This window comes from Bufo gargarizans, chromosome 10, assembly GCF_014858855.1.
Source record: "Bufo gargarizans isolate SCDJY-AF-19 chromosome 10, ASM1485885v1, whole genome shotgun sequence".
In the NCBI taxonomy this organism is placed as follows: Eukaryota; Metazoa; Chordata; class Amphibia; order Anura; family Bufonidae; genus Bufo; species Bufo gargarizans.
In genome coordinates, this window is record NC_058089.1 from 80,885,886 (window position 1) to 80,957,974 (window position 72,089).

Below are 72,089 nucleotides of genomic sequence, written 5' to 3' on the forward strand. Positions count from 1 at the left end.
CTGCTGTGGAACCATCTGGGTTTATTCTCAGTGATTTTTGTTCCGTGTGTCTAATTGATTTATTTTAAGGATATTCAATTAAAGCTTATTAATTTTAAGGGTTGCACTAATTGCTGGAGCAGGAGCTTTAACCCTGCAATTGTGCAGCTCCAGGCAGAAACACGATCAGCTGTGTTTCTGCCCAGCAGGATGGGGGCCGCAAACCATGGCTGTGCACCTCTGGTCTAGACAGTTAAATGATAAAACACAGCAGTCTTTTTCACGCCCGATCCGGGTTTCACCTGAAGCTTCGTCAGGAGCATAGATCTCAATCATCCACACTTGTGTTTAAGTATCCACCCCAAACTCCTCCTTAGTTACGCTCCGTCAGAATGCTGCTCAGATTCACATGAAAAACATACATTCTCTTTTAAAATTATTACAATAAAACAAGTCCAAAAAAGGATTAAGTTGTAATATTGCAAATTCTCACTAAATGTATTTCCATCCTTATCTACAACTAATATGGTTCCAGTCATAAAATCACTCCACCACGCAACATATCACATGACTATTTATCCAACAGTAGTGATTCAGATCGATATATCTTAAGCCCTTATTTTAATTACAAAAATTGGGGAATGCTCATACCTCAAAAATAGAATCACACATCCTTCTTCTAAGGCCTCATGCACACGGCTGTGTTCCGCGGCCGAGAGCGGACTGTGGAAACCCGGCCGGGATTCCTCCTGACAGCATGAGCGCACAGCGTCATTGGTTGCTATGACGCCGTGCGCTTCATGCAGCTGCTCCTGTACAGTAATACACTATACTAGTGTATTACTGTACAGGAGTGGCTGCATGAAGCGCACGGCGTCATAGCAACCAATGACGCCATGCACTCATACTGTCAGGAGGAATCCCGAACGGGTGTCCACGGTCCGCTCTCGGCCGCGGAACACGGCCGTGTGCATGAGGCCTAAAGCTAAAACATAATCAATTGCTCATGGCCACTGCTCATTACATTCTACTACCATAGACCCATTCATAAATACGTTCCACCATGTGATCCAACACGTAGTCGGTCACATGGTTTTGCACCAACCAATCACAGTTCTAATCCACCGATCAGGTACGCTAAGAGTAGTATATTCTATTTTCCAGTGTAGGGACACATTTTGGCTAGTAATGTACTTCCCATGTACCCTACCTTGTCTGACTACCGATTCTGCTCCTTGCCACGTGCCCCGACCTTTGGACTGCTACCTAGACTACACACATATTCAGCCTGCCCCAACCTTGGAACTGCTACCAGTACTATGCACATACTCTTGCTTGCCCCAACCTTGGAACTGCTTTCTGTATTACGCACATACTCTGCCTGCCCTGACCTTGGAACTGCTACCTGTACTACACATGTACTCAGCTTGTCCTGACCTTGGAATTGCTACCTGGAATACACACACACTCAGCCTGTCCTGACCTTGGACAGTGTTCAGACTCAGTCTTTTGCCTGAACCTTTGGTCCTTTGCTACTTCAGAAGGTAGCAGCCTGGTTGGTTCCTTGCTACAAAGTCCAGGTCCCTGTACAGGGGCTAATTGGTGAATACAGGACAATTCCATTAGCCCAAAGTCAAACTGGTCATTTGGCACAGTGGGTCAAGACCCATTGTCCATTACACTCTTCATGATCCAGTTTAAAATACCAATTGGGTTGAAAAAGTGGCATCTGGAATAGGAATTTTCAACTAAGCCACATGACTAGGTATAAAAAGACAAAAATGCAATCAGGGGGCACACCAAATGTATAGTAGTGTCAGAGTGCACACAGCGGTATTAGTATTTAAACCATGTGTAATGAGAAAAAGCAAGACCGCATACAAAGGCTGCACATCTAAATATTAAAATGTATAATTTATTTAGCAACACAAGACAAAAAGTTAAAACCATTGTATACAATTCAGACCATGTGTTAGGACAAAACAATGCGTCCAACACACATCCTTATGATCACCAAGTCCTAAATATGGACAAAATTGATAATATGCGATAAATAAGACATCAAATAATGCAAATACTTATCATATGTGGAAACAGGCCAGCATGGTGCATAGTTGCAACACCCCATGCGTATCGCTGGGTCAACCAGATTCCTCAGGGGTCTCTAAGTCAATGCTATTATGTTCATAATATATATGTGCTAGTAATCAAACAAAAATAGTAATCACCTGTTAGGAGGTACATTGAAGCAAACAAGGGAATGGAGAAATGATAGGTCGGCGACCCTGGTGCACAGTCCTGGATGATGTGCTATAAAATAAGATGGCGCTGCCCTAGATAAACCGGAGTACATAAAGCAGGACTGCGCATGCACAAGATGGCGCACCGTCGAGAATGCGTTCCACGGTGCTCCATATGCCGGAAATACACTCCGAGTTGCATTCCATACAAATATTGTAAGTGTCACGAACATGTTCATGGTCGTGACTCCTTGGGAGCCGCATGCAGTTGCCCGCGGTCTGGTGTTGTGTCAACCGCAGCTGGGGGCACTTAGTTGTTTGCCTCAAGTGCGGTTGCCGCGGACAACAGGTGCCTTTGGTTATGTGTATGTGTTCGTAGAGACTTTGAATGTCTGGTGTGCACTGTGTTTTATGTTATGTGTGCATTCTGACATTTTCCCTTCGCCTGTGGCTACCCGTGGCAACGTGTGGTGTTGTGTACATGTGGTGGCAGTGTCTCAGCCTTTTGGCCGGCTCCCAGGACACGTTTGCCACGCATGTCGTTGTCGACGGTAACAGCTGCAGTGAGAGTTGGTTTGTGTATTCCCCTTTATGTGGTTTCACTACACTCCCTGGTTAAGGAAGGGTTAACTCCCTCAGTGTGTGTGCACTGGGTGTGTCTGAGTGTGGGTGTGGCTACTTTGGGCTATAAAGCCTCTGCTGGTTTCAGTTAGCTGAGGCGTTCTTCAGCCATGGTTGCTGGAGACATCCTCCTGTTATTTACCATCTGCCAGTGGAGGCCACCCTTGTGGTCATAGATTTATGTCACATGATGTTATGAAGATGTTTGTTTGGTCTTTATTCTTTGCAGCTATGGATGTCCTGGTTCCTGTGTGTTTTTATGTGTGTGCTGTTTGTCTAATGTTTATGTGGACAGCGTTTTCTGAGCACGGGTTCCAGTCAGCAAGGCTGTGGCAGGTTAGTGTGGAAATGTTTGGTTCACCTGTCATATTCATAGATCTGTTCATGTTCCCCTTCTTTCATGCTGCTTGGCCAGTGAGACTCCTGTTCCTCCGTGCCTAGGAGGAGTAGGTTGTCTTACCCTGCTCCTTAGTTCAGGGCCATCCTGAGGGCTTGTAGGGACTATTAGGTTCCAGAGTATGAGCCCTCCTACAATCAGGGTCGGCTCATACGGACAGGAGACAGGGTCAGTGTTAGGGACGCAATAGGAGGTGACCTGCTCCCTAATTCTGTTGCCCTGACCGAGTAGCGGACATCTTTGAGCATCGCACGGCTGAGGGTTTCCCCCATCCTCAGCCGTGACAGTAAGAGAATATAAGGTAATCATCATATGAAGACAACTAGTCAAGTTCAGAAACAATTGGCGACAAGTATCTTAATACACAGGGAAAGAATATATTTATATATATATGTGCATATATACATATATGTATAATATCATGATAAGCAGCCCAGATTTAGTAATCCAATCATGATATAATATAAAATCATACTCCATAATTACTAACAATAAATGAAACAATTTAAGCAGTCTAAATATACCTGCACAAGAAAAAAATGAATAATTTACACGGCGTAGATCAAAATCAGAAAACCATTGATTAGAATAAAATAATATAAATAAATAGACTTGTCAATATACACCTAATTTTGCATCATGATTGTGAAATCAACAAAAATTTCATAATTGTAAATATATAATGATGCAAAATAACCTCCATCAAATGTGCCATACCTAATAATAAAATGCCCAATTTACATAAAAGAGAATTTTTAGTTTAAACCAGTGCTATAATTCATAAAAATAAAAAAATAAAGAATAAAGAAGCTCTTGCACACAAATGGACCTGCATCGGGAACGCCGACAGGGAGAGATGACAAATAAAAAGAGTAAGTATCAAATGTGAAACCACTAAAATTAAGGAATAATGTGGGATTGGTAATAAATACACTTAGTGGTAGGAGTTAAAATCAGCAACCAATAAGAAAAGAGATACATATGATAAGTAGAGATGTCCCGAACTATTCGCCGGCGAACAGTTCCCGGCGAATATCGCATGTTCGCGTTCGCCGCGGCGTGCGAACATATGCGATGTTCGGTCCGCCTCCTATACGTCATCATTGAGCAAACTTTGACCCTGTATCTCACAGTCAGCAGACACATTCCAGCCAATCAGCAGACCCTCCCTCCCAGACCCTCCCACCGCCTATCAAAAAGCAAGGACAGCATCCATCTTAGATTAATTCTGAAGCTGCAGTGTCACAAAGTTGTAATCGCAATGCGATTAATACAGGTTATATTAATCGCATTGCGATTACAACTTAGAGCTGGGTTCCTAATGGTTATATTGATAGAATATAACGAAGATTGAGAATATAGTGCTATATTCATTGTCAATTCTAGCAATACAACCATTAGGAACTCAGATCTAAGTTGTAATCGCAATGCGAATAATGCAGGTTATATTAATCGCATTGCGAATTCAAGCTAAGTTCCTAATGGTTGTATTGCTAGAATTGAGGAACATAACGAATATAGCACTATATTCTCAATCTTCGTTATATTCTAGCAATACAACCATTAGGAACCCATCAGCTCTAAGTTGAATTCGCAATGCGATTAATATAACCTGCATTAATCGCATTGCGATTACAACTTCGCAATGCGATTAATTCAAGTTCTATAAATCACATTGCGATTTCAACAGAACTTCTGCCGAGTTCCGTGTTCATGGAGCGTCCCCATCACCATGGGAACGACTCCATGCTAGAATGTACTGTCGGATTTGAGAAAGTTGAAATCGCAATGGGATTAATTCAAGTTCTATAAATCGCATTGCGATTTCAACTTACCACACTCTGCGTCAACTATGTAATTTTCCATGGGAGTTTTGCCATGGATCCCCCTCCGGCATGCCACAGTCCAGGTATTAGCCCCCTTGAAACAACTTTTCCATCACTATTGTGGCCACAAAGAGTCCCTGTGGGTTTTCAAATTCGCCTTCCTATTGAAGTCTATTGCGGTTCGCCCGGATCGCACGTTCGCGAACATTTGCGGAAATTCGCATTCGACGTTCGCGAACAGAAAATGTTATGTTCGCGACATCTCTAATGATAAGTAATAACCAAAAGAAATACATATAAAAATGTATATGCTAAAAAATAAATGAGAAATAAATAAAGATGATAGAGGTGAGATAAATAATATATCTGGAAAAATTCATACTATATTAGGACTGTCAGTCACATGCCACCCAATGTATTCTTAAATAGATTTTATAGGAACCCATGGATCCTCACAAACCGGCTTCTAAAGTGACTGTGCATATGACATCCTAAAATGTGCATCCAACGCTGAAGTCATAGTACAAAATTGAAAAACCTAAAAAACAAATGTAAAAAAACATACAAAGGTAGAACCCTACTAGAATAAACTAATATATCCGGTGAAAGTAAGCTCTTCATTTAGTCCATATGGTGTAAGAGAACCGAGGTTGAAAATCCACTTGGATTCAGATTTGAGAAGTTGTTGAACCGCAGGTGCTCCCCTAATGTTACCACGAATATAGTACAGGCCGGCAATCTTCAGACCACTACACCTACCTCCATGATGTTCCAAAAAGTGGGCAGCAACTGACAACAAAGGCTTCTCTTTCTTGAGCCTGTCACGAAACGCCAGGCCAATGTTGGAGAGATGTTGTTGTGCCCAAATCTTCTTGCAAGGGCAAATCAAGGGATACACCACGTTTCGCAATACGACAATTCACGTAGTTTCGGACAGTAACAGTATTCCGATCACCAAAGTTTATAAAGGTGTCCAATCCCAACATAAATTTACATGCATTGGTGGGTGCCTCTCAACTTAGCTCCTCCACCCGTTGTGTCAACTGAGCATTGGAAGTGGCTCCGTACCAACTTATCCCTCAGATTCGGTGCTCTGTGGGCAATTAGATGTGATTTGGTATCAATGTATTGAGTAAATTTGGTGTCCGAAGTTAGAAGATACCAATTTGTCCCCAGAATCCTGTATAAATCCATCCATTGGTTGTTATATCAAGTGATGGGACATACCTTGTTGTCATGGGGCCTAGGTTTCGGTTTCAACAAATCAGAGCGGTTCGACTCCTTAGCCAGACAGTAGGCCTGTGAAATGATCTTTTTGGGGTAACCCCTCATGTGAAAATGTAAATAAAAGTCCATGGAAGCATCTTTAAAATCAGCCATAGATGTACAGTTACGGAGAAATCTTAGGAACTGGCCCTTAGGTATTCTCTTCCTGAGATGGGCTGAATGAAAGGTCTTATAGTGGAGCAGGCTTTTGGTGGCAAAATATTTTCGAAATAAAGATGTCACAATACGTGCCCCATTAATCCGGATACTCAAATCCAAAAATTCAACCTCCAGGTCCGAGATCTTATGTGTGAGAAATATTGTACCGGTTTTGATTTAACAAACTTATGAATTGTTCGCATTGTTCTCTTGTTCCCTGCCAAATGAACAGGACATCGTCAATATAACGGTACCAGCCCACTATGTGTTCCCGGAACACAGCCAATGGGTGCACATTTGTCTCCTCCCACCAACCCAAAAATAGGTTGGCGTAGTAGGCCGTACAGCGGGCATTTGAAGAAGGTACAGTCAAACACAAAATAATTATGATTTAAAATAAATTCCAAAAGGCGCACCATAAAAGTATGGTGGGTTGGATCTCCTGTAGATGATTTAGCCAAGAAGTGTTTTGCGGCAAATAAACCATCCGTATGCGAGATTTTTTAATACAATGATTAAACGTCGCAGTGACCATCAAGGTATTTGGCGGTGGTATAAAATCTTGTAGACTCTCAATCAAATGCATAAAGTCACGGACATAAGATTTCAGACCTAGGACAAATGGTTGAAGAAAAAAATCCAAATAAATGCAAGCCTGCTCGCAGAAACCATCAATTCCAACCACAATTGGAGGGTTAGTAAGGCTCTTAGGCAACATATAAAAAATTGGAATAACAGGGTGTTGAACCTCCAAAAACTGCAGTTCCCTCTTTGTGATAATATTCATAGTGTAAGCTGTGACCAGCAACTTATCCAATTTATTCTTGAACACCACAGTAGAATCTGAGGGTAAAGGAGTATAAAGAGTTCTGTTGTTAAGTTGTCTTTTTGCCTCACATAAATAGAGATCCGTATCCCACAGAACTACATTTCCACCCTTGTCAGCTTACTCAATCACAAACAGAGTATTCTGTCGCAATTTCTGAATAGTGATAAGTTCTGACTTCCACAAATTCCTACCATAGATGGTGTTAGGTTTTAGTTTCTGGATTTCTTGTAAAATCACTTGAAAAAACAAGCTAATGCAATTGGCGCCTCCCCCTAGGGCCTTCTATATATAAAACGCGTCCCAGATGTAGAAATGCCGAGTGGTATAGAGCGGCCTAAATGTCTCTTTATGTGTGTCACGATGCTACCACCTGGATATGGCTGGACCCCAGGCTTTGGCTCCAAAGCAATAAATAAGGGGGATAATTGAGGGATTTGAAAGAACTACTTGTATGTAGGTGAACAGCAGCTTTACTTGAATAAACATTCTCCAAAACTGTTTACAGGCTTTATCTTGGTTCCAGCAGGCTTTAGCATTAAACTGGCAGGCTTCTTCAATAACTGCTTGCTTTCTCTCTCTCCTGTACTGATAAGCTGAATAGGTAACTTGGCTTCCTCTGTAAGCTGCACTTTCTCTCGGTAGTCTGACTCTAAGTTATGCCAGGGAACTTTCTTCCTGGCTCCTGAGGCTTCAAGCTTTGGCCTCCATGGCCAGCAGAGTTTAAGGTGCTCTGGCTGGCGTGGGCATGTCCAGCAGAGACATGCCCTTGCACACCTTCCCCAAGCAGGGGGTAAGCTAGACTAGACTAGAAACTAGTCCCCACCCTTCCTGCAGGAAGCGGGACTAGCCCACCTCTCCAGAAAAAGGGGGCAGAATAGAATGTTAAGTTCCATTCTATCTAAGTACAGCTCTGCTGTGTTTGCTGCCCCCTGCTGGTGAACCAGGCACACTACATGTTAACATAACAGTTGCAAACAGATTAGGAATGCACATTGTATAGGACCTGGAATAAATACACAAGATGACATGAGGTTAGACCAATAAGGACAGTAGCAAGGTGCAGAAGGGGTAACACCACTCTGGGGTGTTACACTAATATTGGGGGACAGGCCGAGGGTAGGTGTAGTGGTGGAGGGTCTTCGCAATGTAAAAGGCCTCCTACCTGTACTTGAGTCACTCTCCTGAAGTAAATCTATAAGATCCAGAAAGACTCCCCGTTCATACTCTGCAAGCTGTTGGATAATTTATGGTTGATAATACAAAAGTCTAAAGTATAGTTGTCTGCAAAAGAAATAAGTATCTTTAACAAACTCAAATTTAAAGACACACATGGGTGAAAATGATAGTCCTTTTTCTAATACTGACTTCTCATCTGATTAATAACTTGGAGGGAGTCAGTGCTCTCATGCTGGCAATCTATTGTTGTTGTAAGCATTTCTTGTGGAATAGCAGGTAACTGTTGCCCTTACGATGTTGAGGCCCTCTTTTTTGGGGGGTTTACGTATTTCGGATAAAAAATCCCCATCACTATTTTCAAGAGTATTGGCTAGAGCTTTTGATGTCATATTATCGCTTCCAACCCTCCTTTGGCCACGTGTCTTGCCCGTGTGTTTCCATTTAAAGGCCTGTTTCCTATCAAAATTCAATTTGTCTCGGTGGAATTTAAATTGCTTACCCACCATAATTTCCTAATCATAATTTTGGTGGTTATTTTGCATCATTATATTCACAATTATGATATTTTTGTTGATTTCACAATCATGATGCAATATTAGATGTAAATTGACAAGTCTATTTATTTATATTATTTTATTCTAATCAATGGTTTTCTGATTTTGATCTATGCTGTGTGAGATTTTTTTTTCTTGTGCAGGTATATTTAGACTGCTTATATTGTTTCATTTATTGTGTTTAGTAATTATGGAGTATTATTTTATATTATATCATGATTGGATTATTGAATCTGGGCTGCTTATCATGATATTATACATACAGCCAGGTCCATAAATATTGGGACATCGACACAATTCTAAAATTTTTGGCTCTATACACCACCACAATGGATTTGAAATGAAACAAACAAGATGTGCTTTAACTGCAGACTGTCAGCTTTAATATGAGGGTATTTACATCCAAATCAGGTGAACGGTGTAGGAATTACAACAGTTTGCATCTGTGCCTCCCACTTGTTAAGGGCACAAAAGTAATGGGACATAATAATAATCATAAATCAAACTTTCACTTTTTAATGCTTGGTTGCAAATCCTTTGCAGTCAATTGCAGCCTGAAGTCTGGAACACATAGACATCACCAGACGGTGGGTTTCATCCCTGGTGATGCTCTGCCAGGCCTCTACTGAAACTGTTTTCAGTTCCTGCTTGTTCGTGGGGCATTTTCCCTTCAGTTTTGTCTACAGCAAGTGAAATACATGCTCAATCAGATTCAGGTCAGGTGATTGACTTGGCCATTGCATAACATTCCACTTCTTTCCCTTAAAAAACTCTTTGGTTGCTTTTGCAGTATGATTTGGGCCATTGTCCATCTGCACTGTGAAGCGCCATCCAATCAGTTCTGAAGCATTTGGCTGAATATGAGCAAATAATATTGCCCGAAACACTTCCGAATTCATCCTGCTGCTTTTGTCAGCAGTCACATCATCAATAAATACAAGAGAACCAGTTCCATTGGCAGCCATACATGCCCACACCATGACACTACCACCACCATGCTTACTGATGAGGTGGTATGCTTAGGATCATGAGCAGTTCCTTTCCTTCTCCATACTCTTCTCTTCCCATCACTCTAGTACAAGTTGATCTTGGTCTCATCTGTCCATAGGATGTTCCAGAACGGTGAAGGCTTTTTTACATGTCGTTTGGCAAACTCTAATCTGGCCTTCCTGTTTTTGAGGCTCACCAATGGTTTACATCTTGTGGTGAACCCTCAGTATTCACTCTGGTGAAGTCTTCTCTTGATTGTTGACTTTGACACACATACACCTACCTCCTGGAGAGTGTTCTTGATCTGGCCAACTGTTGTGAAGGGTGCTTTCTTCAGCAGGGAAAGAATTCTTCGGTCATCCACCACAGTTGTTTTCCGTGGTCTTCCGGGTTTTTTGGTGTTGCTGAGCTCACCAATGCTTTCCTTCTTTTTAAGAATGTTCCAAACAGTTGTTTTGGCCACACCTAATGTTTTTGATATCTCTCTAATGGGTTTGTTTTGTTTTTTCAGCCTAATGATGGCTTGCTTCACTGATAGTGACCGCTCTTTGGATCTCATCTTGAGAGTTGACAGCAATAGATTCCAAATGAAAATAGCACACTTGAAATGAACTCTGGACCATTTATCTGCTCATTGTAATTGGGATAATGAGGGAATAACACACACCTGGCCATGGAACAGGTGAGAAGCCAATTGTCCCATTACTTTTGGTCCCTTAACAAGTGGGAGGCACATATGCAAACTGTTGTAATTCCTACAACTTTCACCTGATTTGGATGTAAATACCCTCAAATTAAAGCTGACAGTCTGAAGTTAAAGCACATCTTGTTCGTTTCATTTCAAATCCATTGTGGTGGTGTATAGAGCCAAAAATGTTAGAATTGTGTCCCAATATTTATGAACCTGACTGTACTTTTTCCCTGTGTATTAAGAATAAGATACTTGTCACCAATTGTTTTCTGAACTAGATTAGTTGTCCTCATATGATGATTACTTTATATTCTCTTACAATATTTGTATGGAACGCAACTCAGAGTGTATTCCCGGGATATGGAGCACAGTGGAATGCATTTTCCACGCCATCTTGTGCATGCGCGGTCCTGCTTTAAGTACGCCGATTTATCTAGGGCAGCGCCATCTTATTTTATAGCGCATCATCTGGGACTATGCACTGGGGTTGCCGACCTATCATTTCTCCCTTCCCTTGTCTACTTCAATGTACCTCCTAACAGGTGATTACTATTTTTGTTTGATTACTAGCACATATATTCTGGACTTAATAGCATTGACTTAGAGACCCCTATGCTATGCACCATGCTGGCTTGTATCCACATTTAACATAGTACATAACATAGTAACATAAGGCCAAAAAAAGACATTTGTCCATCCAGTTCGGCCTGTCATCCTGCAAGTTGATCCAGAGGAAGGCAAAAAAAACCTGTGCGGTAGAAGCCAATTTTCCTCACTTTAGGGGAATAAAAATTCCTTCCCGACTCCAATCAGGCAATCAGAATAAATCCCTGGATCAACGACCTCTCTCTAGTAGCTATAGCCTGTAATATTATTACATCCAGAAATACATACAGGCCCCTTTTGAATTCCTTTATTGTACTCCCCATCACCACCTCCTCAGGCAATGAGTTCCATAGTCTCACTGCTCTTACCGTAAAGAATCCTCTTCTATGTTTGTGTACAAACCTTCTTTCCTCCAGACGCAGAGGATGTCCCCTCGTCACAGTCACAGTCCTGGGAATGAATAGATGATGGGAGAGATTTCTGTACTGACCCCTGATATAATTATACATATTAATTAGATCTCCTCTCAGTCGTCTTTTTTCTAAAGTGAATAACCATAATTTTGATAATCTTTCAGGGTACTGTAGTTGCCCCATTCCAGTTATTACTTTAGTTGCCCCCCTCTGGACCCTCTCCAGCTCTGCTATGTCTGCTTTGTTCACTGGAGCCCAGAACTGTACACAGTACTCCATGTGTGGTCTGACTAATGATTTGTAAAGTGGTAGGACTATGTTCTCATCACGGGCATCTATGCCCCTTTTGATGCAACCCATTATCTTATTGGCCTTGGCAGCAGCTGCCTGACACTGTTTTTTGCAGCTTAGTTTGCTGTTTATTAAAATTCCTAGATCTTTTTCCATGTCAGTGTTACCGAGTGTTTTACCATTTAATAAGTACGGGTGACTTGCATTATTCCTTCCCATGTGCATAACTTTACATTTGTCAGTGTTAAACCTCATCTGCCACTTATCTGCCCAAGCCTCCAGTCTATCCAGATCGCTCTGTAGTAGTATACTGTCCTCTTCAGTGTTAATTACTTTACACAGTTTAGTGTCATCTGCGAAAATTGATATTTTACTATGCAAGCCTTCTACAAGATCATTAATAAATATATTGAAGATAATAGGGCCCAATACTGACCCCTGAGGTACCCCACTAGTGACAGTGACCCAATCTGAGTATGTACCATTAATAACCACCCTCTGTTTTCTATCATTGAGCCAGTTACTTACCAACATACAGACGTTTTCTCCCAGTCCGAGCATTCTCATTTTATATACTAACCTTTTATGTGGTACAGTGTCAAATGCTTTGGAGAAGTCCAGATACACGACATCCATTGATTCGCCGCTGTCAAGTCTAGAACTTCCCTCCTCATAGAAACTGATTAAATTTGTTTGACATGATCGATCCCTCACGAAGCCATGCTGATATGGCGTTATTTGCTTATTTCCGTTAAGATGCTCTAACATAGCATCTCTCAGAAAACCTTCAAACAGTTTACCCACAACAGATGTTAAACTTACCGGCCTATAGTTTCCAGGCTCTGTTTTTGGACCCTTTTTGAATATTGGCACCACATTTGCCATGCGCCAATCCTGTGGGACATTCCCTGGCAATATAGAATCTGAAAATATCAGAAATAAGGGTCTGGCTATGACATTACTTAATTCCCTTAGGATACGGGGGTGTATGCCATCCGGTCCTGGCGATTTGTCTATTTTTATCTTTTTAAGTCGCTGTTGCACTTCTTCCTGGGTCAGACAGGACACTTTTAATGGGGAATTTATTTCAACATGTCATCTGACAGTTTATTTTCCTCAGTGAATACATTGGAGAAAAAAATATTTAACAGCTTTGCTTTCTCCTCGTCGCTCTCTGCGACTCCCCCCTCATTACTCTTTAACGGGCCGACACCTTCAGATTTATACTTTTTAACATTTATATAATTGAAGAACATTTTAGGGTTAGTTTTACTCTCTTTGGCAATTAATCTCTCAGTCTCTAGTTTGGCCGCTTTTATTTGTTTTTTACATGTTCTATTTGATTAGTATATGAATTTTGTACCTTTTTGGCAGAATATATTTGTCCATATTTAGGACTTGGTGATCATAGGGATGTGTTTTGGGCGCATTGTTTTGTCCTAACACATGGTCTGAATTGTATACAATGCTTTTAACTTTTTGTTTTGTGTTGCTAAAAAAATTATACATTTTAATATTGAGATGTGGAGCCTTTGTATGCGGTCTTGCTTTTTCTCATTACACATGGGTATAAATAGAGCATGTTAGAGAGGCAGAGTCTTTCAACAGCAAAGATGGGCACTGTTGACCAATCTGCAAAAAACTGCATCTAGAAAGTGTGGATCTGGAGAAATCCATATTCGCAAGGGACAAGGCCGACAGTTAATATTGGATGCTCATGATCTACTGGCTCTGCATTAAAAACAAAAATGAGTCTGTAGTGGAAATCACTGCATGGGCTCAGGAACACTTCCAGAAATCATTGTCTGTGAACACAGTTTGCCGTGAAATCTACAAATCCAAGTTGAAGCTGTTTCATGCAGAGAAGAAACCATATGTTAACACAATCCAGAAACGTTGACTTCTTCTCTGGGTTAAAAAGTGGAAATCTGTTCTTTAGACAATTTGAAATTATTTTTGGAGACCACAGACGCCATGTTCTGCAGACTCAAGAGGAGTTGGGAGAAGAGTAAAACACTTGGCACATTATTAAACAAAAATATCTCTAAGAAGACCTAGCTCTGTTCAACAGCTAAAATCTTACATCAGACAACAATGAGACATTTCTCTCCCAAAACACCAGCAATTGGACTCATCACTTCCCAGACATTTAAAGACTGTTGTTAACCCTTTCACGCATTTGGACGTAACTGTACATCCAAATTGCAAGTAATTTACTGCAAGCTTCAACCTGTTACTGCATTGTCAGCCATGTGTCACGACCATGTTTATGGCCGTGACTCCTTGGGAGCCGCATACAGTTGCCCGCGGTTTGGGTTGTAGTGTCAACCGCAGCTGGAGGCATTATGTTGTTGGCCTCAAGTGCGGTTGCCGCGGACAACAGCTATGTGTGCTGTTCCCTTGGAGTTGTGTGCGCGTTTGTATGCACTTTCGTATGTCTGTGTGCACTCTGTGTTATGTGTGGTGTGCACTTACATCTTACCCTCACTGTGGTTGCCCGTGGCAACGTTTGGTTGTATAGTGTACATGTGGTGGCAGTGTCCCGGCCTTCGGGCTGACTCCCAGGACATGAGTGCCACCCATGTCGTTGCCTGCGGCAACAGCCACAGTGTGTTTCATGTTTTGGACACTTCCTCTTTTTAGTTGTGTTTTCCCTTCTGTGGTATTGGAAGGGTTAACTCCCTTTCTGTGGGTGGGTGTCACTGGGTGTGTCCGACTGTGGGGTGTGGCCTCTTGGCCTATAAAGCCTCACTGTTAGCTCAGGTCTGAGGGTTGCTTCAGCCATGCTTAGCTGGAGCAGCCTCCTGTGTTTTCTACCTGCCAGTGAGAGCCACCCCTGTGGTCATAAAGATATTGTCACTTTACGTTTATGTCATGTTGTATGTGATGTCCATGTGATGTTCTGTTGGGACCTTCCTTTGTTGGTTTGTGCAGCTAATGGTTCTGGATTCCTGTGTGCTCAGGGATCCAGTCAGCAAGGCTGTGGCAGGTTGGTGAAACCACTTAGTTCGCCTGCCATTTCCGTTAGTCTGTTTGTGTTCCCCTTTTCCCAGCAGCTTGGCCATTGAGACTCCTGCTCCTCCGTGCCTAGGAGGAGTAGGTCGTCTTACCCTGACTCCTAGTCCAGGGACCGGACGGAGGGTGAGTTAGGGATCCGAGGTTCCGGAGCATAGGTCCTCCTACCTTAAAGGTCGGCCCATGCAGCTAGGAGTTAGGGTCAGGTTAGGGACGCGTTAGGAGGTGACCTGCTCCCTAATCCTGTCTTCCTGGCCGAGCAGCCTAACATCATCGGGCATCGCACGGCTGAGGGTTTTCCCCATCCTCAGCCGTGACAGTAGCCGGTCCCTACCCTCTTTCGAGTATGACCAGAAAGGCTCCTCACCTGGTCTCCCTTGAAAGAGGGTGAAGCATGCATCGCCATAGGCTGATGGGGTGCATGCACGCTCTTCGGAGGGAGAGCGTTATGGGGGTTTTGCCGCTGACGGCACGGTGAGTGGCGTTCCCCGCCATCCCTTCACCGTTGCCTCGTTAGGCGTCCCCTAATTTTATCTTGCACTTGTGGTGTTTGTTTGGTGTGCGGTATGCACACCTTCGAAAGAGGGTGCAGCATGCAGTGCCATCCTCTTGTGGCCTGCATGCGCGTTCTCCGGAGGGAGAGTGTTCCGGGGGAATCACCGTTAACGGCACGGTTGGTGGCTTATTCCCCGCCACCTTACCTTCCGTGTCCGTGTTGGTGATCCCTCATCCCTCTCCATGTTCCCATCTCTGGTCGTTTGCTGGCAGCACTCCGTAAGTGGTCCGGCTGCGTGCTGGTTAGGAGTGTCTGCTGGCAGCGACTGGAGTGGGGACGTGAGTGGAGAGTCCCCTCGTCCATTCTCAGTGGTTCTCTTCCCGTGTCGCTGTGTCGGGCTGCAGGCCTCGCTGGACTGGCTGAGTGTGTGCTGGGAGAGGATGCAGCTGGCAGCGACTTCCTGGGAACCATGTCCTGAGAGTGGACGTTCCTTTCTCCTATCCCCTTGTCTGAGTCCCTCACGAGTTTTTTTTTTTTTTTTTGGTGGGGGGGGCTTTGAGGAGTGGGAGTGTCACGACCATGTTTATGGCCGTGACTCCTTGGGAGCCGCATACAGTTGCCCGCGGTTTGGGTTGTAGTGTCAACCGCAGCTGGAGGCATTATGTTGTTGGCCTCAATTGCAGTTGCCGTGGACAACAGCTATGTGTGCGGTTCCCTTGGAGTTGTGTGCGCGTTTGTATGCACTTTCGTATGTCTGTGTGCACTCTGTGTTATGTGTGGTGTGCACTTACATCTTACCCTCACTGTGGTTGCCCGTGGCAACGTTTGGTTGTATAGTGTACATGTGGTGGCAGTGTCCCGGCCTTCAGGCGGACTCCCAGGACATGAGTGCCACCCATGTCGTTGCCTGCGGCAACAGCCACAGTGTGTTTCGTGTTTTGGACACTTCCTATTTTTAGTTGTGTTTTCCCTTCTGTGGTATTGGAAGGGTTAACTCCCTTTCTGTGGGTGGGTGTCACTGGGTGTGTCCGACTGTGGGGTGTGGCCTCTTGGCCTATAAAGCCTCACTGTTAGCTCAGGTCTGAGGGTTGCTTCAGCCATGCTTAGCTGGAGCAGCCTCCTGTGTTTTCTACCTGCCAGTGAGAGCCACTCCTGTGGTCATAAAGATATTGTCACTTTATGTTTATGTCATGTTGTATGTGATGTCCATGTGATGTTCTGTTGGGACCTTCCTTTGTTGGTTTGTGCAGCTAATGGTTCTGGATTCCTGTGTGCTCAGGGATCCAGTCAGCAAGGCTGTGGCAGGTTGGTGGAACCACTTAGTTCGCCTGCCATTTCCGTTAGTCTGTTTGTGTTCCCCTTTTCCCAGCAGCTTGGCCATTGAGACTCCTGCTCCTCCGTGCCTAGGAGGAGTAGGTCGTCTTACCCTGACTCCTAGTCCAGGGACCGGACGGAGGGTGAGTTAGGGATCCGAGGTTCCGGAGCATAGGTCCTCCTACCTTAAAAGTCGGCCCATGCAGCTAGGAGTTAGGGTCAGGTTAGGGACGCGTTAGGAGGTGACCTGCTCCCTAATCCTGTCTTCCTGGCCGAGCAGCCTAACATCATCGGGCATCGCACGGCTGAGGGTTTTCCCCATCCTCAGCCGTGACACCATGGTAACAGGGACAGGATCGCAACTGCCCGGCATAGCTCTCATGCCGGCGATCGCTGTGATTGGCCAGTCTGCAATGACTGGCAACTCATAGCATTGAATGCTGCAGTTGCTGGCATCTCCAGCTCTGACAAGCCCGTTCTGTCAGGGAGCTTGTCAGAGAAGGAGATTGCAACTGCAGAGATTAAGAAGAAGTTAATAAGTTATCTAAAAACCCTCCGTTCTACCCACCCACCACCCTACAAGTCAGCCGTACATCCACCCACCTTCGTAACACAGAGCTTATCAGACAGGAGATCACAGATGCAGAGCCTTTGAAGAGGCTCTGTGTGCCCATCCACCACCCCAGTATTCCTCCACACAACCACCCACTCACATCTGTGACACTGAGCTTGTCAGACAGAAGATAGGCCCCTTGCACAAGACCGTATGTATTTTGCAGTCTGCAAAAAACAGATCCGCAAAAAATGCGGATGACATCCGTGTGTATTGCGTATTTAGCGGAACGGAACAGCTGGCTCCTAATAGAACAGTACTATCCTTGTCCGTTATGCAGACAATAATAGGACATGTTCTATTTTTTTGCGGAACAGGAATACAGAAACGGAATGCACACAGAGTACATTCCGTTTTTTTTGCAGACCAATTGAAATTAATGGTTCCGTATAAAGTCCGCAAAAAAAAAGGAACGGAGACCGAATGAAAATACGTTTGTGTGCAAGAGGCCATAAGAGGAGATCGCAGCTGCCAGAGAGAGGAGATCACAGCTGCCAGAGAGAGGAGATCACAGCTGACAGAGAGAGATCCCAGCTGTGAAGAGGCTCTAGGCATAAAAGCTGTAAAAAGTTTAAAAAAAAAAGTAAAAAAAAGTTTTTTAAAAAGTTTAAAAAATAAGTAACTTTTTTTTTTTTAAGTTAAGAAAAATCCCTCTGTTCTGCCCATCCCCATCAGTCCTCCACACATCAAGTGACCAACCTCTGTGACACTTATTGTGGACATCAGAGGAGACTGCAGCTGCAGAGCCTGGGAAGAGGCTCTGTGTGAGAATAAAAGTAGAAAAATCAATACTAATCACCCTCTGGGATCTCTGATAAGAATCCTCTGATCTGCCCACACACCACCCACCCACCGAGTTCTGTGACGCCACAGTCTGATGCCACAGTCTGACGTCACAGTCTGATGCCACAGTCTGACGTTAAAGTCTGACATCAAAGTCTGACGCTACAGTCTGATGCCACAGTCTGACGCCACAGTCTGATGTCACAGTGTGACGTCAAAGTCTGACACCACAGTCTGATGTTAAAATTTGACGTCAAATTCTGACGCTATTACGGCCAGAAGGCATTTTACTGCTGAGGATGCATATGCAATACTATGCTCTGATACGGACACCGCCAGCAGGGCCGGCGCTTTCATAGTGGCAAGGGGGCAATTGCCCCTGGGCCCCCAAGTCCTTAGGGGCCCCCAAGCCCACCACCTGACACCGGCAGGTCACAGGGAGATGAACGCTTCCATTGTGGAAGCGTTCATCTCCATAGCCATCTGTATTGCCGTCCTCAGGACAGCGATACAGATGCCTGTGCTGTGGGGCAGGGGAGGGAGAGGCGTCTCCCTTCCCTGTTCCTCTGATAGGCTGCTGGGACAAGGGTCGCAGCCTATCAGAGGCCGGTGCAGGCGGCGCGATGATGTCATTGCGCCACCTGAGCCGTTCAGCGTGGGACACAGGCCAGCAGAGGCCTGCATCGCATTGCTGTGTGATGGAGGTAAGTATAAGTGGTTTTTTTTATACCGTACTTTTACTGCCACATGGGGGGAGCGGGAGGCACTTGATACTGGCACATGGGGGTGGGTTTGGCACTTGATATTGGCACATGGGGGGGAGGTTTGGCACTTGATCCTGGCACATGGTGGGGTTGGCACTTGATACTGGCACATGGGGAGGTTGGCCCTTGATACTGGCACATGGGGGGTTTGGCACTTGATACTGGCACATAGGGGTGGGGGGTTTGGCACTTGATCCTGGCACATGGGAGGGATTGGCACTTGATACTGGCACATGGGGGGTTGGCACTTGATACTGACACATGGGGGGTGGAAGAGAGGCACTTGATACTGGAACATTATTATGGGGCACTGTGTGGGCTTCTACTGAGGCCACAAAGAAGGGGTATTTTATATGGGGGGCTCTGTGTGGTACTAGTATTATCAGGGGCATTATCTGTTTATGCAGTATAGTATTGGGGAGCACATTGGGGGTAGTAGGATGATTTGTCCAGAAGATGGGAGGATGATAGAAAAGTAGGAAGCTAAGATTTACTTTTTTTTGTTTTCAAACTGCAGAGACGGAAAATGGCGACAAAATGGTGGTCTGGTCTGAAGGTCTGAAAGGAGAAGACGAGGACAGAGAACATCTACATCAAAGGAGACGTCACTGGATGTAAGAGGTATGTGGCGCTGTATTTCTGTAGTGATGGGGGGGACGTTAAAGTCAGCAAGTGTCGTGTGGGAGGGGGGCCCCTTATTGTTTTTCGCCCCAGGGCTTCATTTCACCTAGAACCAGCCCTGACCGCCAGTGAAGGTGAAGCACAGTTTCCGCTTTCACCCTTGCTGTGTTACAGGAAAAATAGGTTAAATCTGCACAAAAAAAGTGAAAATTTAAAATTTCCCCTCAATTTTGCTGAAATTCCTGTGGAACACCTAAAGGGTTTACAGAGTTTATAAAATCAGTTTTAAATAATTTGAGGGGTATACTTTCTAAAATGGGTGGTTTCTACTATGTAAGCCACATAAAGTGAAGTCATAACTGAACTGGTTCTTAAAAAAAGTGTTTTTTGGAAATTTTCTTAAAAATGTTAAAATTTGCTTCAAAAATTCTAAGCTTTCTAACATCCTACAAATTTATGCCAACATAAAGTGGACATATGGTTAATGTAAAGTCATATCTATTTTATGAAGTATCACTATCAGTCTTAAAAGGTAAACATATCAACTCAAATTCACCACTAACATAAAGTATGATGTGTCACGAGAAAACAATCTCAGAATGGCTTGGATAAATAAAAAAGTTCCCAAATTATTACCACATAAAATGACACATGTCAGATTTGAAAAATGGGGCTCCCGCATTTGGTCCAAAAAGGCTGTCGCTTTAAGGGGTTAAAAGACGAGGGTATGCTACACAATGGTAAACCTAGCCCTGTCTCAACATTTTTAGATGTGTTGCTGTCACCAAGTTCTAAATAAGTTGTTTTCATGAAATGATAAAATGTCTCACTTTGAACATCTGATATGTCTTCTGTGATTTTGTGAATAAAATATGGGTCTAAGATTTTCAAATCATTGCATTGTTTTTATTTACATTTATTTACAGTTTGCACAGTGTCCCAACTTTTTGGGATTCGGGGTTGTAATAAAGTACCGTAATGTGTTACTGATGCAGTGTGCAATACAATGTATACACTAATATATCTTTAGCTGTTAAGGCAATGCTTCTCTCTCTGCCTCTCATCTCCCAGGCATTTCAGTTTACCTCTTATCTCCCAACACGTGCTGCCTAAAAGACAAACTGTTGTATATAACAACTCATCACAGCACAACTTTCATTTTTGCCAATAGCAACCAATAATAGAGCAGCTTTCATTTTACTACACAGCTTCTCAATCTGCCTCTCCCTGCGTGTTCTCAGAAAATTAGGTCCTTTGTGATTCAGAGCGGTAATCTCCCTGCATGTGCTAGCTAAAATACAAACTGTTGCCAATAGGAACTAATTAGTGTTGATCGAGCACCAAAGTGCTCTGGTGCTAGAGTAGAACACCTCTGGATGCTTGGGGTCTCTATAGAGCACCAGAACACAATGGAAGTCAATGGGAGAACCCGAGCATTAAACCAGGCACCCCCTGCTCTGAAGAGGGGAGAGTGTCTGATTCACAGGAAAAGGTCAGAAATTGATGGAAACACCACTGAAATGGTTCAGGAACAGCATGGGGAGGATGTCTGGATGCATCTTGGACTCCCAGGTCGCTGCTGGGAACCATATTGTCCGAGTAGTACACCACTTTTACAGACTGACAATAATACGCACAAAACCGAACATAAAATTGATTTTAGAGGAAAAATTGTTAGGAAACATTCTTTCCTGTATATTTACTTGTATATAAAGTGCAAGTGCTGCCAAAAATAACAAGGAAGAGGCACTCCGATACAAACTGCATATCACATAATGGATGGCCTCATTCACATTGTGGTACAACTGTTCAGGTAGTGGGACTCCTACACTCATAAAGCCTATGCACTAAGTGAAAGGGCTGCCAAAAATTACAAGGAACCGGAACTCCAATACACATAAATGAGGGCATCATACATACCCTTGAAACATTATGATTGAACCATATACCCTTTTTTGTGGGGGAAGGAGTGCATGGGAATACAGTGTATTTAATACACCATAACAGCCACATTTAATGCCTTTATGTTCAGCCGCTTTCCTCTGGTGGAGTAGTGAAGTCAGGGGCAATCCAGGCCTTGTTCATTTTGATGAGTCAACCTGTCAGCATTTTCAGTTAACAGGCGGATGCGCTTATCAGTTATTATGCCCCCAGCAGCACTAAATACCCGCTCTGACAAAACGCTGGCGGCAGGGCAGGCCAGCACCTCCAAGGCGTTGAGCGCCAGTTCGTGCCACATGTCCAGCTTGGACACGCAATAGTTGTAAGGCACAGAGGGATCACTGAGGACGCTGACACGGTCTGCTACGTACTCAATCACCATCTTCCAAACCTTTTCCCTTCTTGTGACACCACTAGGCTGTGCATTAGGGTAAGGGTGCTGGCGGGGTGTCATGAAACTGTCCCAGGCCTTGGAGAGTGTTGCCCTGCTTCTGTTGGATCTGCTGTGTGTTCCCCTCGTCTCCCCTCCTCGGTTGCCCAAGGAACTACGTACTCTGCCGCCAGCGTTGTCAGCTGGAAATTTGTGGAGCAATTTTTCCACAAGGACCTTCTGGTATTGCACCTTTTTGCTAGTCCTCTCCACCACAGGAATGAGAGATGAGAAGTTCTATTTGTAGCAGAGGTCGAGAAGGGTAAACAACTAGTAATCGGTGTTGGCCAAAATGCGTATAACGCGAGGGTCATGGGAAAGGCAGCATAACATAAAGTCAGCCATGTGGGCCAGAGTCCTAACAGACAAGACTTTGCTGTCCTCATCAGGAGGATGTCTCTCAATCTCCTCATCCTCTTCGGCCCATCGGCACTGAACAGATGGAATAAACCTGCTATGGGTACTACCCTCTGTAGCGGAGGCAACCGTCTCCTGCTCCTCCTCCTCCTCCTCCTGATCATCATCCAATTCACGCTGAGAAGATGAACTGAGGGTGGTCTGGCTATCACCCTGTGTACTATCTTCCCCCATTTTCACCTCTTCTACATACAAAGCGTCCGCCTTCATTGTGAGCTGCGAGCGAGAAGTGGGATGGTTACGCTGATAATAGCGTTATCGCTGCTCACCATCTGTGTTAATTACTCAAAGTTGCGTAAAACCTCACAGAGGTCAGACATCCATGCCCACTCGTCGCTTGTGAAGAGCGGAAGCTGACTGGAAAGGTGACGACCATGTTGTAGCTGGTATTCCACTACTGTCCTCTGCTGCTCACAAAGCCTCGCCATGTGGAATGTGGAATTGCAAGCTCGGCTGCAGCATTGCCAGACTGGCGGCAGCTCTAGATGACTTTCGGAAACCTTCACCAGTAGCCCAGGCAAATTGGTGTAGGTTTTGAGAAACCACTGAACCACTAAGTGGAACATGTGGGTATGTGTGTAAGCTTGCCGAGCTCCAAAGCCGCCACCAAGTTACGGCCATTATCAGACACAACCATGTGTGAACCGAGAGCAAGGCAGGTGGTTTGACTCCGCAACCAGAAAAGAGTGTGTACGCAGAAGTCAAGATTAAGACAATTGCATTTACTATAAATTAATAAAAGCAGGTTAACAGTGAAGTTACAGAGGTAAAGACAAGCAAAATATTCAAAACAGTATAAACAATACAAGTCAAATACTGCAACAATTTTCACCTTTGCTGTGTCCGTATTCGCAGTGCGGACACTAAGAAATAACAGTCCCAGGAACTATCCCTAACTGACCCTATCTTTCAAGCGGGTGCGCACCCCCCTTATCCCAGTGGTCCAAGTGGACCTCTTACAGTTTGTGGAAGTGCACGGTGGGGCCCGATGTCGTCCTTTTCCTTTAACCAGCGCAGGATCCGCAACAAAGAAGTCCTCCTCAGCAGGCCAGAAAACCAGATGAATATAATCCAGAATTTTACAGTTACTGTCCGGTACCTCGACAGCACTGTGAGTCTCTTTACTGCTTGGGGCAATCCACTCAGCCCAATGTCGGCTCCACAGGTTAGTTGCTGCACACAGTACTTTTAACTTGGCTTCACTAAATGCACGGTTTCTTTATACTCCATCCGTCTCTAGACTGAAGTTCACACAGCTTGGCTGCACAGGAAAGTCCTTTAGTATCTCCACACACTGTCTTACACAGCACAGAACTTGTTTTCTATCTTGCCAATATGGCTGCCGTTATAGTTCCAGTCTTTCTTCCTCTTTCTTCCTGCTCACACTGAGGCAGGCTGACATCATAAGGGGCGTGTCACTTCAACACTTAACTGCTGCCTTAAAGAGCCAGTATCACATTAATACACTTTCTCTATGGTAAACTTCAATGCAAATTGGTCCTATGCTGCCATCTACTGACCAAACGAATACTGCAGGCATTTTACATTTATCTGTATTACTGAAATAGCATTATACATTAAATTTTAACACAGTTTACCAGGATAATGAAACTTAGAGACATTACATGACTGTTTCTTACATATTTCTGGTTGTAGGTTGAGAGGCGAGAGCCACAGCTCAATCTGGTCCCTTATACCCTGCCACAGCTCTGTGGCGGTGTGCTGTTTGTCACCTAAGCAAATTAGTTTCAGCACAGTCTGTTGCTGCTGCCCCACTGCAGTGCTACATTGCTTATAGCTACTGACTGATGGCTGCCTGGTGCTGCAAGATGACAATTCAGAGGTGGAAGTAGACGAGGAGAAGGGGGGGGGGGGGTTGCAGCCACTAATGTGTGTGGTGGCAGAAATCCTGATGCAAGTAAGGCCCGCAATTCTTGGCGTCAGTAGCACCTGTGCTATCCCAGGGTACGACTCGCTCCCGGCCTCCACAACATTCACCCAGTGTGCCGTCAGGAAGATGTAGCGTCCCTGGCCAAAAGCACTTGTCCATGTGTCAGTCGTTAAGTGGACCTTTCCAATAACTGCGTTGGTCAGGGCACGGGTGATGTTACGGGACACATGCTGGTGTAAGGCGGGGATGGCACACTCGGGGGCGGACGGGAAAAATAGTGGCGTCACATCATGTCATTTTTAGCGCACAGTGAACACTGTAATATTAAAACCCCAAAACCTTGTCAGAATTGTGTTTGGGTTTTTTTCAGTTTCACCTCACAAAGAATTGTTTTCCTTTTTTCCAATAAAAGACACGATTATTAAATGGTGTCATAAAAAAATGCTATATAGCCACAGCTATATGAACGGAAAATTCTAAAAGTTATAGCAATTGGAATGTGGGGAGGAAAAAATGAAAATGCTGAAACCAAAATGTGCCTGGTACTTAAGGGGTTAAAGAGTACCTCTCACCTTTCCGACATGCCTGCTTTAGTAACTATTGGCATCTCCATGTAATAGCAATTTTGGAGTATCTAATGTATTCTTATGAGTCTATGTAATTAATTTATAAACTTCTATGAGGAATAATACATGAATGGCACAATACAGAAACATGAGAATAGATGACCCAGAATTGTTTTTTTATGAGGAATGCAAAAAGTTACTAAACAGACATGTCAGGAGAGGAGACAGGGCTTCTTTGAATTATGATTGCCTCAGCACAGAACAATTTGAGTAATAGGTTTAGATTAGGGACAGTAAATTCCAGTAATTACTATTACCTGATCTCCAAGTAAGACAGGTCATATGACTTAGTCATTAAATTACTTGTATACTTGAATTTGTATGTCTGAAATAGAATTGCAGCTGTTGCTGAAACCAAAAAGAAAGGGAAGGCAAGAGAAAGTCAGAGCAGCCTACATCCATCTTTAATTACTACATGATTCCGTACATTTACAGAACATTCGGAAAGACCCTTACACTTTTTCACATTTTATTATGTTGTAGTCTTGTGCTAAAATTAAAAAATATTGTCCTTCACCAATCTGCACCCAATCCCCCCAATTTTAGAAATGTTTGCAAAGTGATTAAAAAGGAAAAATATTCTCACGGACATAAGTATTTAGATCCTTTGTTATGACACTTGAAATTTAGCTCTGAGGTCCTCCGGTTTCTCTTTATTATCTTTGAGGTTCTACACATTGATTGGAGTCCACCTGTGGTAAATTCAGTTGCTTGGAAATAACTTGGAAAGACAGCGATTCACACCAAACATCCCAAGAATATTGCTGAACTTAAACGGTTCTGTAAAGAGGAATGGTCAAGAATTACTCCTGACCGTTGTGCACGTCTGATCTGCAACTACAGGAAACGTTTGGTTGAAGTTATTGCTGCCAAAGGAGTTTCAACCAGTTATTAAATCCAAGGGTTCACATACTTTTTCCACCTGCACTGTGAATGTTTACATGGTGTGTTCAATAAAAACATGGTGACATTTAATTCCTTGTGTGTTATTAGTTTAAGCAGACTGTGATTGTCTATTGTTCTGACTTAGATAAAGATCAGATCACATTTTATGACCAATTTGTGCAGAAATCCATATCATTCCAAAGGGTTCACATACTTTTTCTTGCAACTGTATATTGTGTTCAGAGAAGCAGAAAAGATAATATGCCTTTAGGATTCATTATATAATGTAAGGTAAGCTCAATGACACAGCAGAAACAACAGAAAGCATAGAGTTAAACTGTTGTTGCTGGGCAGGAGCCTAGACCAATCACAAATCACAGCCAGCCTCACACACAGCCTGTGTGGGAAATTCCCCTAGCAGGAGCTGCTAGAATAATTAAACCAGAGGAGAGAAGCTGAACAGACATTCACTAAGAGTTGTGTTTTATGGAAGCCAAGAGGCCAAATAGGTATTTAAAACAGTTATATAATGTTCTTACTGTTAATATAGTGATTAGAACTGTATACTGAACTAGTTATATATGTGTTTACTTACAGTTCCACCAATTGCAAACTACAAAGTTCACAATCCAAATTCAAATTCCATATTGCAATCCAAATTGCATACAACCATACCAGGTCATACTCAACCAATCTGAAAATAGTTACTGCTAACTGCATACTGCAAATTCCGACCAAATTCAGCAAGTAGAACTATTAGTTAGACCTCAGATATACCTCTCAGAGAGATCATAAAGTGCTTAAATAACTTAAAGTTAGAGTACAGATACTGAAGAGAGAAATATATCCACCATTGTATGCTGAATGACAAGATTGAACAGTTGAACCACCATCTTATGCATACTGTCATTTTGTGATACTTTATTCAACACGTGTTTTGTACATGGACTATCTGCTGCAGAGGTGGCAGTGTTATATGAAGATAAGTTAGAAACATAGAATGTGTCGGCAGATAAGAACCATTTGGCCCATCTAGTCTGCCCAATATACTGAATACCATGAATAGTCCCTGGCCCTATTTTATATGAAGGATGGCCTTATGCCTATCCCATGCATGCTTAAACTCCTCCACTGTATTTGCAGCTACCACTTCTGCAGGAAGGCTATTCCATGCATCCACTACTCTCTCAGTAAAGTAATACTTCCTTATATTACTTTTAAACCTTTGCCCCTCTAATTTAAAACTATGTCCTCTTGTAGCAGTTTTTCTTCTTTTAAATATTCTTTCCTCTTTTACCTTGTTGATTCCCTTTATGTATTTAGCAGTTTCTCTCATATCCCCTCTGTCTCGTCTTTCTTCCAAGCTGTACATGTTAAGGTCCTTTAATCTTTCCTGGTAAGTTTTATCCTGCAATCCATGTACTAGTTTAGTAGCTCTTCTCTGAACTCTCTCCAAACTATCAATATCCTTCTGGAGATATGGTCTCCAGTACTGCGCACAATACTCCAAATGAGGTCTCACTAGTGCTCTGTAGAGCGGCATGAGCGCCTCCCTCTTTCTACTGGTAATTCCTCTCCCTATACACCCAAGCATTCTGCTAGCATTTCCTGCTGCTCTATGACATTGTCTGCCTACCTTTAAGTCTTCTGAAATAATGACCTTTCCTCAGATACTGAGGTTAGGACTGTATTACTGATTTTATATTCTGCTCTTGGGTTTTTACGCCCCAGGTGCATTATCTTGCACTTATCAACATTAACTTTTAGTTGCCAGATTTTTGACCATTCTTCTAGTTTTTCTAAATCCTTTTCCATTTGGTGTATCCCTCCAGGAACATCAACCCTGTTACAAATCTTTGTGTCATCAGCAAAAAGACACACCTTACCATCGAGGCCTTTTGCAATTTTGCAATTTCCCAGAACCCTGAGGTACCCCACTGGTAACAAGACCATGGTCTAAATATACTCCATTGACTACAACCCTCTGTTGTCTGTCCCTCAGCCACAGCCTAATCCATTCAACAATATGGGAGTCCAAGCCCAAAGACTCTAATTTATTGATAAGCCTTCAATGTGGGACAGTATCAAAAGCCTTACTAAAGTCTAGATAAATGATGTCTAAAAAAATCAATAAGCTTAGTTTGACATGATCTCCCTTAAGTAAACCCATGCTGTTTTTCATCTTTCAATCCATGGGATTTTAGAAGTTGAAGTTAATAAAGAAGCTATTTCAAGCATTTAGTGTGCTCTTTAAACCTACTGTTTCCATAGAATGGCGCTAGAGGAATCACAGAGTAATAGACAGTCTGGTTAGACTAAGAGTCAGAGATATCAAAATTCTTCTAATGCCACAGCACAAAAGGCACTTCATAGTGCTGCGCCTGCCACACCCTGTCTATATAAGGTGTCAAAGCTGACAATTCATATCAGAGCATATACCAAACCATGAGAAGGAAAGAACTGCCTGTAAAACTCAGATATTATGTGGAGGCACAGATCTGGAGAAAGGTAAAAAACAATTCTGCTGCACTGAATGTTTCCAAAAGCAAAGTGACCTCCATTATTCGTAAATGGAAGAAGTTTGGAACCACCAGGATTCTTCCTAGACCTGACTGCCCCAACAAACTAAGTAATCAGGGGAAAAGGGTCTTGTAAGAGAGGTGAACAAGAACCCAATGGGTACTCTGGCTGAGCTCCAAAGATCCAATGTGGAGGAGAAGAAACTTTCAGATAGTAAACCACCACTGCCACATTCCACCAATCTGGTCTTTATGGCAAAGTGGCCATAAAGAAGCCTCTTCTTAGTAAAAGACAAAGAAGGTTTGCAAAAAAGAAGTTATAGGACTCTCAGACCATGAGAAACAAGATAAAACCAATATTGAACTTTTTGGCCTCAGTTCTAAGCATATTTGGAGGAAAACAGGCACTGCTAATCCAGAGGATAGATCTTCAGTTTCCAAAAAGTGCAGAACCCGTTTTATTGAATTTTAAAAGTGCTGAACTAACTGATTATGCATCGTTATCTCCTGGGAGCCAGCCCTGTGTTTGTGCACCTGTATCTATGTGCTGAGGTGAGCTGATCTAATTGCTTTTCATGTCTGAATACTTAGGTCAACACAATCTTTTTGTTTCTCTTACTCAATAAATTAGGCCTCTTTCACACTTGCGTTGTCCGGATCCGGCGTGTACTCCACTTGCCGGAATTACACGCCGGATCCGGAAAAACGCAAGTGTACTGAAAGCATTTGAAGACGGATCCGTCTTCAAAATGCTTTCAGTGTTACTATGGCAGCCAGGACGCTATTAAAGTCCTGGTTGCCATAGTAGGAGCAGGGAGCGGGGGAGCGGTATACTTACAGTCCGCGCGGCTCCCGGGGCGCTCCAGAATGACGTCAGAGCGCCCCATGCGCATGGATGACGTGCCATGCGATCACATGATTCATGCGCTTGGGGCGCCCTGACGTCACTCTGGAGCGCCCCGGGAGCCGCACGGACGGTAAGTATGCTGCTCCCCCGCTCCCCACTACACTTTACCATGGCTACCAGGACTTTAGCGTCCCGGCTGCCATGGTAACCATTGAGAAAAAGCTAAACGTTGCATCCGGCAATGCGCTGAAACAACGTTTAGCTTAAGGCCGGATCCGGATCAATGCCTTTCAATGGGCATTCATTCCGGATCCGGCCTTGCGGTAAGTCTTCAGGATTTTTGTCCGGAGCAAAAAGCGCAGCATGCTGCGGTATTTTCTCCGGCGAAAAAACGTTCCGTTCCGGAACTGAAGACATCCTGATGCATCCTGTACGGATTTCACTCCATTCAGAATGCATTAGAATAAAACTGATCAGGATTCTTCCGGCATAGAGCCCCGACGACGGAACTCTATGCCGGAAGAAAAGAACGCAAGTGTGAAAGAGCCCTTAGGCAAAAAGTTTGAACATTCTATTTTAACTTTTTATGAGTAGTGTTGAGTAGAGTTGAGCAGACACCTGAATGTTCGGGTTCGACGGGTTCATCCGAACTTCACAAAAAAGTTCGAGTTCGGGACCCGAACTTGACCCCGAACCCGAACCCTATTGAAGTCAATGGGGACCCGAACTTTTGAGCACTAAAATGGCTGTAAAAATGTCATATAAAGGGCTAGAGGGCTGAAAATGGCATAAAAATGTGGTTAAGAGCATGGCAAGTGCTCTGCAAACAAATGTGGATAGTGAAATGACTTTAAATTACATAAAATACATCAAAATAAAAAATAATAATCTTGGTCTAGGAGGACGAGGTCCATATGGAGTAGGAGGTTGAGGAGGCGGTGGATGTGGCGGTGTAGGTGGAAGCGGCAGTGGAGGAGGAGGAGGTAGCCTCCACAGTTTTTTGGTTTAAAATTTGTTTTTATTTTTTTAATTAGGTTACACCCCAAAACATTGGGAAATATAACCTGTGATAACCCCCTCCAGTCGTGCTAAACACACGTTCAGACAATACACTGGCTGCAGGGCAGGCCAGCACCTCCAAGGCGTAAAGGGCAAGCTCAGGCCATGTGCCCAATTTGGAGACCCAGAAGTTGAAGGAGGCAGACCCATCATTCAGTACATGTAGGCGTGTGCACACATACTGCTCCACCATGTCGCACTTCCCTGTGATGTCCACGATCCAATTGGATATCTTCTCTATCAACTTTCGATGTTCTTTTATGCACCTATCATGGTGATCACGGGTGGCGGGGAATCAGGGTTCCAGGCCAGAGAGGGAGCCTGAGAAAGGGATACCACATCCAAGGGAGGTCAATGGATGAAATTAAATGTAATTGAGTGGTAATGTGGGACAAAGTATTGAAGCATAAGCTTCCAAGTTTAGGAGGGGGCGCGCGGCAATTACCCACTCCCGACTCGGGGAGGTAGTGACTATAAATAACAATACAGACTCTTAAGATGCCCTGTTATTGGAATGATTAATAAAAAATTATAGGGAATGTCACTGGTGTATTTTGGATTTGGAAACGTTAGCCAGGAGAGGCCCTGCTGCCGCTTTGTTGACTCTAGATAACTTCTGCCTGATCGCATGTCCCTGTGACATCCACGATCCAATTGTATATCTTCTCTATCAACTTTCGATGTTCTTTTCTGAGCCTACCATGTTGATCACAGTTATCGGCGAATCAGGGTTCCACGCCGGAGAGGGAGCGTGAGAAAGGGAGACCTCATCCAAGGGAGGTCAATGGCTGCAATGGGATAAAACGGAAATGTGGGACAAGTTATTAAAGCAGAAGGATCGAATGAAAGGGCCAATTAAAGACGAATTTTAGAAATTTAAGTCCCTGTCACCTATGCAGAGCAGGTTTTTTTTGTTGTTGCCAGAAATAGGTTAATGTCACCCCCCAATGGAACAGATTATTTTTAAACATTTCGGTCCCTGTCACCTATGCAGAGCAGGGGTTTATTGATGGCAAAAATTTATTAACCTGTCTACTAGGTAGAGCAGGAGTCTATCACAGCCAAAAATTGTTGAATGTCACCCGAAAATGTAACAGACAAATTAGTGATTTTTTTTTACCTGTCTACTAGGTAGAGCAGTGGTATATCACACCCAAAAATTGGTGAATTTCACCCGAATATGTAACAGACAAATTAGTGATTTTTTTTTTTTACCTGTCTACTAGGTATAGCAGTGGTATATCACACCCAAAAATTTGTGAATTTCACCCGAAAATGTAACAGACTAATTAGTGATTTTTTTTTTACCTGTCTACTAGGTATAGCAGTGGTATATCAGACCCAAAAATTTGTGAATTTCACCCAAAAATGTAACAACCAAACTAGTGAATTTTTTTAACCTACTAGGTAGAGCAGTGGTATATCACACCCCAAAATTGGTGAATTTCCCCTGAAAATGAAAAAGACAAATTAGTGAATTTTTTTAACCTGTCTACTAGGTATAGCAGTGGTATATCACACACAAAAATTGGTGAATTTCCCCCAAAAATTTTACATATAAATTAGTGAAATGAGATAAAATAAAATCCGTACAAAAAAATAACTTGATTTATGAGGTGGAGGTCCATATGGAGTAGGAGTTTGAGGAGGCGGTGGACGTAGCGGTGTAGGTGGAAGCAGCAGTGGAAAAGGACGAGTTAGCCAACACTGTTTTTTGGTTTTAATTTTATTTATATATATTTTTTTAATTAGGGTACACTCCAAAAGAGTGTGAAATATCCAAAATACAAGAATGAGCAATTGCGCTGTACTATAATAATGGGTGGTTAAGGCCGGTATACATGTCTATTCTGCACAGGGTACGGACAAGTCCTGTGGGATTCATGCCTGGTTCATTTTAATGAACGTGAGCTTGATAACGTCCCCTGCCGTGCTAAACACACGTTCAGATAATACACTGGCTGCAGGGCAGGCCAGCACCTCCAAGGCATAAAGGGCACGCTCAGGCTATGTACCCAATTTGGAGACCCAGAAGTTGAAGGAGGCAGACCCGTCATTCAGTACGTGTAGGCGTGTGCACACATACTGCTCCACCACGTTGGTGAAATGCTGCCTCCTGCTAAGACGTTCCATATCAGCTGGTGGTGCTGGTTGTTGTGGCGTGCTGACAAACCTTTTACATTTTGGCCATGCTAACCCTGCCTTCTGAGGTGCTGGCTGTGCCCCAGCTGCGTTGGCAACCTCTTCCTCCTCCTCTGCCTTCGCCTTGAGCTTCCACTGTGCCCCCGCTGTCAGGTGGGAATGCCACCAGCAGCGCGTCTACCAGCATCCGCTTGTACTCATGCATCTTACGATCACGCTCCAGTGAGGGAATTAAGGACGGTACGTTGTCCTTGTAATGGGGATCCAGCAGCGTGGCCACCCAGTAATCAGCACAAGTTAGAATGTGGGCAACTCAGTGGTCGTTGCGGAGACACTACAGCATGTAATCGGTCATGTGTGCCAGGCTGCCCAGAGGCAACGAAAAGCTGTCCTCTGTGGGAGGTGTATCGTCTGCAGTGGCGTCCCCAGGGGGGGCCAGAGGGGGCCACGGGCCCCCCCTACATCATGCTGTGCCTCCCCATGTGCCCCCCCCAACTAAAATGCCCCCCACAAGTGAGCCATCGCAGTCGGGCACAGCCAGGGAGATGAGAGCTTCTATTGCGCTCATCTCCATAGTCATCTGCCGGCCTGTGCTGCGGCGGTGCAGGGGAGGGAGAGGCGTGTCCCTTCCCCTTCCTTTTATAGGCTGCAGGCACTAGGCCGGCAGCCTATCAGAGGCCGCCGGCTGGCGCAGGCGGCGCGATGACGTCATTGTGCCATCTGAGTCATACAGCGCGGGACACAGGCCGGAAGAGGCCTGCATCGCATCGCTGACATGGAGGTAAGTATGAGGTTTTTTTTGTTTGTTTTTTACAACAGTGTTACTGGAAAATTGGGGGGGGGGCGGCTTATTACTGGCACATTGGGGGGGCGTATTACTGGCACGTGATGGGGGGCTTATTAGTGGCACGTCATGGGGGGCTTATTACTGGCACGTGATGTGGGGCTTATTTGTGGCACGTGATGGGGGGCTTATTAGTGGCACGTGATGGGGGGCTTATTAGTGGCACGTGATGGGGGGCTTATTAGTGGAACGTGATGGGGGCTTATTAGTGGCATGTGAATGGGGGGGCTTATTACTGGCACGTGATGGGGGCTTGCTACTGGCACGTGATGGGGGGCTGTTGTTACTGGCACGTGATGGGGGGCTGTTGTTACTGGCACGTGATGGGGGCTGTTGTTACTGGCAAGTGATGGGGGGCTGTTAGTACTGGCATGTGATGGGGGGCTCTTGTTACTGGCACGTGATGGGGGCACTATAGGGGCATCTACTGAGGCCAAAAATAAGGGGTATTTTATATGGGGGGCTCTGTACAGTAGCATTTTATACTGGGACACATTATGGTGGGTACTATGGGGAAGGGGGGAGAGGAGTACTATGGAGTCATCTACGGGGGGCACTAAGAAGGGGTATTTTATACTTGCAAATTATGGGGGACACTGAGGGCATCTACTGGGGCACTATATATGGGGCATTTTATACTGGTACATTATGGGAGGCACTAGGAGGAAGGGGGGAGAGGAGCACTATGGGGGCATTTACTGGGGGCACTATATAGGGGTATTTTATACTGGCACATTATGGGGGACATTAGCTCAACTTGGGGCATTACAAGGGGGTATTTTTTGCCCTGTCACATTATAAGGAGAATTATTTCTACTGGGGGGGCATTATGGTGGGCTTTATTACTCCCCCATGGTATGACCCCCTAGTAGCAGCACCAGCCTCTCCCTGCTCTGCTATCCCTCTGCCCCTTCTCCAAATCCTTATTATGAAATCTTTCTCATTAGGATGAAACAGAACATCAGCTCCACCGAGCCCCCGGCCAATGTGGTGATGTGGTGTCCGAGATCCCCAAGGGCCAAGCCAAGTAACTGTAAGTTTTCATGTGAAATATGATTATGTTATACACATATAGCCTACACTGTGCCACACAATGTACAGTATATCGCTACACTATGCCACACAATGTACAGGATAACGCTACAATGTGCCACACAATATACAGTATACCTCTACACTGTGTAGTCTGTTCTATAAGCACCCTTGTTCTGTGGCGGCGGACAGAAAATAATCTGGAAGTGCCCCTCCCGAGACCAGGCTCTGGATCCGCCACTGGACCGCTCACAGGAGTGTACATTTCTTCTAAACTGTAATCCGTATCCTCTGACCTGCAGAAATCAGCACTCGCTCAGTAACAACTAACAGGCAGTACCTGAAGGCTTTAGCCTGGCCCTGTTACCAAAGCTAGCCGAGTGGTGTAAGGTTAAGGCACTAGTAGAGATGAGCGGCCGCTGAATCCGGATTTAAAGTTAAAGTTACTGCAGGATATAGATTACAGTTTAGAAATGTCAAATGTACACTCCTGTGAGTGGCGGGGAGGGAGATCTGTGGATGACACTGTTATAGAGAGGGGGATCTGTGGATGACACTGTTATAGGGAGGGGCATCTGTGGATGACACTGTTATAGAGGGGGAAATGGGGATGACACTGTCATGGGGTGGATCTGTGGATGACACATATAGCATAATATGCTATATACGGTATGTGTCATCCACAAACCCCCCCCCCCCCCCCCCCATAGTAGTTTCATCCACAGATTCCCCTCCCTATAAAAGTGTCATCCACAGGCAGCTAGGACATGTTGAAATCTGAGTGATTTTTTTAATTTATTTTTTAAACCACAGACAGCGGGACTTTTCTTCCCTGTTGCTGTTTTAGGTATTGGGTAAAGTATCGCAGCATTTCTAAGCGTACTTGTGTAAATGTATCATTGTTATAGCTGCCCCCCTACTTTTGTCCTGGCCCCCAGTGTGCCCCCCCAAAATTTGAAAGCTAGAGACGCCACTGATCGTCTGTGTCCTCTGCATCCCCCCAGCCACGCACCAGTAATGGCCATGAGCTGGTCTGGGTGCCACCCTGCTGTGAACATGGTTCCTCCTCCTCCATCTCCTCCTTCTCATCCTCCACCTCCTCATCCTCCATAACTGTGCCCTGGCTGGACAATTGTGTACCTGGCGTTTGTGGGTGCAGGGACCCACCCTCAGAGCCACTTGTGAATGACTGGCCGGAAATCCGATAAAATGATACCTCTTCCTCCTCCTGTGCCACATCCTCTTCCTTTATCGACAGCAGCGTTTTCCAAAGGAGGCATAGAAGTGGGATAGTAACGCTGAGAACGGCGTTATCGGCACTGGCCATGTTGGTGGAGTACTCGAAACAGCGCAACAAGAAACACAGGTCTCGCACGGAAGCCCAGTCATTGGTGGTGAAGTGGAGCTGTTATGCAGAGCGACTCACCCGTGCGTGCTGCAGCTGAAACTCCAGTATCGCCTGCTGCTACTCGCACAGTCTGAACAGCATGTGCAAGGTGGAGTTCCACCTTGTGGGCACGTTGCATATGAGGCGGGGAGGGGGAAGGGCGAAGTTACGCTGCAGCTCTGACAAGCAGCGGCAGGGTGAGAACGCCAAAAGCGCGCACAGCTTTATGCAACAGCTTTGACATATCGGGGCAATCTTTAAAGAATCTCTGCTCCACCAAATTCAGCACATGTGCAATGAGCAGGACACTGGTACGGTGGCCAATGATGCAGTGGGTCAGGATATGTGTATGAAAGTCTATGAGTAGTTTGTGATGCCAATTGCAGCTTGCGCAGGTACTGTAGCAGGGCCCTTTAAGATGTAATAACTCACGTACCAGGTGAGGAATGCCATAGGGGGATAATGTCTTTGTGTAGTGTCAACGGTGTCTCCTACCTTGGTATGGCTGGACTCCTGGATCCTGGCTCACTTGCAATAAAATTGAGTTTTGTTAGTAGGAGTAATTGAGGAATGAATGAGATCCAGACTTGAATTATAATACAACTTGTCTTTACTGGATGTCAACAGAAATCCATACGAGTTACAGCAATCGTCTTTAGGTCCTAGCAGGTATTGGCAATATGTGGCAGGGATCAATATCTCTTCTGCTTCTTATCATATGCCTGGAGAATCTGGCAGGTATCTATCTTCTGCTCTGTCTATCTTCTGCTTGATGTGGGCCTGACTAGCTGAGGAGGAATTTGGCTTCTCCTGGACTCTGGATAAGTACTCACAGGACTGCTCGCAGGGAATGATTCTTCCTGAAGATCTGTAGTTCTGGAGGTGTTGCTTGCTTGTCCACAGTCGAGGCTGAAGGGCTCAGACTGGGAAGAGTGATCCTTGGCCTCAGCCAAGGCTGGATCCTAGGTTGGGATCCCTGGTTCTGGGAGCTCCTACTAACACAGCCTTCCCCAAGCAGGGGTGGCTGGTACACTAACTAGAACTTCCTTTCCTCCCCATGAGGCAGGATGTGGGAACATTCCACACCTCCTCAAAGAGGGGGAGCCAGACTGGAATGTACTATTCCAGCCTAGATATACTAAACTGAACTAAATCTATGCTAAACACATTGCTGCCACCTGCTGGTGTACATGGAAATTACAGCAAAATATATAAAACAGGCCTAGAAAATACATATAATGGAAAATGCAATGTTAGATTACACCAGATGACAATACCCATACACCTAACATGTTGTAGCGGGGAGAAAGAGTTTAGTGACATACTCCGGGATGTGACACATGCGCCAGGCAAGGGATGTACGTCCAACCGGCTACTCCCAGAGCTGCTACGATATTTCACCCATTATCGCACACCACCAGGCCGGGCTTGAGGCTCACTAGCACCAACCACTGATCGGTCTATTGTTCAAGGCCCATCCACAGCTCCTGCGCGGTGTGGGGTTTGTCCGCCAAACAGATATGTTTTAAGACTGCCTGCTGTCGTTTACCCCTGGCTGTGCTGAAGTTGGTGGTGAAGGTGTTACGCTGACCAGATGAGGAGGCGGTAGAGGATGAGGAAGCGGAGTAGGAGGAGGAAGCAACAGGAGGCAAACTGAAGCGCCCTGCAATCCTCGGTGGTGGAAGGACATTGCCCAAACTGCTATCCGCCTCAGACCCAGCTGCCACTGCATTTACCCAGTGTGCTGTTACGGAGATATAACGTTCCTGACCATGCTTACTGGTCCACGTATCCATAGTGAGGTGCACCTTGCCACAGATGGCAGAAATCCTGGTGGAAGTAGGGCCCGCAATCCTTGGCATTGGTAGCATCTGTGCCATCCCAGGGTACGACTCACTTCTGCCCTCCACAACGTTCACCCAGTGTGCCGTCAGGGAAATGTAGTGTCCCTGGCCAAAAGCACTTGTCCATGTGTCAGTGGTTAAGTGGACCTTCCCAGTAACTGCGTTGGTCAGGGCACGGGTAATGTTATATGGGACACATGCTGGTGTAAGGCGGGCATGGCACACCAGGAAAAATAGTGGCAGCTGGGGACTGTGTAACGCAGGACGGCCACTGACATCAGGCTGCAGAAGTCTTCAGTGTCCACTAGCCTAAATGGCAACATTTCCAGGGCCAGTAATATGGAAAGGTGTGCATTTAATGCTATGGCCTGTGGGTGGGTGGCTGGGAATTTTCGCTTGCATTTAAAGGCCTGGGGTAAGGACATTCGGATGCTGTGCTGGGACACGGAAGTGGATGTTGTCGCTGATGGTAATTGCGAAGGTCCAAGTGCAGGGAGGGAGGCATCCGGGCCTGCGCCTTCGACCTGGGATTGGCCAGCACGTAACATGGGGGAAAAGGAGGCAGTGGTGTGACCCGCAGACACTGATTGTGGACCCAGGCGTTTGTCCCACTTATTATGGAGCTTGTATTCCATGTGTCGGATCATGCTGGTGGTGGTGAGGTTGCTAGTGTTCACGCCCCGGCTCATTTTCATATTGCACAGGTTGCAACTACTATTCTTTTGTCGTTCGCAATTTCTTTAAAAAAGGGAGATTTTCACAAGTGTGTGTGCTCTGGGGAACAATTGTGGGCCTGTTTCGTGTGGCCCGCCTTCTCCCTTTTGCCACCCCACTGCCTCTTGCAGCCTGTTGCGATGCTTCAGATCCCTCCCCCTCTGTACTGCTGTCCTCGCTCGGCTTGCCACCTTCTCAGGTTGGGTCAGTGACTTCATCGTCCACCACCTCCTCTTCCACTTCCTCACTCTGCTAATCCTTCTGACTTGTTGACCTAACAACAACCTCACTTATTGACAACTGTGTCTCATCCTCATCATCAACCTCTTGAGACACTAATTGCCATTGACTTATGGGCAACTGTGTCTCATCATCATCATCCACCTCGTGAAACACTAATTGCCATTTCCCACCATCATCTTCTTGTGGATGCTCAAGAGTTTGGGAATCAGGGCACAAGATCTCATGTCCCTCTTCAAGCAGGTTTGTTGAGAGGCCAAAATGAAGGAATGGCGCTGAAAAGAGCTCCTCTGAATATCCGAGTGTGGGATCACTTGTTTGTCAAGACTCTCCATGGTGGGAGGAAGGAGGATTAGGGTAAGGATTGTGTTGACAAGACTCTTGGCCACTGAGACTGGACTTGGTGGAAGATAGGGTGGTGCTTAACCGACTGGAAGCATTATCTGCTGCAATCCAAACGACCACCTGGTCACACTGGTCTAACTTCGAGAGCATTGTCCTGCGCCGCCCTGCAAACTGGGACATGAAGCTAGGTATCGTGGATGATTCGTGGTTTTTCTTGTGCTCTGGCAGCAGGCACAGTTTCAACACGCCCAGGGCCATAGCCTCTGCGTGCACCATGAGCATCACGGCCACTTCCCCGTCCCTTACTGCTCGCCTTCTTCATATTAAATGTTATATATGCTTGAAAGTATGTCACACGTAGAGTAGCGTAGGATATGTAAGTGTATGCGCAAAATTTTTTAAAAAGGTATCTGGGATGTGGTAACATCACACAAGAGAAATACCGCAGATAATGTCGCTGATGTCAGCAGTGGCTAAAATAAAATTCCAGGGAATTTCATAGGTATTTGGGATGTGGAAACGTTACACAGGAGAAATACCGCAGATAATGTAGCTGGTGTCAGCAGCGGCTAATATAAAATTACAGGGAATGTCGCAGGTGTTTGGGATGTGGAAGCGTTACACAGGAGAAATACCACAGATAATGTCAATGCTGTAACCAGCGGCTAATAAAAAAAATTACAGGGAATGTTACAGGTATTTGGGATGTGGCAGCAACACCACCACCTCCTCCACCGTCACCCAGCATGGCCACAGTGTCCCATTGAAGCGTTCAGCTGTCCATTCCCCAAACACTGGAGAGAAAGAGGAGGTACCCCTCTACCGACCTGCAGTCCCTGGCCCTAAATGCCAACATTTCAAAATTCCTGGCCTTTGATATTCCATCAGGTGGAGACAGAGACTTTTAAATGTTATGGCGGTGACTGTCCCACAGTATGTTGTTCCCAGTCGCCACTACTTTTCGAGACGAGCAATCCCTGCCATGCACAACCAACTGGCAGACAAAATCAGGTGTGCACTGCGCAACGCCATCAGTGGCAAGGTCCACATAACTACCTATACGTGGACCAGTAGGCATGGGCAGGGATGTTATATCTCCATAACTGTAAAAAGAGAAGAAAGAATACCGAAACAGGAGCCGCACATCTACAAAATGTACAAGTTTATTTAGGAAACAGACACAGCATAAAAAAAGTTTAAAATCGTTGTATACAACAAATCCGGGCCATGTAAGCCGTGTATCGGCGCATGCCCATCTGAATCACCACAATTTCATGTATGAACCCCCACATCCATCAACATATCAAAATATAAAGTGCATGAGATCCATCAACAATGAATAAGAGTTAATAGATACTTATCATGGTATTGGCATGATGGGGGGTATCTGTGGCGATCAGAAAGAAAGCCCCACGCGTATCGCCAGGCTTGCTGGCTTCCTCAGGAGTGCCTGGTTCCCAATGATAATCATCAGATATATATGTGTATCAAATAATCAAGTAATACCCTATACCTGTGCAGGAATACCAGATGTAACAAAGGGGCGGTAACTACCTTATTGACGTGGAGCGACATAGAGGCAGATGGGGGAAAATGGGGGAAATCTCCCATGGTGCAGGTATGGACACGCTGTGGGAAGCGAACGGCGTCCGGATGTGCCGTTCGCGCATGCGCCCATCCAGACCGGCCCGCGCTGCGTTCCAAAGACCGGAAGTAGCAGCACGCGCCGGCCCGCATGGTTCCCACTGCGTGTCAATGGTCGGAAGTGACATAGATCCCGGCATGTGGCGGCGACGAGGGGAACTGCAGATGTAAACGGAGAAAGAAAAAGAGCAAAGGCAGGCCTTTTGCACCAGACTTGGCACATAGTTTATACAAAGCAATGAATCAGAAACAAAAAAAAAAAAAAAAAGAGAAGAGACCCAAAATTAAAATAAAGAATGAAAGACAAGTATTGCTCTGAAAAAAAGCATAAGAAAATATCAGAAAAAGAATAGATTAATCGCAAGAACACACCAAAAGAAGTGTCAAAATAGTGATAATTAATGTGCTAAAAATCCCAAATATATATATATATTTCTGAAACGATTTTTCTTGCATTATTATTTATAATTATTACGCTTATTTATTACTTGTTTTAGATCTATTTATTATTTATTATTTTTTATTTTATTATTTTCACCTATTTTTTATATTTTTTTTTGATTTACTATTATTTTATATTAATTTTTCATTAATTTTTTGTTTTATGATTTTTATTATATTTTATAACTTTTTAGAATTTATTATTAATTTTTTATTTTTTATTTATTATTTATTTTTTATATTTTATATTTTATTTACATATTTTTAAATATGATTTTTTGATCTTTTATTTATTTTTTAAATTATTATATTTTAAATTTTATTTACATATTTTTGAATATGATTTTTTGATCTTTTTTATTATTTATATTTTATAAAAAATTCAATTAGTTGGTGCACTCAATTCAAACACATGGTGTCACACCCAATGGTGTCTAAATAACCATTTTTAATTTAAAAAAAAAAAAAAAGAAGAGAAGAGAAACAGAGAGAGACAGAAATGTAGGGCTCCATGCCAAAATCTGCAGCGCCCCGCATCGAGGCCACAGGATCAAGGAGGTCACTCTCAGGAGTAATAGCCATACCCGGGGTTGCAGCGTCCAAGGGTTATCCAGTTCAAGTAATGTAAAAACACACATGAATTGCAGTAAACTGGTCATCACAGGTCCAGACAAATGAGAAAGTCCTTAAGAAAAAAGACGTAATGGTCCAGTAGAATTTAGTGTCGTGGATGATGATCAAAAGATTCCCCAACCGAAGAACCAAGGTGCAGAAGGAAGATGATCCAGTCCCGAGGTAGAGGACCACGTAATCACATGTGGTGTGAACAGCATATATATCTAGAATAACAGAAAAAAGAGTGAGAAAAGAACACAATAAATCATCTACCATAAAAACCGGTGAACAAAAGCTCCTCATTAAGACCCTGTGGGGATAAACAGTCAAGATTGTAAATCCATCGGGATTCGGCCCTCAACAAACATTGTGCCATATGTGTCCCCCTGATATTGGAGGAAATTTTTTCTAAGCCTACAACCTGTAGGTCATTATACTTACCCCCATGGTGATCCAAGAAATGTGAGGCCACAGAAGTAAGAGTCTTCTCCTCATCAGCCCGGTCCCGGGCGGCCAGATTGATGTTAGACATGTGCTGCTGGATTCGTTTTCGCAATTCCTGTGAGGTCTGTCCGACATATATTCGCCTACATGGACAAATAATCCCATATACCACGTTTCTCGTACGACAGTTGATATAATGCTTTAGACGTATGTTGGCCTCACCATTTATGAAATTATCCTTTCCCAGCATGTACGGACAAACATTACATTGGCCACAGGGATGTGTGCCTTTGAGTTTGATGCCTCTATTCAGTCCCCGTGTGGGACGCTGGAAATGACTACAGACAAGCTTGTCCTTGAGTGAGGGTGCTTTACGGGCAATGATTCTCGGTTTTTCATCCATGTGTGGAATCAATCTACGATCAGAGGTGAGCAGGAACCAATGGTTCTCCAAAATTTTATACAATGCTTGCCATTGATTGTTGTAGCGTGTGATCAAATGCACCCTGCCATCCCTGTTTTTTGGTTTTGGGGTGAATAATTGCATCCGGTCAGCATTTTTGGCTTCTTCATATGATCGTGTGATGAGTTTCCTAGGGTACCCCCTTTTTCGAAACCGTGTTGTCAAATCTGCTGATGCTGTCCTGAAATCCGTTATGTTGGTACAATTACGCCGCAGCCTGAGAAACTGCCCTTTTGGAATCCCTTTCTTCATATGGGCCGGATGAAAACTTTGATAATGTAGTAAATTATTGGTAGCCGTACTTTTTCGGAAAAGAGATGTAGTAATCCGCTCATGCTCTTTACGAAGCTTCAAATCCAGAAAATCCACCGTATCATCCGATATAGTGTACGTCAAGTGTATATTCAAGTCATTGATATTCAATGTATCCATGAACTGAATGCAGGTCTCCCTGGAGCCCTGCCAGAGAAACAGGATATCATCAATATAACGGAACCAACCCACCACGCCCTCACTGAAAGACGGCGACGGGTACACGCAGGTTTCCTCCCACCAGCCTAAAAATAGGTTTGCGTAGGAGGGCGCACAGCGTGCACCCATCGCGGTCCCAGACTCCTGCCTATAAAAAATCCGATCAAAAACAAAATAATTATGGTGTAACACAAAATGCAGGAGACTCACCAGGAAGGCGCGATGGGCCGGCTCCTCCGAAATTGATTGTTCCAAAAAATGGGTTGTAGCCCTGATGCCGTCCTTGTGTGCAATATTCGTGTAAAGGGACTCGACGTCACAGGTTACCAAAAATGTATCGGAAGTGATTGATAAATGTTCCAATATTTCTATCAAGTGGAGGGAATCCCGTACATAGGAGGGTAATCCTAGAACAATGGGTTGAAGAAAAAAGTCCACGTAAGTGCAAGCCTGTTCACACAAACCCCCGATGCCGGCCACAATGGGTCGACCCGGAGGGTTGCGGAGGTCCTTATGCACTTTTGGGAGCATATAAAATGTGGGAATGATAGGATGACTCACCTCTAAAAACAAATGCTCCTTCTTGGTGATAATGAACATATCTCGTGCTGTTTTCAATAATTGATCGAACTTCTTCTTAAACACCATTGTGGGATCAGATGGTAAAGGAACATAGAAAGTTTTGTTCTGTAGTTGTCGGTTCGCCTCTTTTGTATACAGGTCAATGTCCCAGAGGACCACATTACCGCCCTTATCTGCCTCCTTAATGACAAAGGTGTTATTCGCCTGTAATTTCCGTATGGTGTCTGATTCCGAATTATTCAGATTTCTACCGCGTAAGGAATCAGGTTTAAGATTCTGTATTCCATGGAGTACCGCTTGAAAAAAGAGCTGAATATTGGGGAATAAATTAAATGAGGGAGTAAGCAGGGAGGGCTTGTTCAAGGTGAAACACCTCCTACCTGATTCTGATTCACTCTCTCGCAAGAGGTCCATAAGATCCATAAATACTCCACGTTCATCGTCGGCCAGGGTTTGTAAGATTGAGGGTTGATTATAGAGGAGTTTGAAACAGAGTTGTCTGCAAAACAAATATGTGTCCTTGACGAATTCAAATTTATCCAAGATACGCATGGGGGAAAAGGAAAGTCCCTTCTCCAGTATAGATTGTTCCTGTATAGTAAGATCGTATGTAGATAAATTTATAACTTGAAGAACATTTGTATCCATACCATTCAATATTGCTGTAGTCGTCTCTTCTGGAAAACTGGATAATTGCTGCCCCTGCGGTGTTGGGGTCCTCTTTTTCTTGGATTTGCGTAATCCCCTCCTTGACCTCCGTCGTCGCTGGCCTCTGATAAAAAATCACCCTCACTCAAACTCTGATCACTGGGGTCAGTGTGACCCCCAGCCATTCTTGTTGATGGATTCATGGTGTTATTCCTGCCCTGGCCACGCTGATTTCCTGTGTGCTTCCACTTGAACGCTTGTTTATTGTCAAAATCAACCCTATCCCGCTGAAACTTGGATTTCTTCCCCATCATGATCTCCTTATCATACTTGTCCAAAGTGTCCCTCAACTTGGTATAATAACCCTCAACTTTGGTTTTCTCATGCAGAGCCAACCGCGCCTCCAAACCCACCAACCTCTGCTTGGTTGTGCGAAGCAATTCCCTATCATGCTCAATCAACATGCCCATGAGAATTTTGGAACATTGGGATAAACCCTGTTCCCAAATGGTTTTAAATTCAGGGGAGACCTCCCAGGCAGGGAACTTCTGTACCCGGAGAGTTATATCTCCATAACTGCACATTGGGTAAATGCAGTGGCAGCTGGGCCTGGGGAGGATAGCAGTTTGGTGCATGTCCTACAGCCATCAAGGATTACAGGACATTTCTCGTTGCCTCCTGTTGCTTCCTCCTCCTACTCTGCTTCCTCCTCTACTGTCTCCTCATCCGGTCAGCGTAAAACATCTCGTAGAAGCTCTTGGGCTAGCTGGTTTGATGCACATCCCTTGCCTGGCACATATATTGAATTTGGTGCTGCAGAGGTTCCTGAAACATTACCCCGATTTGTCAGAGCTGTCGCAGAAAGTGCGGGCCGTCAGTGTGCGCTTTCGGAGTTCTCACCCTGCTGCTGTTCGCCTGTCTGCGCTGCAGCATAACTTTGGCCTTCCCGCTCACTGCCTCATATGCGACGTACCTACAAGGTGGAACTTCACCTTGCACATGCTAAAAAGACTGTGCGAGCAGCAGCAGGTGATAGTGGAGTTTCAGCTGTAGCACGCACAGGTAAGTCGCTCTGCGGAACAGCACCACTTCATCGGCAACGAGTGGGCCTCCATGCGGGACGTGTGTGCCGTGTTGCGCTGTTTTGAGTAATCCACCAACATGGCCAGTTCCGATGACGCAGTCCTCAGTGTTAATATCTCATTTCTATGTCTCCTTGTAAAAACACATTGGGCCAGTCATTCACAAGTGGCTCAGAGGGTGGGTTCCTGCACCAACAAACAGAGGTACACAACTGTCCAGCCAGGGCACAGTTCTGCAGTATGAGGAGGAGGAGGATAATGAGAAGGAGGAACCGTGTTCACAGCAGGGTGGCACCCAAAGCAGCTTATGGGCGTCAATGGACCGTGGCTGGGGGGAAACAGAGGACACAGACGATACACCTCCCACAGAGCACAGAGCCTCTGGGCAGCCTAGCGCACATGAGCTGCTATATGCTGCAGTGCCTTCCCAACGACCACCGAGTTACCCACATTCAAACCAGTGCTGATTACTTGGTGGCCACCCTGCTGGATCCCCGCTACAAGGACAGCGTGCTGTCTTTAATTCCGTCACTGGAGCGTGATCGGAAGATGCGCAAGTACAAACGCACGCTGGTAGACGCGCTGCTGATGGCATTCACACCTGACAGCGAGGGGTCTGTGCAAGCACAAGGCAGAAGAGAAGGAGGAGGAAGAAGTTGCCAACACAGCTGGGGCACCGCCAGCACCCCAGAAGGGAGGGTTAGCATGGTCGAAATGGGGAAAAGCTTTGTCAGCACGCCACAAGAACCAGCACCACCAGCTGATACGGAACGTGCTAGCAGGAGGCAGCATTTCAGCAACATGGTGAAATAGTACGTGTGCACATGCCTACACATACTGACTGATGGGTCTGCCCCATTCAACTTCTGAGTCTCCAAATTGGGCACATGGCCTGAGTTTGCCTTTTACGCCTTGGAGGTGCTGGCCTGCCCTGCCCTGCAGCAAGTGTATTGTCCGAACGTGTGTTTAGCATGGCAGGGGTGGTAATCACAGACAAACTGTCCACACCCAACGTGGACAAGCTCATGTTCATTAAAATGAACCAGGCATGGATCACACAGGACTTATCCGTACCTTGTTCTGAGTAGACAAGTATACCGGTCCCGCACCCAGTCATTGTTATACGGTACTTCTCTTTGCATTCTCTTTTCTATTTCCCAATGTTTTGGGGTCTTCCCAAATTTATAAAAAGAAAGAAAGAAAGAAAAAAAATAACAATAAAAAAAACAGTGTTGGCTACCTCCTCCTCCTCTACCACTGCTTCCACCTACACCGCCACGTCCACCGCCTCCTCAACCTCCTACTCCACTTTGACCTCCGTCTCCTAGTTCAAGGTTATTATTATTATTTTTTCTATTCCATCCTATTTTAAGTCATTTCCCTATCCATATTTGTTTGCAGGGCAACTGTCCTGCTCTTACCCCCATTTTGCTTCCTTTTGCAGCCCTCTAGCCCTTGCTAAGACTATTTTACAGCCATTTTAGTGCACCAAAGTTCAGTTCCACATTGACTTCAATGGGGTTTGGGTTCGAGTTCGGGTTAAGTTCGGGACCCGAACCTGAACTTTGACCCGAAGTTTGGTCGAACCTGGCGAATCCGAACATCCACAGGTCTGCTCATCCCTAATTATGAGGTACCGAGTGTAGAAATATGGAGAAAAACTTGAACTTTTTATTTTATTTTAGCACAAGGCATAACAAAATAATAATAAAAAAGTGAAAGGGTCTGAAGACTTTCCAAATGTACTGTAGGCAAGAAGGGATGCTATGAAAGTTATTTAAGGTCACTGTCTAACAGTGGCTAATGACTCACTCTGTAAGTTTGGCAGATCTTTGAAGTGGTAGAACAAGGATAAACTATTAGAAATATAGTTCCCCATAAATCCATAAAAACTCTGGGTAGGGGTTAAAGGCTATGTCTACCTTTAAACCATTTTTATACATCAATGAATTTAAAACAAATTGTGGGAATTTATCATGAGGATCATATTTGAAGTCAGTTTTCTTAGAGTCTCCGTTGGAGTACTCTGTGCCAAATTTATCAAATGGTACACGGTGTTTGTTAAATTTGGCTCATTTTTAAACCTAACACTTCTATCTAGAAATGCTACTCCAATTTTTCGACACTACTCCTTTCTGGAGTAGCTTTGAGACTTTTTTTTTAACTTTTTTAAAAAGTCCAGTCATAATTCTGGAGTGAAACTCGATAACATAGCTAACAACGGCCACTTTCTCTTCTACTTTTCAAAACTGGAGTGGTGTAAAGCCAAAAAGTTGCAGAAGACCTCACCAATTACCTCAATTAGTCACAATAGATTTTTTTTGCGACTTTTTGAAAACAGAATTCTAAAGTACAGGGCTTGATAAATATTAGTGTTGGGCGAGCACACTCGGCCGAACACTATTTTGACTCGAGCATCGCGATGTTCAGCACACCGCCGAAGCCATGTTGGTTACTGGCATTACAGTGATTGGCTGGCTAAAACGCGTCATCGGGTGCTATATAGCACCCGATGACATGTGGTTCGGCTCAGTCTTAGTCAGGGAGAGCTGCAGCAGAAGGGACAGATAGTGTAGGGATAGGAATAGTTTTTTTTTATTAGGTAGGGTTCAGTGTTGGAAGGGAGAGGGAGGTATTAGAGACCCAAAAGTCCTTTTGTTTTATCTGGCTGCAATATATATTAGTAGCGCAACCTGCGCTAAATTATATGCAGTTGTTTGGCCGCTGCTGACAGTGACACAACCTCTGCTACATCTGTTGTGTTACATTTGAGCATCCTTAATATCTGTGACATTTAGCGCAATTGATTGGCCGCTGCTGACAGTGACATTACCTGTGCTACATCTCCTGCATAACGTTTGCGCGTCCTAAATATCTGTGACATTCAGTGTAATTTTTTCACCGCTGGTGACAGCGACATTACCTTTCACTACATCTCCTGTTTAACATTTGTGCATCCTAAATATCTGTGACAATCAGTGTAATTTTTTCTTAGCCGCTCGTGACAGCGACATTACATGCGCTACATCTCCTGTATAACGTTTGCACATTGTAACGGGGTTCCGAAGGTGCACTCGGTCCCCCATTAGCCGCAGACCTGCTGCTTAGCTTCGGGAGCGAGGATCTGTGTTTGACCTCGTTCTCAGGGCGGTTTTACTAGCTGGGTGGCTCCCTGCTCCTAAGTCTGCCTTGAGCGCCGAGCTGATCACTCGGTGCTCGACTGGTTGGTCTGTCGGTCATGTGACGCTGGCCATGTCACATGACCCTCACTCCCCACTATAAATACAGGCAGCCTGCTGGCCACAGGTTGCCTGTTAATTTTGGTTCCACCTGTGATTTTGTCTTTCTGGCGTACTTACCTCCTGCTGAATTCCTGACCATCCTCTGCCTGCTCCTTGTGTACTTTGCTGCTCTCCTGGTATTCTGACCCCGGCTTCCTCCTGACGATCCTCTGCTGACTCCTTTGGTACTTCACGTCTCTCCTGGTATTGACGACCCCGGCTTCTCCTGACTATTCTCTGCTTGCTCCATTTGTACTTTGTAGCTTTCCTGGTATTGACTAGTGTTGAGCGTGAATATTCGAATTGCAATTTTTTTTCGCGAATATCGCAATTTTGAGATTTCGCGAATATTTAGAATATCGTTCTATATATTCGCAAAATCGAATATTTTTTTTTTTTTTTTATTGTTATATTTTTTTCTTTCCCACTTCCCTAAAGTTGTTCTTACCTGTCCTTTGGATTCCTGGCTGCTCCAGTCAGTGCCCGTTGCAGTTTCTTAGCACTGCTATATTCCATATTAACTAAATTACAATCTATATGGGTATTTTACGAAATTTCGTAATATTGCTCTAACTTCGTCTTTTAGAATATTCGTAATATTGCTCTTATCTCGTCTTTTAGAATATTCGTATCGTAATATTCTAAAAGATGAAGTTAGAGCAATAGTAAGAATATACGCAAAAAGTTGAAATTGCGATGCGATTAATATAACTCGAAGTAATCGCATGGCGATTTCAACTTAGCACTGCTATATTCCATATTATGGAATATAGCAGTGCTAAGTTAGCACTGCTATATTCCATGATATGGAATATAGCAGTGCTAAGTTGAAATCGCCATGCGATTACTTCGAGTTATATTAATCGCATCGCAATTTCAACTTTTTGCGTATATTCTTACTATTGCTCTAACTTCGTCTTTTAGAATATTACGATACGAATATTCTAAAAGACGAGATAAGAGCAATATTACGAATATTCTAAAAGACGAAGTTAGAGCAATATTACGAAAATTCGTAAAATACACATATAGATTGTAATTTAGCTAATATACTGCTATAGTCATTTTTTTTAATAGTGTACATATTTTACAAAACTTAAGTTCAGAAGAGGCCAAAAAAAAATAGATATTATAGCACTATATTAGCTAAATTACAATCTATATGTGTATTTTACGAAATTTCGTAATATTGCTCTAACTTCGTCTTTTAGAATATTAGCCATAAACTCTCAAATTTGAGAATTTGTGATCTTCAGTCATTGTTTACTTGATTGCGAAAATCGGAAATGTAATATATTCGCAATGAATTAGCGATAAATTCACGATTAGAATATTCAATACTATTCGCGAAAACAAATATATAGCACTATATTCAAAATATTAGAAAATTCTCAAAATGGCGATATTCGCAATTAAAATTTGTGATTCAAATATTCGCGCTCAACATTACTTTGCATGTGGAAGAGGTGGAAATGTAAAGACAGTACACAGGGTGATAGCCAGACCACCCTCAGTTTGTCTTTTCAGCGCAAATATGATGATGATGAGGAGAAGGAGCAAGAGACAGTTGCCTCCGTTACAGAGGACAGCGAAGTCTTGTCTGTTGGGACTCTGGCACACATGGCTGACTTTGTTATGCTGCCTTTCCCATGACCCTCGCGTTATACGCATTTTGGCCAACACCGATTACTGGTTGTTTACTCTTCTCGACCCCCGCTACAAAGAGAACTTCTTATCTCTCATTCCTGTGGTGGAGAGGACTAACAAAATGGTGCAATACAGAAGGTCCTTGTGGAAAATTGCTCCAAAAATTTCCAGCTGACAACGCTGGCGGCAGAGTACGTAGTTCCTTGGGTAACCGAGGAGGGGAGACAAGGGGAACACACAGCATTTCCAACAGAGGCAGGGCAACACTCTCCAAGGCCTGGTACAGTTTCATGACACCCTTACCCTGATGCACGGCCTAGTGGTGTCACAAGGAGGGAAAAGTTTTGGAAGATGGTGATTGAGTACGTAGCAGACCGTGTCAGCGTCCTCCTTGATCCCTCTGTGCCTTACAACTATTGGTTGTCCAAGCTGGACACATGGCATGAACTGGCGCCAGTGGCGGATTATAATTGGGGCGTTTGGGTCGGTAGCCCCGGGCCCGGCATCGCTGGGGGGCCCAACGACCCAAACGCCCACAAACTACGGCGGGGCACGGGAGCGCATAGTTCCCTGCCCCGCCGCCGATCACCGCCATAGGCTTCAGGCCTGAAGCCTATGCGGTAGTAAAATCCCGATGCAGGCGGGCGTGATGACGTCATCACGCAGTGCCTGTGCCCGGACGCAGCACACTGACGTGTGTGCGCACGCCTGCACCATCTACGAGTGAGCGCCGGCTGGGACACAGGTAAGTATTAGCTTTTATTTTTTTGTGTGCCAACTGCCGACTTTGGGGGACATTACTGAAGGAACAGGGGGGGCAAACTACTACGTGGGGGCAAATTACTAGTATGGGGGAAATTAATAATGTGGGGGTAGTGTGGGAGACAATTAATACTGTAGGGGCAAATTACTACCATGGGGGGAATTAATACTGTGAGGGCGGTGTGGAGAAATTAATACTGTGGGGGCAGTGTGGGGGGCTATTTACTTAGTGGATGGCAGTGTGGGGGCAAATTATCTAATGGGGGGCAGTGTGGGGGGTTATTACTTGATGGGGCAGTGTGGGGGCAAATTATCTAATGGGGGGCAGTGTGGGGGGTTATTACTTGATGGGGCAGTGTGGGGGGCAAATTACTTAATGATGGGGCAGTGTGGGGGCAAATCACTTAATGGATGGCAGTGTCGGGGCAAATCACTTAATGGATGGCAGTGTCAGGTAAAATGATCTAATGGGGGGCAGTGTGTGGTGTTGTTACTTGATGGGGGCAGTGTGGGCAGCAAATTACTTTGTGGGTGAAATTACTACATGGGAGGCAGTGTGGGGGAAATTACTGTATGGAGCAGTGTGGGGGAAATGACTATATGGGGGAAATGACTATATGGGGCAGTGTGGGGGAAATGACTATATGGGGCAGTGTGGGGGAAATGACTATATGGGGCAGTGTGGGGGAAATGACTACATGGGGCAGTGTGGGGGAAACTACTATATGGGGCAGTGTGGGGGAAATTACTATATGGGGCAGTGTGGGGGAAACTACTATATGGGAGCAGTGTGGGGGAAATTACTATATGGGGCAGTGTGGGAGAAATTATTATATGGGGGCAGTGTGGGGGAATTACTATATGGATCAGTGTGGGGGAATTACTATATGGATCAGTGTGGGGGAATTACTGTGTGGGGGCAGTGTGGGGGAAACTACTATATGGGGCAGTGTGGGGGAAACTACTATATGGGGCAGTGTGGGGGAAACTACTATATGGGAGCAGTGTGGGGGAAATTACTATATGGGAGCAGTGTGGGGGAAATTACTACATGGGGCAGTGTGGGGGAAATTACTATATGGGGCAGTGTGGGGGAAATTACTATATGGGAGCAGTGTGGGGGAAATTACTATATGGGAGCAGTGTGGGGGAAATTACTATATGGGAGCAGTGTGGGGGAAATTACTATATGGGAGCAGTGTGGGGGAAATTACTATATGGGAGCAGTGTGGGGGAATTACTATATGGATCAGTGTGGGGGAATTACTATATGGATCAGTGTGGGGGAATTACTACATGGGGCAGTGTGGGGGAAATTACTATATGGGGCAGTGTGGGGGAAACTACTATATGGGGCAGTGTGGGGGAAACTACTATATGGGAGCAGTGTGGGGGAAATTACTATATGGGAGCAGTGTGGGGGAAATTACTACATGGGGCAGTGTGGGGGAAATTACTATATGGGGCAGTGTGGGGGAAATTACTATAATGGGCAGTGTGGGGGAAATTACTATATGGGAGCAGTGTGGGGGAAATTACTATATGGGAGCAGTGTGGGGGAAATTACTATATGGGAGCAGTGTGGGGGAAATTACTATATGGGGCAGTGTGGGGGAAATTACTACATGGGGCAGTGTGGGGGAAATTACTACATGGGAGGCAGTGTGGGGGAAATTACTATATGGGGCAGTGTGGGGGAAACTACTATATGGAGCAGTGTGTGGGAAATTACTATATGGGGCAGTGTGGGGAAACTACTATATGGAGCAGTGTGGGGGAAATTACTATATGGGGCAGTGTGGGGGAAATTACTATATGGGGCAGTGTGGGGGAAATTACTATATGGGGCAGTGTGGGGGAAATTACTATATGGGGCAGTGTGGGGGAAATTACTATATGGGGGTAGTGTGGGGGCCTTTCTATTAGGGGACATTATTTTTGGGGACACTATACAGGTATTATTACCTGGAACACAATATAGGGTGTTATTATTACTGGGGGCACTCTAGGGGACATTATAATTGCTGTAGACACTATAGGGACCTTTGGGGTAATTTATCAAACTGGTGTAAAGTATAACTGGGTTAGTTACCCATAGCAGCCAATCAGATTCCAGCTTTCATTTTTCACAGCTCCTTTGGAAAATTAAAGGTGGAATCTGATTGGTTGCTGTGGGCACCTAAGCCAGTTGTAATTTACACCAGTTTGATAAATGACCCCAATTATGAGAACTCTAACGTGTCTGTGTAACAAACTCTGTAGAGACGAGATGCGGCTGAAAGAATTTGTCATGGCGGTCTTGGTCAAACGGAGGAGAAGATGAAAGAGAGGATCTACATGACAGGAGATGTCACTGGATGTAACAGGTATGTGGTGCAGTATTCTCCTATATGTAGAGCTGGCTCACCACTGTGACCTGCGTCTCATCTCCTCCTCCAAGTCTTTTTTTTATCATAATCGTATGTGTTTTAAATTTGGCAACTAAAATTTGTATTTGTCACCTGCAGTCCTATGTAACAGCCTAGATAACAGTGATTACTTTCTGTGTACAGATAATGTAGTAGATGTTCCATGCAGTCCTATGTAACACCCCACATAACACAATAGTTCACTGTGTTATGTGGGTTGTTACATAGGACTGCAGGTAACATCTATGACATCTGTACACAGAGAGTTATGAGATGGTGGGGGTCTGACTCCTGGCACCCCCACCAATCAGCTGTTTGAGGAGACCGCGATGTCCCAGTGAGCGTCGCAGCCTCTTTGCTCGTTACCAAGCACAGCGATGTCCATTTGATAGCCCTGCGCTCGGTATTACAGCTCAGCCGCAATCACTCGGATGAGACAGAGCTGCACCTAGACCATGTGAACGATGTCATATGGCCTAGGAAGAGACGTTGGCGCTTACGAAGCACCGCAGCCTCTTCATATAGAAAAAAAAACTAAAACTAAAATGGATAGACAATGAATTGGGTAGACAGCCCCGGGCCTATCATGCACTTAATCCGCCCCTGACTGGCGCTCAACGCCTTGGAGGTGCTGGCCTGCCCTGCCGCCAGCGTTTTGTTAGAGTGTGTATTTATTGGTGCTGGGGGCATTATAACAGATAAGCGCATCCGCCTGTTAACTGAAAATGGTTGACTCTTATCAAAATGAACAAGGCCTGGATTGCCCCTGACTTCTCTACGCCACCAGAGGAAAGCGGATAACATAAAGGCACTTTAAATGTGGCTTTTATGGTGTATTGAATACACTGTATTCCCATGCACCCCTTCCACCACAAAGTCTATATGGTTTAATCTTCCTTTTCTCCTCCTCCTCCTCCTCCATGATATCAACATGCTTATTAGGCTGCCCTCGCTCCTAATGTTTTAGAGGGTCAGCTCAGCAGCAGACCTGAACCCATAATGTTTTAGAGGGTCACCAGCAGGCCCTCGCCCTTAATGTTTTAGATGGTCAGCTGAGCAGCAGACCCTCACCCCTAATGGTTTAGATTGTAAGATTAACAGCAGGCCCTCCCCCTAATGTTTTTAAGGGGCACCAGCAGGCCATCAATCATGTGTATGATGCCCTCATTTATGTGTAATAATGGGTGTATTGTAGTGCCTGTTCCTTGTAATTTTTGGCAGCCCTTAGGCTTTATGAGTGTAGGAGTCCAACTACCTGAACAATTGTACCACAATGTGAATGTGGCCCTCCATTATGTGATATACAGATTGTATCGGAGTGCCTCTTCCTTGTAACTTTTGGCAGCACTTGCACTTTATATACAAGTAAATATACAGGAAAGAATGTTTCCTAACAATTTTTCCTCTAAAATCGATTTTATCTTCGGTTTTGTGCGTAATATTGTCAGTCTGTGAAAGTGGCGTACTACTTGGACAACATCATTCCCAGCAGCGACCTCCCCATGCTGTTCCCGAACCATTTCGGTGGTGTTTCCATCAATTTCTGTCGTTTTCCTGTGAACCAGACACCCTCCCCTATTCAGAGCAGGGGATGCCTGGTTTAATGCTCAGGTTCTCCCATTGACTTCCATTGTGCTCTAGTTCTCTGTAGAGCACCCGAGCATCCCAAAGTGTTCTACTGGAGCACCTGAGCACTTTGGTGCTCGATCAACACTAATAAATATCCCTCATAATTTTTTGATAATTATCTTTAAATTATCTCCAAACTCAGTTTTAAAGTAATTATACCACCAAATAGGATAGATGCCCAGAAACATAACTATACCTTTCTTATAAAACTTCGGTCCTCTAATTCTGCGAAATGCATCTTCCAATTTATATACAAATAAGGTTTTCGGTGCATCATGGGTGAGGCCATTCCGTTTAGTACACTTGGCTTTCCCAGTGTCCTTGCTAGCAGCTCTGAATTCTCTGGGACTATCAATCAAACAAGAGGGGGGAGACACTGGGTGGTGTTATGGTGAATCGATGGTGCACCAAATAGTTTTGCCCTAAACCTGATGCTCTGAAAACTTTATTTGTATAAAAATGTTTTAAAGATTAAAGGGCCAGATTTTCACAAGAAAGGTGTGGCTATGTTTCAGTGCACTTATCCTACATGGTGGTAGGCTTACTTTGAAACCGATTTTTGAGGTGACAGACTCCCTTTAATAAAAATATATGTTGTGCATACAGCTCCTCTGCCAACTTATGAGCACCAGATCAATGAAGCTCTTCATCATCGTTACAGACTATAAACAAATCTGGCACAAATATTTTTGTACAAAATGTATTTGTCAAGCATCTCACATTTATAAAGTAGCATTAGCATGGGACGGCGTAGCGGCATGACGTGAAGACGCCGACGTGCCGTGCTCCTGCCCCTCCTCTTCCCCTGTGTACCATGGGCCGCGGTGGCTGAAAGATAGCGCCGGATAATATATGGTCTTACCCGGGACGCCCTGGAGCCGCAGTAAAGGTACGAGACGGCTGCGGTCCCTGCGCTCCTTGCCGGCATAAGGATACAGGTGTGGACGAACTAATGCGGCAGTGCTGTGCTGGCAATATACTCAGGGTGAGCTTCCTGCCCTCCCCCTTGTGAGTGGTGCGGTGCTGCTTCCCCCCCCCCCCTTCAGAGGCTGGGGGCTGTAGACGGGAGTGTGCGCTCGCCGGGCGGCGGAGGAAGAGAAGAAGAGAATCCACAGGTACCTTCTTGTCTTCTGGTGGCTTCTGACTGCATGTATGATCCGGTCCCCTAGTGCAGAGTGCTGACAAATTATAAAATCCATATAATGGCTTTATGGAAGACAAAGCCATAGTGGAAAAGAGCCCCAGCAGCAACATATATCTTATGAGGAGACAGCGATGTGGCGAAGGCAGCTGGTGGCAAAAGGTGGAGGGGGTTAAAAGATAAGCGGCACCGTAGGAATACCCGGGACTTATATTGCTGACTTTGAGGTATGTGTTCGGTTTAAAAACCTCCAAATATCTGCAAATACCCGACATGGACCTTAAATTAGGGGAAGTAGTAGAGGGTGTTAATACCTGTGGGGCCCCTTGTTGAAATAACCTACAAGACTTACAAGACTGGGGGAAAAATAATAATAATAATAAATAAATAAAAATAGGGGTACCTCCAGCATACATCTGCAAGGTCCCTTGGATCTACGTATACGATCACCATCTTCTACCCTCATGTATTGGGACTGCTCTATCCTCACTTTAGGAGTGCAAGCGCATCTACTTTTTACTGGTTCGGGGATTTGAAAAGATCGGCCGGAGCGAATATTCATCCTATCCTCACTGGTCTGGTGACTGGAAGGAGCGGGACAGAAAAAGAAAAGAGAAAAAAAAAATTCTATTTTTTTTTTGTCTTCTCCCGTTGTTGCTGTCACTGCCCGTTGAATGTATACATAACTTGATGAACTCTTGAATGTAACATATATTGTGTATTCTCTTGTCACCCCACCAACCCGCATTTAAGTGCTACCCTAGTTTATTTTGGGACTGCGCTATCCTCACCTTAGGAGTGCAAGCGCATTCACTTTTTATTGGTTTGGGGACATGAAAAGATCGGCCGGATCGAATATTTATCCTATCCTCACTGGTCTGGTGACTGGAAAGAGCGGGACAGAACAAAAAAAAATATTTTTTTTTTTTTTAAAGGGAAAAAAAAATATTTTTAATTTATTATTTTTCACCCTCTTTTTTGTTGTGTCTTCTCCCGTTGTTGCTGTCACTGTTCGTTGAATGTATACACAATCTGATGAACTCTTGAATGTACCATATATTGTGTATTCTCTTGTCATCCCAACAACCCTCATTTAAGTGTTACCCTCGTTTATTTTATTTTTTTAAGTTTGCCCTCTCCCTCTCTTGGTGAGATTGTAGTTATGCCTCCAAAGGGCGTAAACAGAAAATCTGTGGGTACCTCCTCGCCGGGTGGAGAAAAGGGCAATAGTACTACAACTAGTTTGGAGAAATATCTTAGATCACCCTCAAAAATGAAGAGTTCACTACGGGGTAATAAGGAAAGTCAGAAGGAAAGTGGCGAAGTGTTGGTTCCTGAGGAACGTGGTGGGGTGGAAAGGAGGGTGGGTAGTGGGGAGGGGATGGAGGAAAGAATTAACTCTGTAGATATGAGGCTTCTGGAAATCCTGGGTGCAGTACAAAAAACTAATCACAGTCTGGAGGAGCTGTCTTTGAAGATTGCTTCAGTACAGGTGGACCTCTCCTTTATAAAGGAGGACATGAATAAAGTCAGGGAAAAGGTGAAAGAGTTGCAGATATCCTCTGGAAGCATGAAAAAGGACCTAGAAGGAGTAAAGAAAAGAGTGGAAGGGATAGATGGGGAGAAAAAAATCCTTCTAGAGAGAATCACTATAATGCAATATACGTCCAGGAGATCAAATATTAGGATAGTTGGATTCCCCGAGGGAGTGGAAGGAGAGGACTCAACAGGGTTTATTCAACAGTGGTTACAGGATAGAGCATAATTTTTAAAACTATCTCAATGGTTTTCAGTGGAAAGAGCCCATAGAATACCAGGGAGACCCCCCCCCCCCCCCCAAAAGGGCCCCCCCCCCCCCCCCCCCGAGGGCAATTTTAGTTAAAATACAAAGCTCCAGGGACAGAGATGTAATATTGCGAACTAAAAGGAAGTTGCAGACAATTGAGTTCAATGGAAATAATATAGAGATATATCCAGATTATTCCAGAGCAACACAGATAAAAAGGCGCGAGTTTAAAGAAGTTAAGAAGAGACTAGCGGATGCTCAGATACAATATGCCCTGTTATATCCCACTAAGCTTCGCATTATATATCGCGATCAGGTTAGCTTTTTTGGCTCTCCAGCGGAGGTAGTGGAATGGTTGGATGCTGTCACGGACGGTGTACAGGAAACAAGGCAAAGCAACATGTATAAACGACTCGCTGGATCCAAAAACTAAGGAACCAAGGGAGACCCCTGCAGAAGACCTGGCACTTTCCCTGGCTGCTCAGCCTATGCAAAGATCCGAATGGTGGAGGTTTGCATATCCACGAACCTTGACTATAAAGCCCTGAGCACCCTACAATAGTGAGGGGACACGACCACCGGCTCCCTACACAAGATACGGAGGGAGTCAGGGTCACCTGGGATCCAGCAAACAGAAAATAACAGATAAAGGTACAACACTTAGCTTTGAAGCAAACAGGAGGACAGAGTCAGCGTGCACACACACTCCAGGAAGTAGTATAAGCCGCCCAGAAAAGCCTTCTGGGGAAGAATTTAAAGGGAAGCAATTAGTCCAACACATGACAGCTGAGAGAGGCTAACGAGAGGAGGAGCTGAATACCACAACACAGAAACTCAAGGAGGAGTTTCTGAAAGGCCTCTGTCAGAGCTTCTCAGCTGTCTGGTTGTGACAGATGCTAAAGGAATTAGAACATGAAAGGCACTAGATTCACAGGGGTATGGGGTAGGGGTTGGAAGGGGCCGAGTGTAAGAGGTGGGGGAAATGTCGATTTCCACCGACCAGATAGCGGGGGGGAAGGGACGGAAAAAGGGGAGGGGGGAGAGGGGTGGGGTCTGAGGGGGGAACGGTTGTCTTGGGAGGTTCTGCAGGGACGAAGGTGGGGGGGAAATAAAATAAATAAAACAAGTGATAGATCCAAATAAGTAGAATTATGACATGGAATGTACGGGGCCTTGGAGATAGGGTTATGGTTTTTGATATTGTCACCAGACATCTCCTGGCTATAGTAGGGTTAATGGAGACACATAGTACAAAAGATAAGATACATTTATTAATGAAGAAATGGGCCCTGTATCAATATCATTCATGTTTCTCTACCTACTCATGTGGAGTTAGTGTATACATTCATGATAAAGTAGATTACCTCCCAATTGACCAGGAAATAGACGAGAGGGGTAGATATGTATTTCTCTATTGTCAGTGGAATGGTATAGTATGTATCCTCGCCTTTGTGTATATACCTCCTCCTTTCTCTTTAACGGTTATTCATAGACTAGTGGAGTATGCAGATCTAAGGGACAAATGCCCCATAGTAATAATGGGGGATCTTAATAATGTTATGAATAGTGAGTTGGATAGATACTCAGTGATCCCAAAGGATAAACATGAGCCTGTTCAACAATCACTGTTGTGGAAAATATCGCAGGAACTTTCATTAATAGATGTATGGAGGTACCTCTATGATAAGCGAGCGTTCTCCTGTTTTAGTCGGGGAAATAAAATAATGTCCAGAATAGATTTGGCACTGGTTAGCTCAGAACTGATAGATCAGATATCAAGTATGAGGTATGAAGCAAATAGCATTTCAGATCACTCTCCTGTTTGCTTGCTGTTTAAAACAAACTCTAGACGAATTAGCCGAGAGTTCCGCTTGAATCCACACTGGCTTAACTTAATCAAGGAAGAACAGGGCATCAGGGCGGATATAGAGGAGTTTTGGAAGTACAACTTGGGTTCCGCAGGTTTAGGGTATGTCTGGGATGCCTTTAAAGCATTTTTACGCTGTATTTTGGTAAGTAAAATTAAGGGATTAAAAAGTGGATTTGTTAAGCAGGAGAGAGAGTTGGTAGATAGGATAAAAAAAAATAGAAGCAGAACTTATGACTAAGAAACTCCCAGAATTGACGGGACAGCTGGACGAGGCTAAAAGTGCATTAAAAAACTATTTGATGGACAAGGCACAACAAAAAGTGTTTTTTGAGGGGGAACGGTATTTTAGGGAATCTGGAAAGTCGGGGAGATTATTGTCCACACTTGTACAGAACCAAAGGGGAGGTAACAGGATTGGTGGTGTTGAGAGGAGAGATGGGGGGATGGCATCCAGCCAGGGAGAGAGAGAACGGGAATTTATCAAATATTATGGGGACCTCTACTCCTCGGAGGGAGTGGGGGGGACTGATGAGGTTGGACTCTTCTTGGAGGGAGTGCCGATCCCCAGACTCTCGAAGGAGGAGAGGGACTTACTGAATGGCCCTATTAAAGTGGAGGAATTACGGGAGACATTGAAAACCATTCAGGGTAACTTGAGCCCCGGGCTGGATGGCCTGCCCTTTGAGATATATAGAAGATATGGAGATGTTATTCTCCCAGTTTTTGTGCAGGTCTTAAATGATTCAATGGACAGGGGGGAACTTCCGGCCTCCCTTACGGAGGCTGTAATAAGCCTGATAGAAAAAAAGGGGAAGGATGAGAAAAGGGTGGATTCGTATCGCCCCATCTCTCTCCTCAACACTGATTTTAAATTATGTGCCAAATTACTTGCAAACCGCCTAAAAAGAGTTATTGAGAAGTTAATACATCCGGACCAATCAGGGTTTGTACCCAAACGCCAGGCCCAGACGAATATTCGACTGACATTTTTGAATTTGCAGATGGGTGGGGAGGGTGCCCACTCCATCCTGTCTTTGGACGCTGAGAAAGCGTTCGACAGGGTGGAGTGGGCATACCTCTGGAAGATTATGTATGAGTTTAATTTGGGTGAAAAATTCATTAGATGGGTGCAATTGCTATACAACAATTCGAAAGCTAGGGTAAAAATAAATAGAGTAATATCAGAGTCCATATCTTCGCAGAGGGGAACCCGCCAGGGGTGCCCACTCTCCCCATTATTGTTTGCCATATTTGTTGAGCCGCTGGCCTGCAAGGTCCGAGCAGATTGTCATATACCTGATAGGAATAGTAAACCAGTTTGGTTTAATCTCAGGTTTTAGGGTGAACTGGACAAAATCGGTATTGCTCCCAATTGGTCATGAAATAGGGCAGGAGGAGATTAACGTCAAAATCTTGAAACCCACGGAGTCGTTTGAATATTTCGGTATCAAGGTTAGTTCGAGGATACAGGAGTATCTAGAACTCAATATTGATCCTCTTTTAAAAAGGGTTAAAGAAAAAACAAGTACCTGGCAAAAATTGTTAATTCGACAGGCGGATCGAATTGCGATAATAAAGATGGTCCTGTTGCCGCAGATTTTGTATGTTATCTCCTCCTGCCCTGTATGGATAGGGGATCATTTTTTTAATGCACTAGAAGGAGTGATAAACGATCTTATCTGGGGGAGAAAGAGGGTCAGGTTGAAACAAAAATACTTATGGTTAGACGAGGAAGATGGTGGCCTGTCCGTTCCATGCTTTCGGGGTTATTACTACGCATCCCAGCTTCAGTGGTTAATGATGGAGGATGATGGACTGCGTCGTTTTTTGGTAGGGGAAGCTGGAGGTCTCCAATATAATATTATCAGCCTTTTAGAAACTGGAGTCTTAAAAATAAAGGGCAGGCAGTGCCCAATTAGTAATATGATACATTTAGTCTGGGTTAAGGTTAAAAAATTATTGGGTATAAATTATTCACTAAGGTTCACTCCTATCTGGGGAAATCTTAATTTAAGAGAGTTTTGGAAGCTTGAAGATTATGTATTTTGGGATAGAAAGGGTATTAGGTTTGTGGCTCAGATGGTGGCGGAAGGACAGATGAAGACTCTAGAGGAAATGGGGTTAAATATAGATACAGATGGCCTCACATGGTTCAGATATGTTAGATTATAACACGCCTTTGATTCAACGGAGAATAGAGAATATCTTATTACGAAACACTCTGAATTTGCTGAATTTTGTTACCAGGGAATAGGGAGTAAAGTATCAATATCACAGATTTACAAAAAAATAAAGAAGGAGCTAGGAGGGGTGATTAGATTTAATAGTGAAAATAAATGGGCACAAGAGGTGGCACCGTCTATTTTGGACTGGAGAAGTATTTATAAAAATATAAAAAGGAGCACCATTTCCAGCAATTTCCGACTGACGCAGTTTTTTATCCTCCACCGGACCTATATTACTCCCTGGGAACTGAGTAAGATGTATGAAACAGGGGAGGCGAAATGTTGGAAGTGTAGTAAGGAGGGGGCCGATTTTGTTCATCTGATTTGGTATTGCCCCATCGTGCAGGGCTACTGGACCCAAGTATTCCAGGACCTTAGTAGAGCAACGGGGTATCATGCCCCATTGGAGATTAGTATAGCAGTGTCGGGAGATACTAGAAGAATTGGGGTGGACAAAGAAAGTGAAAGGAAATGGGAAAAAGGTCTAATGCTTGCGCGGGTGGTGCTGGCTAGAGGGTGGGGTGCGGTCAGACCGCCAAGTGTGGCAGAGTGGAAAAACTTATGTGAGAGGGTGCAGAGATACGAGCATGTTAGTCAGGTGAAAAGGGCGGTAACAAGGAATGAAAAAAATAAACAAAAATAAGTAGGAGGGATATCGGGATGATACAGGTGCCTGAAAAGGGATCATGGAAATAAATCGTCTTGCGGAGGCTCCCAGGACAACCGAGAGGGTGGGAGGGACAGGGTGTGTGGGGGGGGGGGTCACGGTTTCCTTTCTTCTGTATTTTTTCTGTGAAGCAAAATTAAGTTGGATAAGGGGAAAAAAAAAAAAAAAAAAGTTGTGTATTTAGCAATTATGTAATACATGATGATGTATATTTTTATATCTGCAATGTATATCCCCTGTGTTTTTGGGGTTTTCTTGTCTTTCTGTTTTAAAGAGATGTATGAAGTAAATGATAAATAAATTTAAAAAAATTAAATAAAATAAAGTAGCACTAGTCTATTTTCTATAGTGAGTATGGCACTATTGTATTTGTGTTTGCAGAGTGCTGTTGCATTGTGTTTGTTTTTGCTGCGCATTGGGATGTGCTGGCTAACCCCAATTTCTTTCTTTGCAGTCTGCATTGGAGGTGTGGCTGACTCCATTGGTTGTGCATTCCTAACTAACCTGTCTGTCCCATAGGCTGATTTTAATTACTGAAAGTATAAAGCTATAGCCTGCTCTCCCTGCATTTATTGAAGGTCATTTGGCACCAGGTGCATTCCCTAAATTTAATGGAGGCACCAAAAGAGGTATAACACAGTGTGGGCTCTCATGCATTTAGAACCTGCATTCCCGGAATTTAATGGAGGCCGGTATGGCACCAGAGGAGGTAGTATTTAGTGTAGGTTCCTGTTCTAAAGAGATCGCCTTGTCGTTGGTGGACAGGCACAATTTTTTTTAAACAAAATGTATTTGCCAAGAATCTCACATTTATAATGTAGCATTAGTAAATTTGCTATAGTGAGTATGGCACGACTGTATTTACTTTATTACTTATATTTGCAGAGTGCTGTTGCAATGTGTTTGTTTTTACTTTCATAAACAAATCTGTATGTTTCAGTCATGGAATACTGTGCTTTTTTAGCAATTGAATGTGTGGTCAGATCCTGTTGACATTACTTATGCATACTATGTGTATATCTCTGAGAAGAATTCTGAGCTGCCATGCTTCCCAGAAATCCCAGCCTTAAAGGGGTATTTCAGGATTTTAATATTGATGGACTATCCTAAGGATAGGCCATCAATATCTGATCGACAAGGGTTCGACCACCCCCACATCCCTGAGCATCAGCAATATCAAAGTAGCTCCAATGCTGGAATTAATTTAAGTGTGAGCAGTGCTGCAGTTACCAGCTCTAGCACTCTACACAATGTATAGTTCTGGCTCAGATTTTTGGCATCGAAGCTACTCTGAAAGAGATGATCATTGAGTTGCAGAGTGTTGGACCCCCACCAATCAAAAATCTTTGTCCTATTATAAAAATAGCTTATCAGTATTAAAGGGGTTCTCCAGGCTACAGTTGTGTATGGAGCTGGATCCAGACAGCTCCGTACACAATGTAGTGACTATGTTCAAGTGAATAAGACCTATGCTGCTGTATGCCAGTGCCAGAAACTAGATAGTTTACAGCGCCGTCTGCTTCTGTCTGTACACAGTTAGTTTCAGGCATCCTGGCAACCCAAAACAGCTGATTGGTAGGGGTATTGGGTATCCTACTCCCACTGATCTGATATTGATGACCTGTTCTAAAGATAGGTCATCAATGTCTATAGCCCAGAGAACCAATTTAAAATCGTAAACATTTCTCAAGATGGGCATCAGGGCACCCTTTTTGCAAGCATTCCAGGCATTATACACAACTCCAGAAGCTTATCTAAAATTGTGAGTGCCCTACTTAACCCCCATCCACATCCAACCAGGTACACGGCAGGGGTGTCCTTTATCACCAGCATTGTTTGCTCTGGCAATGGAGCCGCTGGCTATTAAAATTCAAAGTGACCCTGATATTTCTTGAGTTAAGATTGGTCTTAATGAATATAAACTAAGTTTATTTGCAGATGATCTACTCCTTTCCCTAACCCAGCACCTCCTTTCACTTCCCAACTTACTAAAAGTGCTAAACTCTTTCTCTGCGGTCTCAGGGCTCACCATTAACCACTCCAATTCTGAACTTCTCCTTTGTAATGTGTCCCCACAACTGTGGGCCCTCTTTTCACAGGAGTTTCACTTCCAGATAAAACAATATCATATACCCTACCTAGATATCTCTTTACCGAGCCATCTGGATCATTTGTACAAAGCAAACTACCCGCCCCTATATAACAAGATCCAAGAGGACCTTAAATCCTGGAGTTCCCTACAGGTCTTATGGATTGAGAGGATACACATGACTTTCTAAGGTTTATTTAAGCTTCCAAACACCCATGTATTCCTAGACAGACTATGTTCCTCCACAAGATGCAGGGTGGACTCTCTGTCCCAGACATTGATAAATATTATAAGGCTGCCCATTTGGCACAAGTGTTTCTGACGCACGTGGAATCTTATTCACATCCATATGGATTTCTCTGGAAACCACCATTTTCTCCCCTTTTTCTTGTCCCTAAGGCCCTAACCTGGCTCCACTCTTTTACATTTGATGTTGAAGTCAAAGTCTCTGCTTTCCTACTATTCTCTACTTCTCTGGAGGGCTATACATTAAAAATTTACACTGCAATTGGCTCTCCAGCGTTATATATACTTGGTAACCCTACCTCTGTAGAAGGATTCCATGCCCAGCAGTTGGCCCGGTGGACTTCTCACAATCTACAGTACGTACGCTACATGACTATATCTCTTGCAATAAACCAATTTCTCTCTTAGTCTTTAAGTACAAACATGACATCCCAGCAGAGGAATTACATAATGCTAACCATTATTGCCTTCCCTAATCATTCCTCAAGACACTATACCTTACACTCCCTTTTAACCACTTCAGCCCCGCTAGCTGAAACCCCCTTCATGACCAGAGCACTTTTTACACTTCGGCACTACACTACTTTCACCGTTTATCGCTCGGTCATGCAACTTACCACCCAAATGAATTTTACCTCCTTTTCTTCTCACTAATGGAGCTTTCATTTGGTGGTATTTTATTGCTGCTGACATTTTTACTTTTTTTGTTATTAATCAAAATGTAACGATTTTTTTGCAAAAAAATGACATTTTTCACTTTCAGCTGTAAAATTTTGCAAAAAAAACGACATCCATATATAAATTTTTCGCCAAATTTATTGTTCTACATGTCTTTGATAAAAAAAAAATGTTTGGGCAAAAAAAAAAATGGTTTGGGTAAAAGTTATAGCGTTTACACACTATGGTACAAAAATGTGAATTTCCGCTTTTTGAAGCAGCTCTGACTTTCTGAGCACCTGTCATGATTCCTGAGGTTCTACAATGCCCAAACAGTAGAAAAACCCCACAAATGACCCCATTTCGGAAAGTAGACACCCTAAGGTATTCGCTGATGGGCATAGTGAGTTCATAGAACTTTTTATTTTTTGTCACAAGTTAGCGGAAAATGATGATGATTTTATTTTTATTTTTTTTCTTACAAAGTCTCATATTCCACTAACTTGCGACAAAAAATAAAAAATTCTAGGAACTCACCATGCCCCTCACAGAATACCTTGGAGTGTCTTCTTTCCAAAATGGGGTCACTTGTGGGGTAGTTATACTGCCCTGGCAATTTAGGGGCCCAAATGTGTGAGAAGAACTTTGCAATCAAAATGTGTAAAAAATGACCGGTGAAATCCGAAAGGTGCACTTTGGAATATGTGCCCCTTTGCCCACCTTGGCATCAAAAAAGTGTCACACATCTGGTATCGCCGTACTCAGGAGAAGTTGGGGAATGTGTTTTGGGGTGTCATTTTACATATACCCATGCTGGGTGAGAGAAATATCTTGGCAAAAGACAACTTTTCCCATTTTTTTATACAAAGTTGGCATTTGACCAAGATATTTTTTTCACCCAGCATGGGTATATGTAAAATGACACCCCAAAACACATTCCCCAACTTCTCCTGAGTACGGCGATACCAGATGTGTCACACTTTTTTGCTGCCAAGGTGGGCAAAGGGGCACATATTCCAAAGTGCACCTTTCGGATTTTGCAGGCCATTTTTTACACATTTTGATTGCAAAGTACTTCTCACACATATGGTCCCCTAAATTGCCAGGGCAGTATAACTACCCCACAAGTGACCCCATTTTGGAAAGAAGACACCCCAAGGTATGTCGTGAGGGGCACAGCGAGTTCCTAGAATTTTATTTTTTTGTCACAAGTTAGCGGAAAATGATGATTTTTTTTTTTTCTCTTTTTTCCTTACAAAGTCTCATATTCCACTAACTTGCGACAAAAATTAAAAAATTCTAGGAACTCGCCATGCCCCTCACGGAATACCTTGGGGTGTCTTCTTTCCAAAATGGGGTCACTTGTGGCGTAGTTATACTGCCCTGGCAATTTAGGGGCCCAAATGTGTGAGAAGTACTTTGCAATCAAAATGTGTAAAAAATGGCCTGCGAAATCCGAAAGGTGCACTTTGGAATATGTGCCCCTTTGCCCACCTTGGCATCAAAAAAGTGTCACACATCTGGTATCGCCGTACTCAGGAGAAGTTGGGGAATGTGTTTTGGGGTGTCATTTTACATATACCCATGCTGGGTGAGAGAAATATCCTGGCAAAAGACAACTTTTCCAATTTTTTTATACAAAGTTGGCATTTGATCAAGATATTTATCTCACCCAGCATGGGTATATGTAAAATGACACCCCAAAACACATTCCCCAGCTTCTCCTGAGTACGGCGATACCAGATGTGTGACACTTTTGCGCATCTAGGCTGCAAAAGTGCCCAAATTCCTTTTAGGAGGGCATTTTTAGACATTTGGATCCCAGACTTCTTCTCACGCTTTCGGGCCCCTAAAAAGCCAGGGCAGTATAAATACCCCACATGTGACCCCACTTTGGAAAGAAGACACCCCAAGGTATCCAATGAGGGGCCTGGCAAGTTCATAGAATATTTTTTTTTTCGCATAAGTTAGCGGAAATTGATTTTTATTTTATTTTTTCTCACGAAGTCTCACTTTCCGCTAACTTAGGACAAAAATTTAAATCTTTCATGGACTCAATATGCCCCTCAGCAAATACCTTGGGGTGTCTTCTTTCCAAAATGGGGTCAGTTGTGGGGTGTTTGTACTGCCCTGGCATTTGAGGGTCTCCGCAATCATTACATGTATGGCCAGCATTAGGAGTTTCTGCTATTCTCCTTATATTGAGCATACAGGTAATGAGATTTTTTTTTCCGTTCAGCCTCTGGGCTGAAAGAAAAAAATGAACGGCACAGATTTCTTCATTCGCATCGATCAATGTGGATGAAAAAATCTCTGCCAAAAAAAAAAAATGGAGGGGAAAGGCGTCTGCCAGGACATAGGAGCTCCGCCCTACATCCATACCCACTTAGCTCGTATGCCCTGGCAAACCAGATTTCTCCATTCACATCAATCGATGTGGATGAATAAATCATTGCCGGGATTTTTTATTTTTTTTATATATATACAAAGTGTTTGCCAAAGCATAGGAACGCCGCCTCCTCCTCAGCTCGTATGCATCGGCAAACGTATCTGTTACTGCAGAGTAGAAATCTCGTCTTGCAGCGCCGCATACACTGACTTGCGTGTAATCTGACAGCAGCGCAATGCTTCTGTCAGAATGCACATCGGTGCTGCAGCTGGTCGATCGGTTGGTCCACCTGGAAGGTAAAAAAACCCCAAAAAAAAAACAGGCCGCAACGCAATAATTTTATTAACTTTGCAACAGAACATATAAACTTTAACTTTTTTAACTGAACATTAACTTTTTTGCTTACTGGTGTTTTTTTTTTTTGTTTTTTTACCTTTTATAGAACAAACCTCTCCTTCCCCATGGGTCAATGTGCAAAGCGCAAATCGCCCAAAGATGTGGCGAAGTGCGTTATGCACTTTGTCCCAGGTGAAAGGAGACGTTTGCAGCAGCTGTGTGAGTGAATGGGCCCTAATAGCCCTGTGTGCCTATCCTGGTGAGATGATCCCTATGCTAATAGTGTACCTGTGAGTGGTACTTCCGGAAACACTCTCCAAAGCATAGGGCAGGGTGGTCAGGACAGTCAGGACAGAAATAGCGGGTGTCACGCCTTATTCCACTCCTGCTACAGACACGACATCTTTTTCGGGGTGACGGTTGGGTTGAGGTACCAGGAACGACATTGGGGAAATGTCGCTCGTGTAGACGGCTAACTACACTGGTGGATGGGGCCACGGAACCTCCTGGGTACAGGAGGTTCTCGATGATCTCTTCCTGAAATTTGAGGAAGGATCCAGTTCTCCCAGCCTTACTGTAGAGAACAAAACTATTGTACAGAGCCAATTGAATTAAATATACAGACACCTTCTTATACCAGCGTCTGGTTCTGCGGGAAACTAAATACGGAGACAACATCTGGTCATTGAAGTCCACCCCTCCCATGTGGAGGTTATAGTCGTGGACTGAGAGGGGCTTTTCAATGACACGGGTTGCTCGCTCAATTTGTATTGTCGTGTCTGCGTGAATGGAGGAGAGCATGTAAACGTCACGCTTGTCTCTCCATGTCACCGCGAGCAGTTCTTCGTTACACAGTGCGGCCCTCTGCCCCCTTGCAAGACGGGTGGTAACGAGCCGTTGGGGGAAGCCCGCGCGACTAGTTCGCGCGGTACCACAGGCGCCAATCCGTTCTAGAAACAAATGCCTAAAGAGGGCCACACTTGTGTAAAAATTGTCCACATAAAGATGGTACCCCTTGCCGAATAAGGGTGACACCAAGTCCCAAACTGTCTTCCCACTGCTCCCCAGGTAGTCAGGGCAACCGACCGGCTCCAGGGTCTGATCTTTTCCCTCATAGACACGAAATTTGTGGGTATAGCCTGTGGCCCTTTCACAGAGCTTATACAATTTGACCCCATACCGGGCGCGCTTGCTTGGGATGTATTGTTTGAAGCCAAGGTGCCCGGTAAAATGTATCAGGGACTCGTCTATGCAGATGTTTTGCTCTGGGGTATAAATATCTGCAAATTTCAGGTTGAAATGGTCTATGAGGGGCCGAATTTTGTGGAGCCGGTCAAAAGCAGGGTGGCCTCTGGGACGGGAGGTGCTGTTATCACTAAAGTGCAGGAAACGCAGGATGACCTCAAATCGTGTCCTGGACATAGCAGCAGAGAACATGGGCATGTGATGAATCGGGTTCGTGGACCAATATGACCGCAATTCATGCTTTTTTGTCAGGCCCATGTTGAGGAGGAGGCCCAGAAAAGTTTTAATTTCGGAAACTTGGACTGGTTTCCACCGGAAAGGCTGGGCATAATAGCTTCCCGGGTTAGCGGTTATAAATTGTGTGGCATACCGATTTGTTTCTGCCACAACTAAGTCTAAGAGCTCCGCAGGTCAAGAACAGCTCAAAAAATCCCAGGGCCGAACCGATCTGAGCTGTCTCAACCCGAACTCCAGACTGGGCGGTGAAAGGGAAAACTACAGGTGCGGCTGAAGTTGGGGACTGCCAATCAGGGTTTGCCAGCACCTCTGGGATTCTAGGGGCTCTACGGGCACGTCTTTGCGGTGGCTGCGACGGGGTCACTACTGCACGTGCCACCGTACCAGCTTCAACTGCCCTTCTGGTGCTCGCTACTTCACCAGGTTGTACGGCAGTGCTGGTACTAGGTCCAGGAAGGGCTGGGCTGCTGGTGTATGCCTCACCACGTAATCCGACAGCACCAGCCCCACTCTGCTGCTCTTGAAGCGGATCCTGCGCAACCTGCGGTCTAGCGACACGGGGCCGGGTACGCCTGGTGCTATCAGGGACCTCAGCCTCCTCGTCCGAACTTTGGGTCAGAGAGCCACTGCTTTCTACAGGTTCGTATTCTGACCCGCTGGATTCATCAGATGAGGGTTCCCACTCCTCATCCGACTGGGTCAGAAGCCTGTAGGCCTCTTCAGAGGAATACCCCCTGTTAGACATGTGGGCAACTAAATTTAGGGGTATTCCCTGAGACTACCCAAGAAAAAAAAGCAAGCCTGTCTTACAAAGGGGAGGCTAGCGAAGTACCGGAGGCCGCTGCGGTTGATAAAAAATATCAAAACTGATTTTTTTATCGCCGCAGTGCGTGTAAAGTGAATGTGCAGCGATCAAAAAAAAATATTTTTTTTGTCACTGCGGTGGGGCGGGCGTGGGCGAACGCACGTGTGGGCGACCGATCAGGCCTGATCGGGCAAACACTGCGTTTTGGGTGGAGGGAGAACTAAAGTGACACTAGTACAATTATAGATCTGACCGTGATCAGTTTTGATCACTTCCAGATACTATAAAAGTACAAATGCTGATTAGCGATACGCTAATCAGCGAATAACGGACTGCGGTGCGGTGGGCTGGGCGCTAACCGATCCCTAAACTACCTAACCAAGGGGCCTAAACTATACTGAAACCTAACGGTCAATACCAGTGAAAAAAAAAAGTGACAGTTTGCACTGATCACTTTTTTCTTTTCACTTGTGATTGACAGGGGCGATCAAAGGGGTGATCAAAGGGTTAATTGGGGTTCAGGGGGGTGATCTGGGGCTAAAGTGTAGTGTTTGGTGTACTCACTGTGAAGCCTGCTCCTCTGCTGGATCCAACCGACGAAAAGAACCAGCAGAGGAGCAGGCAGCCATATAACAGATCATATTTACTAATATGATCTGCTATCTGGCACTGTGATTGGATTTTTTAAAAATCAGCAACCTGCCAGCCGCGATCATTGGCTGGCAGGTTGCTGACGAAATACTCCTGTACGAAATGCCGGCCCGAACTGCGCATGCGCGGGCCAGCAAAGCGTTAGGCGGTCCGGAGGTGGTTAAAGAACTGCAATATATTTCATGTAAAAAAAAAAGGCCAGTTATCTAGATTCTACTGCCTTCTTAATAATGTCCCAGAAGATGTTAAAGTACCTTACATGCTAAAATAGGAAAGGATAAGGACACTAGCCTTTCAGTTTCTAAATTGAGCCACTGTTTCCAATCTTTAACCAAAGATAACTGGCAAACTACATTAGCAGAAACATCTATAAAGGTCCTTCATAGGACTTATTTGGTCCCTTCACATTTGCATTCTATTTATCCAACAGTCTCTTCTTGGTGCTTCCGGGGCTGTGTGATCCTGAAAATACCATGCACCATACTTGGTGGACATGACCAGTTGTCTGTTGTTTTTGGAGCAAGGTTTGCACTTTATTGTCAACTATACTGGGCTGTACATTCCCCAAGAAGTTAACCTTCTGCTTGTTGGGAGATAAGCCCTCTTGGCTGACCTTTTCTAAGTTCAGACTTTCACAACAAAACAGCTGATTGGCGGGGGTTCCGGAAGTCGGACCCCCGCCGATATGATATTGATGAGCTATCCTGAGGATAGGGTCATCAATAGAAAAAAGCAGACAAATCTCCTCGTTAGCTTGCAGGCTGTCCTGAATTGGATCAACAGAATTGTCATGTATGAAAAACTAGGAGCTATTCATAATG